Source organism: Prunus mume, linkage group LG2 (assembly GCF_029339155.1).
Source record: "Prunus mume cultivar Tortuosa linkage group LG2, ASM2933915v1, whole genome shotgun sequence".
Classification (NCBI taxonomy): Eukaryota; Viridiplantae; Streptophyta; class Magnoliopsida; order Rosales; family Rosaceae; genus Prunus; species Prunus mume.
The window spans coordinates 20,963,226-21,034,823 of record NC_142699.1 but is presented as its reverse complement, the minus strand read 5'-3'; the positions used below and the strand labels follow the sequence as shown (position 1 = coordinate 21,034,823).

The window sequence follows — 71,598 nt, the reverse complement described above, 5'->3', positions numbered from 1 at the left end:
TTGACAGATGTGGAAGGCGTTTAGGCCGTAGTGGAGGGTGGGTTGTTACATCCTTGCTTCAGAGTTTCACATTATCTTTATTTACAACAATGGTGGATTTGCAGTTAGAATATTATAGCTTTTATAAAATTTGTTACTTCTTTCATGTGGTATATTGAAACTAATGGATGATTTGCAAGTTATAAACCATAATAGTGTTTCTGTTTACTAGTAATGGCTGGTTTCATGTGAGTGTTGAGACATGGATTTGAATTGTTGAACATGGAAGCTACCTAAGAACTAGGCATAAAGAAATGCCTCTGTACACATGTGCTTTAATACTGTAATGCATCTTATAGGTTCATATCTTTATTAAGTTACTGGTAAATTTTTGCTCCATTATTTGATTGCCTGGTTAAATCTTGAAGCTACTATGATTTGTTCCTAAAGAAGTACCAAGAGCTTACAAAGGAACGAAAATGGAAGGAGCCCCTTTGTGGTAAATACTCAATGTTGCTAGTTCAACTATAAATGGTTTTGAACTTACTGCTTGATACTATGGTTTTGTTATGATGTCTGCTTCGCTGCAATTGATGCATGGACACAATCTGATTTTCTGTGCAGGAACTATATCTTGATTGGACTTGATGATGCACTCTATGATGTCTATGCAGCATGCAAGATGGCTAGAGAAGTTTGGGAATCTCTTGAGAAAAAATATAAAACTGAAGATGCAAGATCCAAGAAATTTGTTGTAGGCAGATTTCTGGATTTCAAGATGGTAGATTCCAAACCTGTTGTTAAACAAGTTGAAGACCTCCAGAAAATTATCCATGAGATTCTTGCTGAAGCCATGAAGATCAATGAAATGAATCTTTCCAAGTGGCGTCCTTGATTGAAAAACTTCCACCAAACTGGAAAGAATTCAAGAGTTATCAGAAGCACAAGAGAAAGGAGATGAGTATGGAGGATCTCATTGTTAGGCTTCGGATTGAGGAGGATAACAGAATAAGTGAGAACAAGAATGTGGTTTCAAACATGGAAGCCAAGGCAAACATAGTTGAAGGAACCTCAGCAAAACCAAAATTCAATCCCAAAAAGAACAAGAAGAACTTTGTTCCTGGAGCAAAAGGAAAAGACTTCAAAAAGATTAAAGGAGCATGCTGGGTCTGTGGGAAAACAGGCCATAAGGCTCAAGACTGCAGGCATAGAAGGGATCAGAATCCTGCCAATCCTGCAAATCCAAACAACAACAGGCCAAGGAACAATCAGGCCAATGTGACTGAAGAAAACCTGGCTGCAGTGGTGTTAGAAACCAATATGGTTTCGAATGACAATGAGTGGCTGATTGATACTGGAGCCACCCGCCATATCTGTGGTGATAAGAATGCATTTCTTACTTACCAAGAGATACATGGTGGCGAGCAATTGTTTATGGGAAACGCCTCTGCATCTGCTGTTGTTGGAAAGGGAAAAGTGCTTCTGAAATTCACCTCTGGAAAGGAACTAACCCTCCTAGATGTGCTGCATGTGCCAGACATACGAAGGAACATGGTATTTGGACCTGTTCTAAGTAATAAAGGATTCAAACTAGTTTTCGAATCCAACAAAGTTGTACTAACTAAGAGGGGAATGTTTGTGGGAAAAGGTTATCTTGCTGATGGGTTATTCAAACTTAATGTATCTGCCAATTCTATGAATAATAATATAAATAAGGCTTCTGCTTATATGGTTGATTCTTCTTCTATATTATGGCATGCTAGATTAGGACATGTGAATTTCCTTTCCTTACATAGAATGTATAATTTAGGATTGCTGCCTAAGTTAGATTCTATTGAAAATATTAAATGTGAAACATGTATAGAATCTAAATTTGCCAGAAAAAGTTTTAAATATGTACATAATAGGTCCAATGAACTGCTAGGCTTAATTCATAGTGATTTGTGTGATTTTAAATCAACACCAAGTCGTGGAGGAAAGCAATATTATGTGACTTTCATTGATGATTGTAGCAAGTACTGTTATGTATATTTATTACATAGCAAAGATGAGACCTTGGATATGTTTAAGACATATAAGGCTAAAGTTGAGAATCAACTCAACAGAAAAATTAAAGTCCTAAGATCAGAAAGAGGAGGGGAATATGAATCCATTGCATTTGCTGAATTTTGTGCCACAAATGGTATAATTCATCAAACGACAGCTCCTTATACACCGCAACAAAACGGTGTTGCTGAAAGGAAAAATAGGACATTAAAAGACATGATAAATTCTATGCTGAATAGTTCTGGGCTTCCACATAATATGTGGGGTGAAGCCTTACTTACTGCAAATACAATCTTGAATCGAATTCCACATAAAATGAGTAACAAGTCACCATATGAAGTATGGAAAGGAAGGTTACCAACCTATAAGACACTCAAAGTGTGGAGTTGCCTAGCAAAAGTTCAAGTTCCTTTGCCAAAGAGAACTAAACTTGGACCCAAAACTATAGATTGTGTCTTCATTGGATTTGCATCCAATAGTGCTGCTTATAGATTTTTAGTATTTCACTATGATGTTTCTGATATACATGTGAATACAATACTAGAATATGTTGATGCAATATTCTTTGAGGACATTTTTCCTTATAAACAAGGAAGGTCCAATGTCAATAGAAAAAGAACTATTGATGATTCTAGAATAAATGAGAATTCTAGAATAGATGATGGTAATCCTACTTCATCTAGTGTTCAAGAAAATGAACAAGATCAAGAACCTAGAAGAAGTAAAAGGACAAGAATACCAAAAGATTTTGGACCAGATTTCTTGACCATGATGGCTGAAGCTGAGCCTCAAACATAGAAAGAGGCAATATCAAGTCCAGAAGCTCCATTTTGGAAAGAAGCAATCAATAGTGAGGTTGAATCCATTATGCAAAATCATACATGGGAACTAGTTGATTTACCACATGGTAATAGACCAATTGGATACAAATGGATCTTTAAGAAGAAATTAAAATCAGATGGTACAATTGATAAGTAAAAGGCTCGTTTGGTAGCCAAAGGATACCGTCAAAAGGAAGGTTTAGATTTCTTTGACACATACTCACCCGTGACAAGAATAACATCAATAAGGATGTTGATTGCTATAGCATCAATTTATGACATGGAAATATATCAAATGGATGTAAAAACCGCTTTCTTAAATGGAGAGTTGGATGAGGAAATATATATGGAACAACCTGAGGGGTACGTAGTAAAAGGTCAAGAACAAAAAGTTTGCAAACTTGTAAAGTCTCTCTATATACTAAAACAAGCTCCAAAGCAATGGCATGAAAAAATTGACCATACTATGATGACACATGGTTTTAAAATAAACGAATGTGATAAATGTGTTTATATCAAGACACATAAGAACGCATGTGTTATAGTGTGTCTGTATGTAGATGACATGCTCATAATTAGGACTAACAAGGACATAATTAACTCTACCAAGAAAATGTTAAACTCCAGTTTTAACATGAAAGACTTAGGTCTTGTTGATGTAATTCTTGGAATTAGAGTTAAAAGAAATTCAGATGGTTATATATTAACACAGTCCCATTATGTAGAAACTGTTCTTAGAAAGTTTGGTCCTTTTGGAAGTAATCATGCTGTAACACCTTTTGATGCAAGTTGCAAATTAAAGAAGAATGAAGGTGAATCTATTTCACAAAAGAAATATTCACAAATCATTGGAAGTCTTATGTATATTATGAATTGTACAAGACCTGATATAGCCTATTCTGTGAGTAGACTTAGTAGGTATACAATTAATCCAGGACATGATCATTGGGAACCATTGATTAGAGTTTTGAGATATTTGAATTACACTTTGGAGTATGGATTACACTATACTAAATATCCTCCAGTACTAGAAGGATATAGTGATGCCAATTGGATTTCTAATGATTTAGAAACAAATTCCACTAGTGGATATGTTTTTATACTAGGAGGAGCATCCATATTTTGGAAATCTAGTAAACAAACTTGCATAGCCCGATCAACAATGGAATCGAAATTTGTAGCTTTAGATAAAGCTGGTGAAGAAGCCGAGTGGCTAAGAAATTTTTTGGAGGATATTCCTATTTGGCCTAAGCCTGTGACAGCTGTTTGTATACATTGTGATTGTATGGCTGCTCAAGCAAGAGCCAAAAATAATGTATACAATGGAAAGTCTAGACATATTAGACGAAGGCATAATACAATCAAGCAGTTGCTCTCAAATGGAATAATTTCTATTGACTATATAAAGTCAAGACAAGATCTTGCGGATCCGCTTACAAAAGGCTTGTCAAGAGAGCAAATCAAATTAACATCGAGGGGAATGGGATTGAAGCCAATTCAATAAATGAATCGGCCTAACGGAAACCTAACCTAGCTGATTGGAGATCCCATGGTCTAGGTTCAATAGGCAAACTGGTTAGGCATAATTCAAAAGAGCTAACACACTTAGATCTCATTCCTATGATGGAAAGAAGTGTGTTGTCTGCAAGAAGTCTATTAGGGTACGAAAGTTTAATGATGTTGATTTCTTGAAATCAAGAGGAATAGAGCAGACTATTCTTAGTCAACATTACCTATGTAGGAGTAAATGTGGGGTCGCATTTATGAGAATGAGATGACTAAATTCTCTAAAGCTCCTATGAATCCATGATTTGTTCAGGACCAAAATGAACACAAACGTATGAATAAGTGGTATGTTAAGATGTAACATGTGTGATACTTGTTGTCTCGGTTTACTACAATAGGTGAACAGTTCAAGATTTTATATTCATTGCGTCACTTAGTAAATCCGATAAGTATTCACTAGGGTAGGTTGAAGTCCAAAAGACACCTTTCCTGATGTGTGTTATATCTAAGTTTTCTCTCAAATACGCACGTTATAATTTTCCTATACAAATGTGGGGTATTGTTAGAGTTTGTATAGGAAAAGACACTTGCATTTAGTCCCACATTGGAAGAGAGTAGTTTCATTCCATGGTTTATAAGCACCAACACATAAGAAATACTAAATAGAGTATGGGCCTCAAAATGGTTTGAGCTTGGATTATATATATATATTTGTGTAATAAATATATATATATAATTAATTGTCAAAAGATGGGCCTTGGGCCTTGGGGGTCTGTTGATTTAATTAATAATTTACTTTTATTAATTAAAAATTCGGTTTATTCAGATAAAACCAAAATCTAAAATTCGAATTAATTAAACAGTTAACATAACTGTTGGATGAAGAGGTGTCAGACCTCTATATATTGACAATAAGATCAAACCAGAAAAAGACTTTTTTGAACTGCATTATCATTCTCACATTTTAACACTTCCTGAGAGAATTCATACCACTGTTCGTCAAAAATCAAAGTCACTGTGCTTAGGCTTAGATTTAAGATAGTTTAATCTTGGTGGACAGACTTCTATCGAACTACAAGCACAAGGGTAGAGGAGAAATACTATCTAAAGAACACTGCAAATCTGCAGGACTCTATCTACAATTCAAGTCAGTATTCTACAATCTATATTACTATTGTATTGATTCAATTATATTTATATAAAATATATTCGTTGGTTTTTTATTATTCTGTTATTTTGGGTTTTTACTGATTGTTCTACAACATATGTATCTTTAACCAAATTGTATACTACTTTTAAGTAGCTTGATGAATCTAACCAACATTTCCAAAAGCTGAAGTCTCAATACAAACTGACTAAATTAAATACCTTATATAAAGACTAAAATACCAACCCCAAGTTGTTCTGGTTAGTTGGTCACTAGTCGTTTGGTACGGCGGACTGTCATGGACTGGATTAAATTCTGGGACTGTCTTGGATTAACTCGGATTGAACTAAGTTGAATTAAGTCTGACCTATGTTTGGTGCTTGCGTTGGAGTAAGAAGCTGGATTGTAAAAATAGTGAAGACCTATGTTTGGTGCTGTGTCGGACTAAAAATTCATTATTATAATATTTAAATTTAATTAAGAATTTTGACTTGAAAAATATTTATATTTAATTAGAAATATTTAATTGGGGCTGATGTGTGAAAAAAATAATTTATAATTTATAAATTAAAAAAAAAAAATTATGTTCTCTTCCTACCTCTGCCTTTCCCATCTTCTTCCTGGCTGTCCGTCTTTCTTTCCAAATTTTCAAAGGGAAAAACGAAAAAAGGAAGCCAATTAGCCCCACACCATAACTTTTCACAAACCAATTACCACACCACAAAATTAATTAATTTATTTTTTAAAAGGCCCAAGTGCCCAGAACACAATTGGGATCTTATCTCATCCCTTTCTTCTTCTTTGGCCATTACCAGAACGAGGGCTGCACGGCTCCAATCAGCAGAAGCAGCTGAAAAACATCTTCATGCGATTCGACATGGACTCCGACGGCAGCCTCACCCAGCTCGAGCTCGCTAACCTGCTCCGGTCTCTTGGCGTCAAGTCCACCAGCTACCAGCTCCAAGTCCTCTTGCCAACGGAATCGGCACCACCGTCGAGTTCGACGAGCTAGTCACCGCCATGGAGGTCTTCCAGTCGTTCGAGAGGAAGAGAATGAGAGAGTGAAGGCTGTGTTGGTTGGACTCGTGCGTTCAAAATAGCACGCTCGCTATTTTGCGAACCGCATTTCATCCTCGCAATATTGAACGAGCGAGTCCGGTGTTTTTTTAATCAACGGACTATACAATCCCATTTATTTTAGTCCCTCTTTCACCAAACGCTGGTTTCAAAGTGTTATTTAACACTGTCCTGGCTAGTCCTGGCTAGTCCAGCCTACCAAACATACAAGTAGACAGTACTAGTCATTGGTTGCTATCATGCCTCTGTTGTTTGAGCAACAAGAGAGGGAGAAAGGAGAGGATGGATAAGAGAGGAGAACTACCATAGCAACATTACTGAATTCAACATAAAATATGCATGGGGTTATGGTAACACAGTAAACGCAGATGCATGGTATTTACCCTTTTCCTTCAAAATTTATAGAACGAGACATTTGACGCTATGCTTGAGCAAGAAGCTTTATTCTGGCAGCAGAAATACAGAAGTAAATGGTTGAGGAGAGGGGCAGGGACGTAGCCAGAAAAAAAAAAGAAAAAAAAAAGAAAAATCCAATTGGGGCTCTCCAAACAACAAAGTAAGAGTAAAAAGTTCAACAATATTGAAGACAAAGTTTATATATTAATCCATAATGTTTTACATGAAATACATTACAATCTTCCTCTACGCATTTTCATGTTCTGAAACTGTAGCGTAATGGCTTCATATTTTGAATGCCATCATATATGTCTTCCTCAATATATATATATATATATATATATATAACCATGTTATCATTAATGCATTGATCTCCTATCCAATTTCACAATTGATTCTTCAAAATATTCATGGTTGAAAATGCTCTTTCGACGATGACAGTAACAACGGGTAAAATCAATGCTAATGTTACAAGCAAGTATAAACCAGTGGATATACCTATAGATTTTCTTTTCCCAACAAAAAAATGAGTAGGGCATCCTCGCCCAGTGAGCCTATGCTAACTCCGTCCCTTGAAATACAAAATTCTTCCGCCTTATCACAATCATTAGGAGAAGGAAGAACAAGGTGCGGGATCGGGAGGGCCTATTTAATTCAGAGGGAAATTGAATTGCCGAGAGGAAGCAGCAGGTTGCTGCCGATTATTTTGAAAAGCTTTTTGCTGGGCATGGTATTATGGCAACGCTTTTTGGCTAGAAGAAACTATAGATGTTTACATTTAAAAGGATAAGAAAAGGTCAAATAATTTAGGGTATATGGAACAACACTTGAGTGCACTTTACTTTCATAACCATTCCATTGTGATTAACCAATCTTGACATTAAGCGTAATCGGAAATTTTCATTTTCTAAATACATGAATCCGCGGGTACGTATGGTGGTGTCACGTTGAGCATAATGATCAACACTACATAATATAAAACTGATTTGAGATAATATTAACCTAGTAATAAGTGGTAAGTGAAGCAAGTGGGGGAAACAATAATCCAAGTTAACTTATCATCACATGGTCCTTTAGTAAAGTTGCATCGGAGACAAATAAATATAGTGATCAAAACTTGTATAGTTCCATCACAAAAATCAATCCTCAATCGTTGAATTGGTAGGTAAATATTTCTCAGAGCTAGCGCACGCAGAAAAAGCAGATAGAGGAGAACTCCAGTAATCTGAAATGGCGACGGGGGATGATAACGACACCGTTTCGTCAAGTCCAGGGGGTTTCCGGCTACGCTGGGACGTGTTCCTAAGCTTTAGAGGCGAAGACACCCGCGCAACAATCACCAAGAGTCTGTACGAGGGGCTCGAAAAACGCGGCGTCCAACGCTTTGAACCGCGGGGACGAGATCGCCCCGAGTCTGCTGGAAGCGATCGAGGACTCGACGGCGGCGATCGTGATCCTGTCGCCGAGATATGCCGAGTCAAAATGGTGTCCGGAAGAGCTGGCTAAGATATGCGAGCGCCGGAGTCGGCTGATTCTGCCTGTGTTCTACCAAGTGGACCTCTCTCACGTTCGACATCAAAACGAACCGTTTGCAAAGCATTTTAGAGTTTATGAACAACTGCCTGAAATCGCCGACAAGGTCCCTAAGTGGCGGAGCGCCATGGAAAAAGTAGGCGGTATAGCGGGTTATATTATCAACACCGGGTACCCTATATATTTTCTTTTTTGGTTTTTTGTTTTTCAGTTACTTGCATGCTCTGCTTTCTTCATATCTTACTAAAGCATTTTAGTAACCTGCTGCGTTAATAAAAGTTGAAACCCTAGCTAGCCATAGCTAGGATGCATTGCTTAGAGTTGGATCGAGCTAGCTATCTCCATAATAATGTTGTTCCTTTTTACGTATGGATCAGTCAGATGATGGTGATGGCTGTGAGTGCCATACAAACATTGAGATGAGATAACTAACGATTCATACACAGGTTGCAGAGAGACGAAGACTTATGAATTAATAAGTTGGTGTTCTTCCTTCTTCTTGCTGATAGTTTTATTTGGTCGAGATTGACTTTTCACTTTTCAGAGGACTTTTTGGGGTTTTGGTATTAGGATATTTTTCTAATTAAATAAATATAATAATTAACAAAAGGTTTTGGAGTGTATTATTACAAGTAATGAATTGTATATTGTAGAAAATAGTAATTGAGTTAGGCTTTTTATAAGGCCTGCTTGATTTTTCTGTTCTGTTCACTTTATTATGCATAGTACCATACATGTCTGTGCACCCCAGTTGGTCGTTTTTGCAAATTTCTATATTTAATTGCATATATAGTATATTTGTTAGCGGGTCTAATTAAGTGAAAAATGGTATAAGTTGGAATCCTTGTTATCTTAAAAAATAGAAGATATAATCTATTTAAATTTCCACTATCATTTTCATTCCTTTATTTTTTTCCCACTTGTCTGAAGTGTCGTTTTTATTTAGGTTATCTTTAAACGCGAGACTTGGGTCTTTGTTTCTGACTTCTTCACCTGTTAACCACTTCGTGTTTTCTTCCTCTTGTATATTCAGTTGGTGTTGAAACAAATCAAGTCTTTATGTAAATCTAAACAAGAAGCTTGCCCTGCTCTGTGACGTTACTGTCCCGGATTTCAAGAGGAGTAGTAATATTGGGGATCCTAATTAGTTATCATTTCTTCAACTTTTACAATCTACCAATTAATAATGTGGCGTTAAAGGATATGTTTTTTTTTTCCTTCTTTTTTATAATACAGAGAAAGAGGATTTCTCATACACACAGCTATGATGGTTTAAACCTGAGATCTCTAGTCTGCAAGTCAAGACCTTTTTCCACCAGATTAGACTCCGTTGGCATGTTGCTTAATTATAAAGGAAAATATGTTCTTAATAACCTCTAGAGAGCTCCTTCAGAGGCTGCCCGCGTATTACATGAAATAACCTTCTCTTTTTAAGAATTTGAAAGGGACATCCCCTAAAACTTCTTAATTACGAAGAATAATGTTCTACTTATGTTGTTCGAGTCTAAATCTACATCACATATATGAGGAGAATTAATCTAAGCAATGGTTGAAATTCTAGTATCAAATTCTATGGTCGCAGGTCTAGTGTCCGTGATTTGGAGTTCCATATGCGCATTCTAGTGTCCAAACAATTGCTGATCTTGTCCCTCTCCCATATGATTTGAGGGTTTAGAGTTCGGGTTTAGAAAGCCTAAAAACATAGGTTTAATTATTATATTGGTCATACGTGAGAATCCCTTTAACCCGTTTGTAACTCAAAATGTATTTTTTATGACAGCAACGAAGCAGATGGGTTCATTCAACATTTAGTCCAAAGGGTTTTGACTGAAATAAACAAAACCCCAGCTGCATACACAGTGGGACTTGATTCCCGAGTTGAAGAGGTGATGAGGCTTTTAGACTTGAATGTTGGATCCAGCGGAGTTCGAGTTCTGGGAATTCATGGCATGGGCGGGGTTGGCAAGACAACACTTGCCAAGGCTCTTTTCAACAGGCTTGTTGGTCATTTTGACTGCCACTGTTTGATCTCAAATGTTCGAGAAATCTCAGCAGGACATGAGGGTTTGCTATCTCTCCAAAACAAACTCATTGGTAATCTTTCCCCTAATAAGGTGCCTCCTGTAAATGAGCTTGAGACTGGTGTTGCTGCAATCAGAGCGATTGCGTATGAGAAGCAAATTCTTCTTGTTCTGGATGATGTTGATAATGTGAGCCAACTAAGTGCTTTAGTTGGCAACAACACAGAATGGTTTTACAAAGGAAGCCGAATTATCGTTACCACGAGAGATATAAAAGCCTTACCAAGTCATCTTGTGAATAAGTTGTATGAGGTGAGGGAGTTGGATTCGTCCAAGGCACTACAACTTTTAAATTACCATGCTCTGAGAAGAGAAAAGCCCACAGATGAGTTCTTCAATCTGTCAAGGGAAATTGCAGCTCTTACAGGTGGGCTACCCTTGGCTCTTGAAGTGTTTGGTTCTTACCTCTTTGATAAGAGGAAGATAGAGGACTGGAGAGAAGCTCTGCAGAAGCTGAGCAAGATTCGTCCAGGTGATCTTCACGATGTGCTAAAGATAAGTTATGACGCACTAGACAAGCCAAACAAGTATATCTTCCTAGATATTGCATGTTTATTTGTAAAGATGAACATGAAGAGAGAAGATGCAATTAACATATTGAAGGGCTGTGGTTTTGCTGGCGAGATAGCCATTTCTGACCTCACAGCAAAGTCACTTATTAAGATCACTGAAGACAGTACACTGTGGATGCACGATCAGATTAGGGACATGGGAAGGCAAATCGTTAGAGACGAAAACCTTTTGGATCCTGGCATGCGTACTAGACTGTGGGATCGTGATGAAATCATGAATGTCTTCAAGGATGATAAGGTAAAGATTCCAGCATGATAAATTTTATTCTATTAAATTTTATTGTTTATATATATTCATACCTACTTGACAATAGGGAACAAGACATATACAAGGGATAGTCCTAGACTTCGAATCAAGGACAATGAAGGTGAGGGATCCAGGTGGTGACAGAATTTCTTGGAATAACTTTCGAAGAGGTCCAACTTTTACCTCTGCAGTTACATACATTAAGGAAAGATACAAAGCACATCACCAAAATAAAGCAGAGAAAAAAAGAGAGGTTATAATTTGCTCAAAACCCCTTGCAGCAATGGTCAATCTTAGACTGCTTCAAATTAATTATGTGCATTTGGAAGGGGACTTGAAGTTTCTTCCTGCTGAGTTGAAGTGGTTACAGTGGAAAGGTTGTCCTCTGAAATCTCTTGCTTTGGATTTTTTTCCTCTCCGACTTGCCGTGCTTGATCTTTCAGACAGCAAACTCGAACGTTTGTGGCGTGGGCGTGGTCACAAGGTACGTATAAGCTTAATTGTCTGATCCATCATCTTCATTATTATTTTGACATTGTATGCATGTGCATAACTGATCTTTATTTTTTTATCTTTCTATTTCCAGGTGGCTGAGAAACTGATGCTCTTGAATCTGACCGGCTGCATTAATCTAACTGCTATTCCTGATTTATCTGGTAATGGGGCCTTGGAAAAGCTTACTCTTGAGCATTGCACTGGACTCACTAAGCTTCACAACTCTATTGGGAATTTGCAGACATTAGTCCACTTGAACCTTCGAGAATGTCCCAACCTCATTCAACTTCCAAATGATGTCTCCGGCCTGACAAAACTTGAGAACCTAATCCTCTCTGGTTGCTTGCAACTGAAACAACTGCCAAACAACATGGACCGCATGGTATCATTAAAAGAACTTCTCCTTGATGACACTGCTATAATAAGTCTTCCCGAATCTATCTTCCGGCTTACAAAACTTGAAAAGCTCAGTTTGAACAGGTGCAAATATTTGAAAGGGCTCCCCGACTTGATAGGAAAGTTGTGTTCTCTGAAAGAAATCTCCCTTAACGGGTGCGAAAAATTAGAAAAAATACCGAATTCCATGGGATCTTTGGCAAACCTTGAGAAACTAAGTTTGCTCTGGTGTACATCACTGAGCATTATTCCCGATTCAATTGGCAACCTCAAATCGTTGATGGAGTTTTATATTTACGGTAGTCCAATCAAAGAGCTGCCTGTGTCCATTGGTTCATTATCAAACTTGAAGGAATTATCGGCAGGGAACGGTCAATTTTTGAGCAGATTGCCTGATTCAATTGGAGGTTTGAATTCTCTAGTTGTGCTAAAAATAGATCAGACATTAATCACAGATCTCCCACATGAGATTGGTGCCTTGAAAACACTTGAGAAGCTTGAGATGAGGAAATGTGCATCTCTTAGATCATTACCAGAATCAATTGGAAGCATGAGAGCCCTAACTTCTATAATCATAACTGAAGCTGCTATCACAGAACTGCCAGAATCAATAGGGATGTTGGAAAATACTACCATGTTACAGCTGGACAGATGTAAGCAGTTCTGTAAGCTTCCAGCTTCAATAGGACAGTTAAAGTCCTTGCACAGATTGCTGATGGTGGAAACTGCAGTGACAGAACTACCCGAAAGCTTCGGAATGCTTTCTTGTTTAATGGTTTTAAATATGGGAAAGAAGCATCAAAAGAGGGAAGACACAGAAGAGATTAATTTTATAGTCCCAGCTTCTTTCTCAAATCTATCCTTGCTATATGAACTGCATGCTCGTGCTTGTAATATATCTGGTAAAATTGCAGATGATTTTGAGAAGTTGTCATCACTCGAAATCTTGAATCTAGGCCGTAATAAATTTTCCAGCCTTCCAGCCAGCCTGAGGGGCCTGTCTCTTCTCAAAAAGCTTCTATTACCTCACTGTAAAAAGCTCAAGGCTTTGCCTCCGCTTCCCTCCAGTTTAGAAGAGGTGGATGCTGCAAACTGTATTTCATTAGAAAGTATCTCTGACATTTCAATCCTGGAGAACTTGGTGATGCTGAACCTTACAAGTTGTGAGAAAGTTGTGGACATTCCAGGACTTGAATGCTTGAAGTCCTTGGTAAGGTTGTATGCAAGTGGTTGCACAGCTTGCTCATCAGCTATTAAGAAAAGACTTGCTAAGGTGCTCTCCTAACTCTCTGTCTTTCTCCGTCTCCGTGTGTATACTTTATATGTACGTGTGTGTACATGTTTATATACATATATAAGAAAGTGAAACACAATCATAGGTTTGGAAAATTTTGTTGCAGAGCTACATGAGGAAAATTCGCAATCTTAGCATGCCCGGGAGCAAGATACCAGACTGGTTTTCTCAATATGTGGTTACATTCTCCGAAAGAAAAAACTGTGTTCTCAAAAGTGTGATCATAGGTGTTGTAGTCTCTCTCAACCAGAAAATACCCGATGACATAAGAGAAGAACTTCCCGCAATCGTGGACATTCTAGGACAGATCCTCATACTGGATTTTCCTACCTTCACTTCAGCTTTGATCTTATTGGGAGTGCCAAATACAAATGAAGACCAAGTTCACTTGTGCCGATACCCAATTCACCATCCCTTGGTTTTTCAGTTGAAAGATGGTTACAATATACATGTAATGCGAAGAGAGCCGCCGATGATGAAAGGGGTTGAGCTGAAGAAGTGGGGGATCCATTTGGTCTATGAAGCTGATGTTGATTATGAGGGAGACGAAGAATCATTAAATGAAAGCCAGCAATCTCCTTCAGAAAATAGTTCAGTTGACCAAAGCAAGTGAACAACTATTCTTTGCAGCCTCCTTATATTCTTACTGAGTTTTATCATTTTTATTTTTACCTTTCATTTTTATGTGGCTACTTTTTTTTGTTTTCGAGCACCTTTCCTATTGAGAGGGCAAAGAACCCTACTGCATTGGTTTGGAGCGATGTCCAACACGGAAGGCATAACCCAAGCAATTGGCAAGAATAATCCATTCCTTTAATCACGAATGGTGCATATATAGCTTCTACTTTGATTCGAAATTATCGATCCTTTAATTGGCACATACATTTCTCTGCACGCATAACAAGTGAAGCAGAAATGGCTAGCGAAGACGACGCCGACGACTCCGTTTCACCAACCGCGGGAGGTTTCCGGCTACGCTGGGACGTGTTCCTGAGCTTCAGAGGCGAAGACACCCGCTCAACGATCACGAAGAATATCTACGAGGAGCTCGAGAAAAGCAGCGTCCGAGTCTTCCGAGACGACGAAGGTTTGAACCGCGGGGACGAGATCGCCTCTAGTCTGCTGGAGGCGATCGAAGACTCGGCGGCGGCCATCGTCGTCCTGTCGCCGAGATATGCCGAGTCAAGGTGGTGCCTTGAAGAGCTGGCTAAGATATGCGAGCGTAGCCGGAGACTGCGCCTGATGATTCTGCCTGTGTTTTACCAAGTGGACCCCTCCGACGTTCGACGGCAGAGGGGCCCATTTGCAGAGCATTTTAGAGCTCATGAGCAAGTGTACGAAAACGCCGTCGTCTCTAGGTGGAGGAGCGCCATGGCGAAGGTCGGTGGTACAGCTGGGTATATTTTCAACGCCAGGTAGTAATTAATCGAATTAAATTAGTAATAGTAATAAAATAATAAGAGTGTTGCTAAACTAACTCTAAAATTAACTGAGTACACCATATGATTTAAGTACACTATAATGTTTTAATCAAAATATAAAATTAACTAAGTACAACTTACTTTACTATTAAAATACCCTTGATACACCCTAATAAACTCTATCACACAACATCCTATTTGATATTCATGTTTTAGTTCAACAGTTTAATTAGGCAAGTGGTGTTTTCTTACAGACGACACTGAAATAGAGCTGCACATGAGATGGCAGCCTATGTTTCTAGGATGGGTGGTAATCAGGTCCAGCATGGGTAGTGATGTAAACAATCTTATTCATCTTTAATAAATTTCCCTGATGTTTTGACCCAAAAATGGGATATGCTAGTAGAGTTAAAATCGTCAGGAAGCTCACAATCATCCCTCCTAGAAGAAAGCCCTATCGACAACCGCTCATTCACCCAAACTTCCCTGGGTCTGCTCTTACTTTTTCTGGGGTCAGAAGCCTATTTCATTCTCCATAGGTTTCCCAACATGGTTCTTTCATCTCATAATGTTCGGAATCGGGGAAGCATTTTTCTTGCTTAGGCCTTTTATTCGGGTTGAATATGGTGAGTAGGGTGTACTTATTAAAATTATATTTGTTTTGCAATTCAATATATATTTTTTGGTCATTTTATATTAGGGTAAATTAGTAATTCAATAAATATTTTGGTAGTATAATTTTAGGGTTCGTTTAGCAACACTCAATAATAATCATAATTCATAACTAAATTCCCACTCAATCAGTTTGAAAACCCTTAAAACCCTAGCTTAGCTTAGCTACCATGCAAAAATTGAGATATGATTAGAGATTTAGTTATCTAATGTTTAAGGTCTTGGTATATGATATTAAGATATAACAAAGTGTTTTGGAAGAATTAATTAAATAAGTGTGGTGGGGTATTCTTTTCACTTTGTTTAAATTATTCATTCATTCATATGTAATATAGTAATTTAAATTGGGCAATACTGTAAAGATAAGCTAATGTATCTTTCTTTCCTCACCGCACTGTCGTTTGACTCGTTTTCATTCGGATTTACATTCTGAAGTGTGAGAGTTTTGGCTTGTTTCTGAGGACCACTTGTTTTCATAAATAGCTGCTTCGTGTGTTTTGCTGCATAACATGATTTCATTCTGAGGACCACCCGTTAACTAATTGGTGTTTTCATTCTACGTCCTATTCCTCTTGTATGATCACTGATAACATGATTTGCAGTTGATTTGTTACTTTTGGCTTGTTTCAAGATTTAGTTATTGTCAAGATAAACAGGCTTATTGGTCCGTAACAGACAATTAATTCTCAGGCGTTCTATGTTTTGCTTATCACCATAAGGGCCTAAGTGATGTATTTGTGATTATGTATATTGACAGCAAAGAAGCAGAGTTGATTAAATTGTTAGTCAAAACGGTTTTGACTGAAATACGCAAAACCCCTGTGGGTCTTGCTGAATACACAGTGGGACTTGATTCCAGAGTTGAAGACATGATGAGGTTGTTAGATGTAAGATCCAAGGGCATTCGAGTTGTCGGAATTCATGGCATGGGTGGTGTTGGCAAGACAACACTTGCCAAGGCTCTTTTTAATAGACTTGTGGGTTATTTTGAGCGCCACAGTTTCATCTCAAATGTTAGAGAAATTTCAGCAGGGCATGAGGGTTTAGTATCACTTCAAAACAAGCTTATTGGTAGTCTTTCTTCTAATACCATGTCTGCAAATGAACTTAATACTGGTATTTCTGCAATCAAAGCAATTGTATACGAGAAGCGAGTTCTTATTGTCTTGGATGATGTTGATAATGTAAACCAACTAAATGCTTTAGTTGGCAGCAGACAATGGTTTTATGAAGGAAGCCGAATTATTGTTACCACCAGAGATAGAGAAGTCTTACCCAGTCATCTTGTGAACGAGTTGTATGAGGTCAGGGAGTTGCATTTCTCTCAGGCACTTCAACTTTTTAGTTACCATGCACTGAGAAGAGAAAAACCCACGGATACTTTCTTAACTCTCTCTCAGCAAATTGTGTCTCTCACAAGTGGGCTACCATTGGCTCTTGAAATATTTGGTTGTTACCTTTTTGATAAGAGGAGAATAGAGGAATGGAGAGATGCTCTGCAGAAACTGAAACAGATTCGTCCGCGCAATCTTCAGGATGTGTTAAAGATAAGTTATGATGCGCTAGATGAGCAAGAGAAGTGCATCTTTCTAGACATTGCATGTTTATTTGTAACAATGAATATGAGGAGAGAAGATGCAATTGACATATTAAAAGGTTGTGGTTTTGATGGTGAGATAGCAATTGCTGACCTCGTAGCAAAATCTCTCATTAAAGTTTATGGAGACAGTATCTTGTGGATGCACGATCAAGTTAAAGACATGGGAAGACAAATCGTTACGGAGGAAAACGTTGTAGATCTTGGCATGCGTAGTAGACTTTGGGATCGTGATGAAATATTGAATGTCTTCAAGGATGATAAGGTAGAGATTCCAGCACTATTATTTTTATTGTTTATATATTCTTCTGGCTAGATTTAGATGTCGAAGACGCTTCGACCAAAAAAAAAAAGATGTTGAAGACGCTTGAATGTCTTAAAGGATGATGCATTATTATTTTTCTTCACTCAATTTCTTACATATTTTTCCATACCTTGATAATAGGGAACAAGAAGTATACAGGGGATAGTACTAGACTTTGAATCAACAAAAAGGCTGGTGAAGGATCCAAGTGGTGACAGAATTTCTTGGGATAACTTTCGAAGATACCCAACTTTTACCTCTGCAGTTACATACCTAAAAGAAAGATACAAAACATATCTTCAAACGAAAGCAGAGAAAGAGAGACAGGTTACAATTTGCACTAAACCCCTAAGAAAAATGGTCAATCTTAGACTGCTTCAAATCAATTATCTGAATTTGGAAGGCCGCTTCAAGTTTCTTCCCGCAGAGTTGAAGTGGTTACAGTGGAAAGGTTGTCCTCTGAATTCTCTTCCTTCGGATTTTCCCCCTCGCCAACTTGCTGTCCTTGATCTTTCACGCAGCAAAATCGAACGTTTGTGGCATGGGCGCCGTAACAAGGTATATGCTTCACTATCTGATCCATAATCTTTGTCATTATAATTGTGACAGCAAGAATTTATATCACTGATCTTCATATGTGTCTGCCTTGTATCTCTGTCTCTTCCTTTCTATTTCTAAGGCACAACTAATGCAGTTTGGTAGATGCTTATACACTTTTATTGTTTCCAGGTGGCTGAGAAATTGATGCTTTTGAATCTATATGGTTGCTTTAACCTAACCACCATTCCTGATTTATCTGGGAATCAGGCCTTGGAAAAGCTTAATCTTGAGCGTTGCAGTAAACTGACTAAACTTCATGCCTCGATTGGGAATTTGCATACATTGATCCACTTGAACCTTCGAGACTGTGAAAACCTCGTTGAACTTCCAAATGATGTCTCCGGCCTGACAAAACTTGAGAACCTGATCCTCTCTGGTTGCTTACAACTGAAAGAACTGCCAAGCAACATGGACAGCATGGTATCATTAAAAGATCTTCTCCTTGATGGCACTGCTGTAAAAAGTCTTCCAGAATCTATTTTCCGGTTTTCAAAACTCGAAAAGCTCAGCTTGAACCGGTGCAAACATTTGAAAGGGCTACCTGAGTTGATAGGAAAGTTGCATTCTCTGAAAGAAATCTCCCTCAACGATTCTGCTTTAGAAAAACTACCTGTTTCCTTTGGATATTTGGCAAACCTTGAGAAACTAAGTTTGCTCTGGTGTAAATCACTGACAACTATTCCTGATTCCATTGGCAACCTCAGTTCGTTAATGGAATTTCATACTTACGGTAGCGGAATCAAAGAACTTCCTGTGTCCATTGGTTCATTATCAAATTTGAAGGAATTATCAACAGGACACGGTCAAATTTTGAGCAGATTGCCTGATTCAATTGGAGGTTTGAATTCTCTAGTTGTACTAAAAATTGATCAGACATTAATCACAGATCTTCCACATGAGATTGGTGCCTTGAAGTCACTTGAGAAGCTTGAGATGAGGAAATGTGCATTTCTTAGATCGTTACCAGAATCAATTGGAAGCATGAAGGCATTGACTACATTAGTCATAACTGAAGCTGATATTACTGCATTGCCAGAATCGATAGGGATGTTGGAAAACCTTACAATGTTACAGTTGAACAGATGTAAACACCTCCGCAAGCTTCCAACTTCAATAGGCCAATTAAAGTCCTTGCACAGATTGCAGATGGTGGAAAATGCTGTGACAGAACTACCCGAAAGCTTCGGAATGCTTTCCAGTTTAATGGTTTTAAATATGGGAAAGAAGTATCAAAAGAGGGAAGATACAGAAGAGATTAAATTTATACTCCCCGCTTCTTTCTCAAATCTATCCTTGCTATATGAACTGCATGCTGGTGCTTGTAATATATCTGGTAAAATTGCAGATGATTTCGAGAAGTTGTCACTGCTCGAAATCTTGAATCTAGGCCGTAATAACTTTTACGGCCTTCCAGCCAGCCTGAGGGGCCTATCTCTTCTCAGAAAGCTTATATTACCTCACTGTAAAATGCTCAAGGCTTTGCCTCCGCTTCCCTCAAGTTTAGAAGAGGTGGATGCTGCAAACTGCACCTCATTAGAAAGTATCTCTGATATTTCAAACCTGGAGAACTTGGCGATGCTGAACCTTACAAGTTGTGAGAAAGTTGTGGACATTCCAGGACTTGAATGCTTGAAGTCCTTGGTAAGGTTGTATGCAAGTGGTTGCACAGCTTGCTCATCAGCTATTAAGAAAAGACTTGCTAAGGTTCTCCCTCTCTCTCTCTCTCTTTCTCTCTCTCTCTCTCTCCGTGTATATACTATGCGTGTACATGTATAAGAAAGTGAAACACAATCATAGATTTGAAATTTTTTGTTGCAGAGCTACATGAGGAAAATACGCAATCTTAGCATTCCCGGGAGCAAGATACCAGACTGGTTTTCTCAAGATGTGGTTACATTCTCAGAAAGAAAAAACTGTGTTCTCAAAAGTGTGATCATAGGTGTTGTAGTCTCTCTCAACCAGCAAGTACCAGATGACATGAGAGACGAAGTCCCTGCGATAGTAGACATTCTAGCACAGATCCTCATACTGGATTTTCCTACATATAGTTCAGCTTTATTCTTATTGGGAGTGCCAAATACAAATGAAGATCAAGTTCACTTGTGCCGATACCCAATTCACCATCCCTTGGTTTCTCAGTTGAAAGATGGTTATAACATACGTGTGATACGGAGAGAGCCACCGATGATGAAAGGGGTTGAGCTGAAGAAGTGGGGGATCCATTTGGTCTATGAAGGTGATGATGAGTATGAGGGAGATGAAGAATCATTAAATGAAAGCCAGCAATCCCTTTCAGAAAAGATGGCAAGGTTCTTCAGCTCTTTTGAAGAAGGTGGCTGAACCTGTACTTTTGAGAAAGATGACTGCACATCCGAATGAATTTAGCTGTAGTGTTTCTCTCGTCTCTCTGTTATCGACTGATAATTCCCCTATCCACGTGTTTTATTTATCAATTTTAGTTTCCCATTTAAAGCCAAATGACATCGTTTTAAGCCAATGCAACACAAGGAGCGTGCTGAAGAACATGAACATTCTCACAATTGATTAAAAGTGTTGTAAATCAATAAGATTAAAGTGGATGCCACCTATGCTTTCCTCTAACAATATCTACCGGATGACTCACCCCATTATGCTATCAGACCTAACATTTTGTGTAATATTATATTTATATATTATGCGTACAAATAGGCACCAATATTAATAAGAAGTGATAAAAGGAGAAACCGTAAGAACATTGCTATGGCTCTTTCTCTATCCATACTCTCCTAAATCCTCTCTTAATTCCCTTACTCAAATCATCAATGAGCTGTGTTGATTGGAACCATGTTCTATGTTCTATTATTAAATGTCGACAAAATCATTGGCCAAAATAGAAAGAGGCAATTTCATTATAGTTGAGAATGAACGTGAAAGAACAAACCCATAGTACAAACCCCAAAAAGATGTTAACCATGTAGGTTATACACAAGGATTAAAATATCGGCCGTGCAGATAATATCGGGCCTCCAATTTACAGATATTTCGAGGGATATATCGTTATCGTTTTGGGTATCGGGAAAAAATCAACAAAAATGACAGATATAGGCATTGAAACACATAATTTTGGTGTAAAACTTTCATAGATGTTATGTATATTGTCAATGAATGTATTGAACAAATAAAACTCAAAATTTACTAATAATAAGATATATATATATATATATATATATACATATGATGAAATATAAGTGGTATGTAATACGCGTTAATGAAAAGTTTGAAAATAAAAAGTTGATTAGAATGAATAAACCATGCATAAATCCATAGTTTATTTGAACATTGGATTACAATTTAGATGAGTGTCCAACTACATAAATGAAGAGCTCCTATGAGGTTCAAACAATGTGGAACAACCATCTAGATTCGTACAATAATCATACTAAGTCATGTAACCCGAGTAATTTGTAAGCCATGTTTGAACATGGTGCACATATGTCTCTCTTGAGCTCCCTACTGTCATTCCATAAATGGGATAGTTAAGATTAACCCAACTAGTAGGTCCATAATCTGTTTCATCATCTTGAGCTCCATATCTAGTTCCACTATAATCAGACATGACATAACCATAGCCATCATAAGATTCATTTGAGTTAGTACTAGGTCTATATTCTTTTGATGCATACTCTAAAACATGCATACTCCAAAACATCTTTTGAATTGAATATTGCCAAAAGCCTTCACACATATATCTAATCACTGCACATATACCTCCAAAAAATCTTTTCAGTTTCAATTTGCTTCAAAACTTTTGAATTTTTTTGGGTTTTGTTATGGGTATCGGAAAATATCGGGAATATCGGCAAAATATCGGGGATATCGCACTTATCGGGGATATATCGTCGATATCGGGGAAGATATGACCTTACCCCCCAATATCGGTGTCGACAATTCAAAATATCGATATATCGGCCGATATATCGGTGTATCGGCCGATATTTCAATCCTTGGTTATACATAGGTGTTCGAAATAAAGAGGACTATACTCACTTTATATGATACAATGTTTCTGGTAGAAACAAGGAATGTTGAGGTACTACATGTTTACAGATGCAATCGTGCCTTTTTATTGCACATTTACGGAGACCAACATGTTATCTTTAAGGGTAAATAAATGCACGGAGCATATCGTCAGAAGAGATTCCCTAAAGATGTACAAGCAGAACAAATAGCTGGATATAAAGCTATATAATGTGTCATGAAGTGTAATCCCTTAAATAAAATCCCTAAAGGATTAAAATTGCATGAAGCAAATATTTGAAGGACATGTGCCTGAAGCACAAATTTTGTACTCAATATCAATATGTATAAATTGCCTTTGAGAGTACTTTAATTGAATTCAAATTTAAAGACGTTGCAACTTATTAACATGTTTAAAGTTAAGAGAAATATTTAGACTCCCAAAGAGCCAATGGAAAAGCATATGCAATTATTCTCAAAACATACAAGGGTATGTATGAAATAACATATGCAATATTCTCAAAATGTATAAGGATATGTGTGAATGACTGATTATACCATATAAATATTTAATGCTCTTATCATTATAAATATGAGGTTATTATTATTATTTTAATATAGCATATGAAAATCAAACCATTATATGAAGTGAAAGGCTTACGAAAGTAGCATAGATATTTTTTTTGTATTACTCTAACCTTAATAGGGATTAGATGAATGAAAACACACATGAATCCTTCAATGATGCTGCAACAACAAGTTTTATGCAGTCATTATCAAAGATCACTCCTTGAAGTATAAATGTGATATCAATATCATTTGTGATAGGTCATCAGAGTATGAAGTTATCAAAGGAAAGTAATTCTTCAGGGGGAGCATCTAACAATATTACAAGATTACTCACATAAGCAGTGTCAACTATGACATTCAGAAAGATGATCAACAGTATGGCTTAAGGATATTTTGCAAACATCAGGGGGAGCGTGCTATCAATAAAGATCTTCACACAATGTACTCTTTTTCCTTCGTCCAGGTTTTTATTCCACTGGATTTTTCTTGGCAAGGTTTTAACGAGGCAGTGTCGCACGCTAGTCAGTGTTCATTATACACGTGACAAAGTTTTACGCTACACATGGTTGTGTACTCTTTTACCCTTTGATCAATTTTTTGTCCCACTATATTTTACTGACAAGGTTTTTAATGAGGCATATTTCATGCATGGTGGACATTCAAGGGGAAATGTTGTAAATCAATAAGATTAAAGTGGATGTCACCTATGCTTTCCTCTAACAATACCTACTGGATGACTCACCCCATTATGCTATCAAACCTAACATTTTGTGTAATATTATATGTGTATATTATGCCTATGAATAGGCACCAATATTAATAAGAAGATATAGAAGAAGAAACCGTGAGAACATTGCTATGGCTCTTTCTCCACATTCATACTCCATTTAAATTCTCTCTCAAATCTCTTAAATTTCTCTATCATGGAGACTATTTAGGATCAAATATTAGTTGGTTATCTCACTTTCATGACTTTTAACTTTGGAGACACTACTAAGATATATAGTCTCATTTGAGTTGTTAATCTCACTTTATAGTTATATGTGTTGTAAATGCATGAGTTGGTGGATGACTACCATACCACTTAGCATTCACCCATTCTAATTCTATGTAACCTATACACTAAATACCATAGTTATGGGCTTGTAACTTATGAGTTGTTATTGTCTTCTTACCATTATAAGCCTATAAATAAGAAGTCTTATCAAGATGAGATGTACAATTTGATTGAACAATTTCTATTGTCTTTCTCTACTTTCAAATTCTCTTTACAATTTTCCCTTAGTTATATAACACGTTATCAGCACGACATTGCTCTTGGTATGTTTTCTTTCTCTGAATTTTCTTTCTTCTTATATGAGCTAGAGTCATCACATGGTATAGAGTTTCTTTGTACTCACCATCAAACTTCATCATGCTCATTTAAGGAAAAAAAAAATTTCTTATACTTATTATACATGAATATAATGTCATGTTTATTTTATTTTTTTATTTTTACGTATGATCTTAATTATTATAATGAGTTTGTATTATATAAAAGATCAAGGCCCGAAGTTCCTCGATCCTCATCATATAACTTGATTAGGACCTAGAGTCCTTTTGATTGAATCAAAAACTTAAGTTCTTTGATTCCAAATAATTGAGGGTGTGAAGTTCTATGAATTTAAAGAGCATATAAGGACATGAAACTTCTTGATTTTGTATTAATCAAAATCAGAATTTCAAGAGGCCTACGTATGTCAAGAACCAGAACCAGAAGTTTCGAGTGCATATACATCGATTTGAATATGAAGTTCAAAGTACAACTATTAATTCAATTTATTTAGATCTACGTATTCGAACCTGAAGTTTCGAATATATGTTGATATAAACCTGAAGTTCATAGTTTTTCATGGATCTTAATACTATATATGAACCTAAAGTTTATTACTTAGTTGTGCCTATATGAATCTGAATTGGTTGGAAATTCAATTATTAAACTTGTAGTTTTATCTACATATTGAATCCACATTAATATTAGATTATCTTGGAATTTCATAGTCTTTAATTTATTTATTTTATTCTTTGTTTATATACCACTACACTCATTTAATTTTATTTAATTTTGGGTTATTAGTTAATTTCGTTTTACAATGGTAATATAATATGTTATATAACCTATACATATATATAGTTAGTTCATGGGCTTAATAACTTTTTGTATACCGTGATATATATTGTTTTACTATATGTATATATACCTATATAATATTGATACTTACGGTCTTGTATTATATATATAACTGAAATCATGATTGCCAGAAGCAATTAATGCCCATTTATTATAAATGGTTCACATTTATACGAAAAGATAATATTTGTTCCACTATATACTATGTGTATTATGATGGAGTTGAAAAAAAAAGGGAGGAATTAAAACCCGAAGATCTTGATCCTCAATATATTTAATGAAGGACTTGAAGATCCTAAATTTTATACAATTAAAGGAAAAGGACTGAAGATCCTAAATTCCTATAAATCTAAAAAGGGTATGAAGATCTCAATTCATGTATAATGAAATATAAGGTTGAAAAGTCTATATCTTTGTATAAATATGTGACCCTGAAGTTCACATCCTAATGAGCTAAACCTGGAGTTTAACATTGAGCAAATGTAATAATTATAGAACCAGAAGTTCTAATGATTTTAGTGGAGTGCACTATCATATTACAGTTTTGAGGGTTATAAGTTCCTCAATTCATTTTCAATTAATTAGGACCAGAAGATCCTAAATTCTCAACCCTTATAATATAATTATATGTGGGCATGAAGTTCCTCATTTCTTATTTAATCATATAAGGGCCAGATGATCCTTAGATTTCAATCCTTATAATATAAATATTAATGGAGGACTAGAAGTTTCTTAATTCTTATTTAATCATGTAAGGGCCAGAAGATCCTTAGATTTCAATCTTTATAATATAAATATTTGTGCACTTGAATTTCCCCAATTCTTAAAAGACAAATGAAGACCTGAAGCTCTTCGATTCACTTTTCATTGCAACCAGAAGTTTCAACAATTTATTTTATTGTAATATTTTTTTTTGTTGTATTTTTTTTTTTACTTAGTTCTTTTCTTTGGTTTTATTTTTATTTTATGCAAGGACCTGAAGTCCCTAAATTAGTATTATATAATTAAATAAAGACTCGAAGTCTCTTAGTTCTCAATTCATATAATATCTATACAAGGACTTCGAGTTCTGGAATTCTCAGAACCCAAATCAAAACTTGGAGTTCTTTGATTTTCTTTAACTGGAACTAGAAGTTCCAACGGTTTATTTTATTACAGTATTTTAATTTTAATTTTAATTTTCTTGTTATATTTAGTTCTTTGTTTTCATTTCAACAATTTATAATTAAGGATCTGAAGTTCCTAATAAGACATGAAGTTCAAAAATCTTAGAACCCGAGTTCTAATTATGCCTAATCCAAACTGTAAGTTTCGGCCACATATGCATTAAATTTTAATTAAATAAATAAAAAAATTAAAAAAGAGGAAATTCTAGAACCTGAAGTTCTAATTGTGTCAACCTTCAAATTGATATTTCAAATATGTATTATGCGTTTGGGTTGAAAAATATACATTATGTTAAGAACTTCAAGTTTCGACATTGCTTAGATTTCATATTTTCTAATTTTATTATTATTATTATTATTATTATTATTATTATTATTATTATTGTTGTTGTTGTTGTTGTTGTTGTTTTATTTTATTACCTTGAAAAGTATCATATTAATACAAATTTGGACCTGAAGTTCAAAACCAAATATCCTTTTTAAATTTGATATATGTATTTGAACCTGAAGTTTCAAATATATGTAAATATATATCTAAAGTTCATCATTTTTATTGAGATTAATATTAATATGAACTTGAAGTTCGTACCTTATCAAGAACCTACAGTTCTGGCATAACATATATAATATTTTAATTGAACCTAAAGTTCAAAATCAAATTTTTTTTGAAAAATTATTTATTTATCATGTTTTCCACAATGGAATCAAAATATTGTAACCAAATTCTAATTGGAACTTTCAAGTTCCTTGGTTCTTATTTTTAATTATTTTTATATGTAATTTGAACTTATAGTTCAAAGCACAAAATGAGAAGATAAGATGATTCTGGAAGAATGACATGTAAGAAATCGTTCCATAAGAACAACATGTTTTATGTACAAAAGAGTGCTCCAGAAGAACGACTTGCATTCTGTACAAAATATCATTCTAAAAGAATGACTTGGATTACATACAAAAAACCATTCTAGAGGAAATGTTTGAATCATCTTGATATATATCTATTTCTAAATGATTAAATACAGTGCAAATTCTAATGATTGCATGTTGAATACATTGATAATACATTGCATAGATTAAAGTCCTAGAAGGACATCCCATTAACATGTTAATATTAATATGATGCACCCCGAATGCATTAAGGTTCTTGAAGGACAATACTTACGACATGAATTAAGGTCCCCGAAGGACAATACTTATGACATTCTTGGTATTATTTTGAAGAGACCAAAATTTCCGTCGTTAGGGGGAGATTTGGTTGTTCCTAAAAGAACAAAGAACGCCGTGAATGATTATGAAATATATTTATTATTGTCTCATCAAAGAAATTGGTATAGAAGATAAATGCTAGAAGCATATTCAAACACAAAAAGGATTATAAGTCAAATGACCAGAAGCATATACAGACACAAATTAAGTGACTACTAATAACCAATTTGTTGCGTACTGAAGTGACAGGACCGACCCAAATTCCCCTTTGGAACTCGAGCCGAATCTTGTGCGTGTCCGACACCTAGCAGGTGTCGAGCACAATGACCTAATTGCCCTCCGGTACATGAATTCACTTAAATAACAAGCTCGACTTCTACCGAAAATCCGACAGTCTCCCCTGTAATTTGATCATTCCCCAAATTTTACACCTATTAAACAAGCATATATACATATATATATATACACACACACATTCCAACAGTTACATTCAAATTTTAGGGCACGATACCAGAGCAACTACTAAGAGATTTCCAAGAAATTCGTTTATTTAAAACAGATACCCTACATCGAAAAGGAGATATGCAGAAGGTGGATAACAACCCTGTGGTGGTACATCTTGTGCACGTCTCTGCACTGGGGGCGCAAAACATTGAAAAATGTGAGTGGACCGAAAACAAAGTTTTAGAAAATAGTATAAGAACATACTAACCCTACTGTAAAAACAATTATAAAAATTGAATCAATTTACTCATATATACTCGTACTGAACTCATGCATTCATATTTATACACATAATACCAAACATAAATCCTGCTGGAAGACAATGAAATAAAATTCAACCTACCACCTAGGTATACTTATCTATTTCCGTCAATTCCCTTAATCACTATCTATTCCTCGTGTCACTATGGTAACACACCCTCGCATGACTCAGGTTAGCCTGATCCGCCCTCCTCGCAAGACTCAAGGGACACTAGGCCAGCCCGAGCTGCATCCCTCGCTCCCACAGTTCAAATATTCCTAAGCCTCATGGGGCAAAAGTCAAGCATGCTGACTTAACCGAAGATAATACTTAACATACTTGGTTACCTAAGGTACTTAAAGAAAATATAACTTCCTAGAAGGTTTTGGAATACACAAAACTAACTCCTCTAACCTTAAAACTCTGCTGCCATCCTATCTGATTTCTGAAATCCTTATTTCCACTATTCTTTAAGTATTCTTGACTCGGCGGCAAATAAATAAATTACTTAATCTTAGCAACACATGCTAGAAAGCCCTCGATCTATTGCATACTTATTCAAGATCAAACAATGAATTAAATTGCATAAAATCATTTATGAAAGCAAAGGTCCACTCACTATTGGTCCAAGCTAGCTAGACCTCTTGAAGGTCCTTCCTGCAGGTCAATCCGAGCTCGTGTGCCTGATTAAAACATCATGAATATTTAATTAATAAAACTGCTCGATATAAGTATTTAATTTAAATCCTGACCCCCAGCTCCTAGAAGTGTGTGCACTAACTTAAAAAAATCACTCATATGCTTCTCTCAAGTATAAAATGGTCTAGAGAAGATTCGGGACTCAAAAAGTGATAAAGTCCCTAAAAGTCAACCTAGGACCCCGTGGGTCCAGGACATCAAAATTCCAATCTGAAAGCTCCTAGAGGTTCTAATATACCTAGGACACATGTCTCAAGAGTTTGGTCTCGATTAGACGGTCGGATTGGTCACGATCGCACGATCGGACAGTTCCTGTAACCCTAGTCCTAGGATTGGCATTGTCGGAGTATTCGAGACTCCGATTTACGATCCGTCGACTCCTATACGATCCTGGAATTATCTAGATCAACATATTTGAAAGTAACTACGATCCAACGGCTCAAGCGTATCGAACCCGAAAATCGTATAATAGGCGAGATCCGTTTGAGGTTCAAACGGTATCCAAATAGAAATCCGTGAATACCTACGCGCTCGTGTGAGGACCCAGGGATCATTTTATGACCGAATGTAGTCCCCACCATACGCCCACTCGCCCCACATGCGTTGGTAGCGCTTGGATGGCTTGATAATTTTCTGGCGGCTGGAAAAACTCCAAACCGCCAGCCCAAACTCCTACTCTGGGTGTAAAAACCTATTTAGAACCATTTTGTTCTTGGACCCACCCCAAAAACTAGCCATAAGTGGCTGCAATTACAATTCCAAAATCGGCCAAACCCTAACTCGAAAATCAACCTACCAAACCCAAAAATTCCTCAAATCCTAACCAACCATCTGCTATAGCACAAAAAATAGCTAGAAATCCATACCTCACTCGTCCAATTTGGTGGCCGAATGAAGGAGATCAACAGCCGTGAATTTTAGAACGAAACCCGGTGGTTTTCCAGCAAGATCACGGCGGCAGCGTCGGGGTGGGCTAGGGTTGATGCGTGGCTTGGCGGTCTTTTGGCTCTGATCATGCGGCTTGGGGAGTCGGTGGCGGAGGATAGGGTGGAGGAAGGGTTGGTGGAGCAAAATTTCAAGGGGTTGTTTTGGTGGAGAGAGAGAGAGAGAAAGAGAGAGAGAAGAGTGAGTCAGAGAGAGTCAGATTTTAAAATCTGATTTTCTGGCAAATTACGATTTTGCCCCTCAATGTAATTTAATCGTATTTCCTTCAATACGACTCGGATCTGAGTCTACTACGTGTCTACGGACTTGTTTTGTCGCGCTCTACGCCACTGCATAATCAAAATTTCCAAATTCCTTCCCAATCAAAAATTCAACTTTGAACCTAATAAAATATCCTAGTGGTCTTTTAGTCTTTTCCTCCAATAAATTAATAATTAAAAACTAATTAAGGATCGGATTATTACATGAAGCATGCCAGATTTATAGATTGCAAAAACTAAACTACCCATAAAAGCTGTTAGATGCTTGAAGTATGACAGATCTATGGGTTCAAAAGACTTAACTCCTCAGAAGAGGAGATTAATTGCAGAGTTTAAGCCCTATTCAAAATAACGCTCTAGAAGATGTTATAATCCACATTCTATAAATCATACATCTTAGAAGAGATATTTGTCCATAAAGTGACAATAAAAGCCTCAGAGTGGCATTGGTACCAGAAAATAATGAAAGCAATAAGATGTTTATAAATTATGGATGTGCATGCACATGAGAATCGTGAGATCATAAATTGATAATATATTGGTTCATAGTACGTACTAAAGTTATCAAAGACTATACATGATGATATTGTACCACTTGTTATAATTGTTGACAAATGTAAATAAAGATTGACTAACTGGAAGAGGCAGTCCAGTAAAGTTGGATATTTTCGGAAAAAGTGCAATGATTGAACCTATAGTTAAACACCAAAAGGATATAAAAATGTATATGTTACAAATTGGTGTTTGAGATGAAGTGAAATAAATCACTTGATGATATGGGACAACGTTTCTCAGTAAAAATATGGGATTATAATGGTAAACATATGCAGCTATGTTATGCATATTTATGGAAAATTCATGTGTATAAAAATTCCTGAAGGATTCAGAATGCCTGAAGCAAATGATTAAAATATGATGGTGTGTAATGATCCTTGTGTGGATTAAAGTATTGTGGAAGAATATGGTATAATCGTCTTAATAAATATCTATTACAAAAAGGATATATAAATTATTTGGAAATGAGTTTACCATCATTGTAGTATATATATGAAGAATTTTGTTAGAAATCTTGAAGAGTTTACAAAGGATTACCCTGATTTAATAAATGAATTGGAGATGAAAAATCTAAAAAGATTATGAAGTTAAACATATCGCCATAAGCGATCTTTTGAAGAATACATAGAAATAAATTCTAAGAGATGTAAAATGTCATACATTATATAAATTATTGAAAGAAAATTTCTAAAGAAGTTAAGGAGCCCGAAGCTCATTGTGTGTATTCAAATATCATGAAATGAAAGTGATCTAATTGCCTCAGTGAATACTTTGATTGAATTATGAGTTCAAGATCAAGATCAGTATCGTTGCAACGTATTCAATTTTTTTAAAGAAATTATCAGAGTATTTAGTTCTCTTTAAGACCCTATGACATGCTAGCATAATATACACAATTTTATATGAATAGCATATTACATCATGCAATTTTATGCTCTTATCCTCGTAACGGTAACGTATGAGTTGCTTATATTATTATTTTGATGATATTATAGAATATGATGTTATTTTAAGAATTGTTAATGTAAAAGGATTTGTGAAAATAGTCTAGATATTTTTGTTCTATGAACTTGTATCAACTTATCTTATTCATCTTTGATAAGCGCCTATTTATAGGCTTACAATAGAGGTATTTAACCCACAATTTATAGCTACTAATTACAATAATAAGGGCATAGGTTACAAAGCAATAAGGGGTGGAGGTAATGAATATTATGATGGTCATCCACATTCCATAGATTTATAACATTATAATATTTATGACTCTGATTTGAGTTCAAATTTTATAGAGAGTTCCTAAAATAACTTTTATATGTTTTTAGTTAAATTTTAACTTAAAAATAGAAAGCACGATTGTAAATGCTCTTATAATGTATTTTATGACTGATATTATGGTCGTCATCCATAATCAATAGATTTACAAAAAAACTCTATTAATTTACACATTAATAATAAGACTTATTTACTGTAGTGCCCCCTGAAATTTCGGTCAAATCTCACTTTACTCCCTCAAAGTTAATATGGCCCACTTTCATCCCTTGACTCAGGGTTGGTGACTCACTTTGCCCCATGTTGTAAACTCCATTCAAAACTCTATTAAATTTGATGATGTGGCAGGGGTGTTTTTGTAATTTCTTATACATGAATTATTAAACTAATTGAGTGGGTGAGGTGGATACCACATGGAATTAAAACTTAATTAAAAATTCTTCATTGTTTAAATTAATTAAAAATTTTAAAATCAAAATATATAAAATAATAAAATAACCAAAAAAAAAACAAGTAACCAAAAAAATTCAAAAACAAACCCAGGTCATCTCATCCTCTCGACCCCATCCTAATTCCCTCTCTCTCTCTCTCTCTCTCTCTCTCTCTCTCTCTCTTAGATTGCCTTCACCTGAGGAATCTTTCATCTTTTCTTTTCCCCTTCTTTGTTTCTTTGGTTGCAAACTTATGTTATGGCTGCTGCTTTTATGTCAAACAATCTCTCTATTAGCCTATCTCTCTATCTCTCTCTCTCTCTCTCTCTCTCTACGTACAAAGAACCCAGGTTCAGATCTAGGTTAGGGTTGTTGCTCTCTCTCTCTCTCTCTTTCCTTGTTTCGCACACAGAAGACAATGTCATATGCAAACCCAGTTTGCCAAAACAAATTCAGAGGAGTCCGCTAGCAGCCATGGGGTTGTTGGGTGATGCAGTAGGTATCGTTGGTGGTGGTGGGTGGGGATGGGAGAAACATAGTGGGTATTTGATTTTAAATTAAAATATCAACTTGGGTTGGGGGGGTTTGAAGAAACACAGAGAGAGAGAGAGAGAGAGAGAGAGAGAGAGAGAGAGGAAAAGATACAGGTTGGGTGGCTTAGGAACTGATCTCTGTTGTAATTTTGTTTTGCTTTTGCTCTGCTTCTCCTTGGCAGAGAGATTACAGATCAAATGATGAATGGAGGGATGGGGTTGGTGGGTGGCGAGGATTGTGGCGGCTGGGGGAGTGATTGGGTGTTAGGTAGGGTTTTTAATTATTAGAATATATATTAATTTTGTTATTTTAATTATTAGAATATTTAATTATATGTTTATCTATGTGGAGGTGGGCTCAACTTGCCATGTCACCCACTCAATTAGTGTAATGATTCACGGGTATGAAATTACAAAAAACCCATTTCATGCCATCAAATTTAACAGAATTTTGGATGGAGTTGATGACATGGGACAAAGTGAGTCACCAAACCTCGGTCAAAGGATGAAAGTGGGTCATTTTAACGTGGGAGCTTTAGTTTTAAAACACAATATAGTTTACTAATTTTGGAAGATAGGAATACAATTTCATCTAATTAGCATAAGACCAAATACCAAAATGTAGTACCTAATTTTACAAAAATATCATTTAAAAAATCAAAATTACACACAATGCCACTCCTTCTAAACCAAGCATACTATGCCACATGCCCATATTTAGTCAACCGCCACCTCCGGCCAGCCACCCGCAGCCGATGAGCCACCCGTCGGCCACACCCCGGCCACCATCTCGCCACCACGACCATCGACCACGCCACCACCATCACACCACCGCAATAGTCTGCGGGGACCAACTCCGTTGCCCTTTATTCACCTTGTTAAAAAAAAAAAAAAGATTTTGTGTCATTAAAGGAACTTGAACCTTGACCCTCAAAGGAGGGCTCACTCACAAACCACTACACCACACTTGATTTTGTAATATTTATTCAGTTATACAATATTTATATAAACAATCAATGGTTTTTAAATTTATTTTTTTAAAATAAAATAAAAAACCATTTCAACACTTATTTACACAAAAACTGCAAATAAAAATAAAAACTGCAACAAAAATACAATGTAGATATCAATTATGTTTAAAAAAACAAAAACACCTACAAAAACATAAATTAATTTTATTGAAGCAAAATGGAGGAACTAGGATGAAAGTACTAAAATGAAAACTGCGATCGAAAGCTGATGCATAAGAAACTACAATACAAAAATAGAAACTGCAATGCACAAATGGAAACTGCAATACAAAAAAGGAAACTACAATGTTGAGTTTGGGCAAGGAAAGAGCAAAAATCTAATTGTAATTAAATGAAAACTGCAAGACAGTTTCCAAAGGTCTAATTTTCAGTTCCCTTGCTCTTGGGTAGTTCTACTCTTCTCTTGCCCACCCAATTCCTCATATGGGTAGTCTCTACTCTTCAAATTTGTGCAGTTGAAGGCCAACGAAAGAGCAAAAATCCAATTGTAATTAAATGAAAACTGCAATGCAGTTTCCAAAAGTCCAATTTTGAGTTCCCTTGCTCTTGGATAGTTCTACTCTTCTCTTGCCCACCCAATTCCTCATCTGGGTAGCCTCTACTCTTCAAATTGGTGAGGTTGAAGGCCAAAGAAAGAAAGAAAATCAAATTGTAATTAAATGAAAACTGTAACACATTTCCAAAACTGCAATGCATTCCCAAAAGTCCAATTTTGAGTTCCCTTGCTTATGGGTAGTTTTACTCTTCTCTTGCCCACCCAATTCCTCATCTGGGTAGCCTCTACTCTTCAAATTGGTAAGGTTAAAGGCCAAGGAAATAGCAAAAATCCAATTGTAATTAAATGAAAACTGCAATGCAGTTTCCTAAACTGCCATGTAGTTTGTGCAAAACTACAATGCAGAACCTGTACAATGTAGTTTTGCAATACCATTTCCAAATCAAAAAGTTCAAACCCATGCACCAAAAAGCTAAACCAAAACTTGATAAGAATTTCAATATTAGCAGCTCCATATTTTGGATTCGTTCATAAAATTGAACAAAAAAACACAAGTTGACATTCAATTTCCAAGCACTCACCCAGGACAAATTGATTTGAATCCTAATATTCAAAGACTTGTATTTACAAAATAAACAAAATTCAAATGAAATTCTTGGTAAAATTACGGACAAAAAATCAAGTAGACATCAAATGCATGCTACTCTGCCTGCTAACCTTCGGGGGTGGGGGTGTTCGGGAATTGGATGCGCTTCCACTCGCAGGATTTTGCCGCCAAGGATCTTATCCTTGGCTCTGTTTCTTGTTGTAAGTTGGAATTTCCTGATGTCTCCTTTGTGAGTCACAGTGTCGGTACCAGCTACTACATGGTCACATTTGGGGAACACCCACCCATAAAAGTCCGGTGAGACATCATCACCAACATACATCTCAGCAAGATTCTCATAGTACACCATTTTATCATCAGGGATTTTGATTCTCTCTTACAAAAGGCAGAAACCAAGAATTTAATTAGAATGAATCAACACTGAACTAAGGGTAAACAATTAATCATATTTCAGCAATGCACATGGGGTTTAGCCTTTTACCAAAATTTTGACCAAATATAGAAGATACAACTAAAACTTTAAACAAAGGGTTTTTCTTGTTTTGATGCTAAGCTAACTACGTTTTTTTTAGAACAAATTAAAAATGCATACCAAAAACCATGTCTCAATTTCGAGTTACTCACATAGATATAGTCATTTCAGCCAAATAAATACCAAGAAAAGAAAAGACTTTTATGCAAGCAGCCAGAATGTTAATTAACAACTTCAAATCAAAGAATTTGCCTAGTTCATTAACATAAAGCACAACAATTGAGTTCAAATTGAATTAGAAGTTCCTTTCTTCCACTAATTTTTATAATCAGATTGCAATTTCCTGCAAACAACTCCACATGCAAAGCTCACAGAGCAAGCATTAACGGATAATTTAAATACAAAATTAGTGAAACACCCATTCCTAGACATGAAACTATAAATATATCCTACACTATTTAAAACATAGAAACACACTCAAAATAAACCCAAAAATCGAGTAGATTTAATTTCTATGTTAGATTACGGCTTTGACCTTTTCGTTTGAATTTTTTGAAACAGGCCCAAAACTCGCCAGTTATGATAGGAATTTGAAGAACAAATTTTGAATACGAGCAGCTCTCTGTATATTTCAACTCCAAGCTCAAAGTAGCTGGTTATAGTAGTGATTTCGAATTCAGTGACCCTAAAACTGCAGCTTTAGATAAAAAGAAGGAGAAGCAGAAATGGAAGAGAAGCGAAGGTGTTGAAGCGCCGACGCCGGTGGTGAGTGCGAGAAGAACGAAGATGAAGACGATTTCTCTTTCGCCTGCACTAACCCCGACAAATCGCTGATTTTCACCGATGACATATTCCAAAATTACCAAATCCGTTTGGTGTTCCCGGTTTTCAACCTGGATCTCCTGTTTGCCGACGCCGATGACGGCGATTCTTCCATAGCCAGATGTTTCATATCGTAGATCGCAAGGTACAAACCTTCAACTACATTGCTGCCTAGAATTTCTTTTTTCTTCCTTTGCTCTGATTGTTGATTCTGTCATAGCTTTTGGTTCCTCTTTTGAGCACTTGTCCTCGAGTGGCTTAAGAGGGGAGATAGCTGCTTCTATATCCAATCTCACAATGATAGTCTTTGTAAGTGGTCTTACTGCATTTGCTAATGTAATGAGAAGGTAGACAATTCCGTTTAATGTAAATGAATTGAGATACTCATGATTTCAGGGATCTATCAAACATCAACTTAACAGGACCAATTCCAAAATTTTTGTCTAAATTCCAGAATTTGGTATCCTGTAAGTTATTTGGTTATATGTCTAAAGTACTGTAAATGCTTAATTTGTTAGAAAGCACCGTGATAGATTTGATCTTTGCAGAAACTTGGAGAAAAACAAGTTCACAGGCTCGGTTCCGGTAAGACTGATTGAAAGAAAGAATAATGGTTTTCTATCACTAAGGTAAGCCTTTCATAGAAAATCATGGCCTTCAGATTCCGTGTTTGGCTCACCCTAAAATTGAGTGTTTTCTATTCTAATTTTCAAATATTCTCAGAATTTAAAATAATTAATTGTCAGGTATTTCCTTAGAAGGTTTATTTGCATGATTTTCAAATTTCTTTATAAAAAGTCTTTAGTGTTCTTGTCTCTTGCTGAATTGATGTGGAAAAGCCTCGTTTTGTTCTTTTTCGATGTGGGACTTACTGATAACAGAAAACTATTACTTGAGTTTCTAATTGTTTTTCTTCTTCTTATATTTACATCATAAAGGATCCAATATATCAGTGCCTGACAAGTGCATTTGACACAGAAAAGTTATAAAGCACTTGGTAGGATAGATTTCTACTGCCACATGCATATCACGCAAACATGGTGATTACAGCTTTGTGTGTGCCTCATATGCATGTTTCAAGTTAATATCTTAATTAGTTGACCCTTTTGTTTAAAATAGGTAGTCTCATCAAACTTGTGATTAATCACAAACTAAAGCACTGGTCATTTGCTTTTCCACAAAGGCATAATAATCTAAACTATCAATTATTTATGCTTTTTTACTTAGATTTAATCTAAGTTGAACCAAATAATTCACCCAATTTGAACCAAGACTCAAAGGGTCTCCAGGAGCCAAGCATGTGAGGATGGAAGACTGATTTTTATTTCATATTTTCATGTCAAGCCGTTAATGTGAAGATGCCATTTCGTCAGCCTCATGCTTTTCTTGCCTCCACACTTGTCATACTTTAAACCAGTACCTTTCCTCTTCTCATCTCACATCTCTCTTTCAGTAAGCATCTGCATAAGCAGAGTTAATTGAAGTTGAATCAGTTTCATCTCTCTTTATAATCGGAGACTGGTTTTGTTTATCATTTCCTTTATGTTTTCTGCTTTCTTTGTTTTTAGGATTTTAAGTGCAATATTGGATTAACACAGATAAGATGGTGAGGCCTGCTTGTTGTGAAAAGCTGCATTTGAAAAGAGGTATTTAGACTGAAGAGAATAAGTTTTTTCGATAATGTTTTTGTTTGAATTGAATTTCCTTTGACTCATTATGTCATGCTCTGTTTGTAGGCTCTTGACAAGATTAGATTTGAGAGTATAATTGACAAGAGCAAGCTTGATGGTCAGCCAGACAAAAACAATAATACCTTGACTATTATTGATAGTGGTATTAGAATGACCAAAGCTGGTAAGTTGATTTGTAGTATACAATTTGTTATTTATGAGTGGTATGAACACTTGTTAACTTCTAGTAAGTGGTATGAACAATTGTTATACTGTTCATACCCTGCAATTGAGTTGATTTCTAGTACATAGTATTAACAGTGTTTGCTTAGTGTATGATTGAATTGAGATTTTGGCAATGGTGATATGGTGATTCAATTTGATTCTTCATTCTTTGGAGTGCCGATGATCCTAGAGTTGGTGGTAGTCAGAATTTTGGAATGAGTTTTTGGCATAAAATATTTAATTAGTCAATATGAGTCATTGCTATATTGCATTTTCTATTTTAGAATGATATAATATTTGGAATTAGAGATTTAGAATTCATTATTCTTGTTTTTCTCATTGTTGTTGACTTGTTTAGCTCTATCTATGTATGTTATCTGATGTTTGGTTACTGAGAAAATTGAATAAAAGACAAGAAAAATGATAATTACTGTTCTTGGATTTAGATTCTCAGTGATCTAGGTTCTTTGTGATTTTAATGTGTAAAACACTATTTAGTGTTAACTTGGTTTTGATGTTTGGTACTATTTGGGTTCTTTATCGTACCTATTATGCAAATGAAATGACGTAGTTTTTAACTACCAGTAAGTGGTATGAATAGTTGTTATACTGTTCATACCCTGCAACTGAGATGATTTCTATGACATAGTATTAACAGTGCACTTCTATAACATAATATTAACAGTGTACTTTTATGGCATAGTATTAACAGATTTTTAGTAACAAAGCATACTTTATATTTTGCTCTATATATAGTTATGCACTTGAGGTTTATGATATGCATAAGAAGATAGTTTTATGACATAGTATTAACAGTGTTTTTTTTTCTTCTTGTAAATGTATTTCCTTTTGTCTTTGCGATTGTTTCTGGTGAAACTGTGAACAATTGAATGTGGTTTCTACAAAGGATATCGAATGTTTTGCTAGCCTCTTTTTTTGGGTTTTTTGAGTTTTTTGTATGAGATGATATTAACAATATACTTCTATAACATGGTATTATTAATGTACTTCTATAGTATGATATTAACAATGTATTAAGGGCTTGCTGGGCTTCTTTTGGGTTTTTCTTTTAGTTTTTTGTGTTGGGCTTATTTTAAGTTAATTAATGGCAGTCATGTAATTTATAGGAACATCAACACTCATTTATTATGTAGTAAATGGATTTTGAGTGTGTTTTTAAAGTGCATTCATGTGAGATTTTTTTTATAATTTCAATCCCTATTTTGGGTATATTAGTGTAGCTCCTTAATTTAAAACAAAGCAAGTTCATAATTTACCTGAAAGGTAATGGCATACTCATAATCACCAGCATCAATACTCTTACCCACTCTAGAATTAGCCCCATCGGCTCCAATCACAGCATCAACCTCCAAACTCTTCTTCACATCAGCCCCACCGACCTTCCCATCATACTCTGTAATGTAGAACGTACGGCGCCTCCCCATCTCCCGGTTTCTCCATCTTCAGAAACAACCCATTTATCACAGTCGCCCCATTCTCACTAGCCCTGTTCCTTAAGTACTGGTCCAACACCTCACGCCTCATCATGGCGATGTGGTCATCTTTGCTGCGGAAGGAGAGAGAGAGAGAGAGATAGAGATCTGATCAACGAAAAGGGGATCTGATGAACAAAAAGTGAAACCAACGAATTTGGGTCAGGCTTTTAAACAAATAAGGTATAATTGTCTTTTTAGTAATTAATGTAAGGCCAACGAATCTGGGCCTCCTCTTTGGCTAAATCCAAAATAAAATTCAATTCCTATATATTAAAACCAAAACAGAAATACTGTTTGTCTCAAATACTAATGAGTGCTGCTATTTCCACCTACACACCTTATCTTCCCACCCACCATATATATTTTAAAAAACACAATCCTATTTTTACGCCCACCAATATTCCTAAAATACCCTTTTAATTATTACCTAATTTCCTCTCTCCTTTATTCTCTTTGCTCATGTCTTCTCTCTCTCTGACGGCCCACACATCTCTCTCTCATTTTTGCTATATCTTATTTTCCATCTCTCACACTCCATCTCTGTCTCTGTCTCTCATGTTTACTGAACTAAAACAGTTTTTTGCTGTAATTTTTATTTCTATTTTTGTAAATATGGATTCTATGAATATAATCACATTTATGCTCTTAGCTTTCTACTATTGTAAGTAAACTTTTTCTCCAGAGTTATCCAAGGACCAGAAATCTATTGAACTTTGCAATAAAAAAAAATATAAAACGCTTATTCTTAAGACATGGGAATGTCAAAGAGTACAAAGCCAAACAGATAAGGAAAAAACAACAATATTTGCCCAATTCATATGTCTCACCCTTGAATTTGTTAAAAGACCAAGTTCAATCATCATTAGATGCAATTGTTTCTCTAGTTATAACAGTAGACCTTGTAATATTTATGAATTGTTGTATGCGAGTGATGTATGGGGGGGCCCATTCGGTAGTCCACCATTCTTGGTATCTGTCCCAGTTTGTTCCTATAGGGGGAATTGGATGACTTGGCTTCAAGAATACTTGCACAAAGGTGTAAATATATATAGATAAGGATATATTTATAACATAAACAACTTATATTCAGATTATAAAATACTTGCACAAAATGACGATTGATGAATCCGATATCGATCTCTTTACGGTCTGATAGTGGCAATGGTCTTGATCTAAGAGGTAAGAACTTTAGACATTGTACATTAGATAGGTGCACAAGTACAACATCATAACATGATGCAATAATATGGCCCATGTCAAGCATAGTCATCCACCGAATAAAATTTGCATCAGGTCCAAAGTAAGCCAATGAGTGCTTTAGCTCATAGACCCTATTTTCAGACCCATAAAGTGTTGAATAGCGAACTGAATAAGACTCAAGCTCATTCAATAAATCTCTTCTTACTTGTACCCATCCATCCTCACCATAAACTAATAATGTTGCAATAGCTCTGCACCGACAATGTCCATATGCTGCCACATCTTTTACATGATGGATGTACGACCTTAATGCTTTTGGAAATGCATTAACAAACTCAACTAGCTTATGTAGCGGGGTGCGATACACCTGCACACATGTATATAGTTAGTTATAAAATTACTATAGACGTGCAGCTTATATCATCTTGCTATGATAAATATATAAATATATTATACCCACCCTCTCCTTCGGTCGTCTCTTTTGTTTTGCACTCACTTTAGAAGGAAGACCACCAACACTACATCCATCCAACCTAGGTGAATCTACAACCTCAAACAAGGATGGATCACGACGAGTAGATTTATCCATCTTCTTACATGGCCTACCTCGAGTCTTAGTTTTCACAAATGGTTCCACAAGTGAAGTAGTTTGTGGTGCTACTAATTCCATAAGTTTCCTTTTAACAATCATTTGTGTAATTGCATCAGACTTCATCCAACGCCTATGAAATAACTTCATCTCTGCATCATAGAAACATTCCGATGTTTTTCTTTTAAGTGCACATGTCATGTCAAGTTGCCTCCAATAAGAATCAATGCACTCAAGTGGAATAGGTTTACTGTCTTTCTTGTACTTTACAATCTCATGAGCACATGGTAACCCATGAGTTAGTCGTAACACACAGCCACACGCCTCAGAGTCAATACCATAATTGTTAGCTAGCTTGCTCTCCTCGAGTACCATATATAGTGCACTAATTGAGACAAAACCACGAAGTTCCTCAAAATCTAAACTTCTAAGATCATGATACACCACTATCAAAATTTTCTCGAACGAAGTCTTAATTTCAGTGTGTTGCAACTCAAGTAAAGCGTGTATACTAATTAGTAAAGATAATTATGTCTAATACCTAATTTTTATTTGGCTTAAGTGCTACAGTGACCCACTTTGCCCCCTTGACCAATGTTTCTTGTTTCACTTAACCACTTTCCGTCTACGCCATTCCAAATTTCGTTAAACCAATGACGTGGCAGGGGTAGTTTGGTCCATTCAACTGAGCTGGGATTTTCCCACCAATCTGAGGGTGTGCGTGTACATGTGGAGCCCACCTCTAACATCTGATATAGCTCCAACGGATTGATTGCCTGCTGATGTGGAATTTGGGGACCCATCTAACAAAACAGCCACGACAATCAGTGTTAGAACTCAAAAATGAAAACATAAAATCAGATTGGGAGGGAAAATTGAGATTTGGGGATTATAGATATAGGGTTTGAGAATAAGGATCGAGAAAGGGAGAGCGCTCTCAGTTGGTTTCGACAACTACTTGAAGGCAAGAAGAAGTGACGCGATGACTCGACGTAACGACGATGCCCGTTTGGCGAGAAGCAGAGCAGGCAACTGTAAATGATTCTTCGAAAAGGGACCTGTTTTCTAAAAAGGAATCTTGTCCTTTGACGTGGAAAAGAATCTTGACATGATAGTGATACGCATTGTGTAGAAATTGATAGGGTTTAGGTCTTTTTGTGTTATGTGTTGTCGGCAAAGGAGGTTCTAAAGCAGTATACCTTTCCTGATGTGGTCCCGTTTTTGTTTTCTTCTAGTTAGGTTTGAATATATTAATCGAACCGTGGTTGTTGTCTTGCTTTTAATAAGTGTCTTAGAATACTATTCAGCTTTTGTTAAAAACAAACCCTTTTTGTTTCTGTGACAAAGACTTGGTAACTTTTGAAGTGCATCATAGTGGCAGAATTGTGAAAAACAAGCAGAATAAGTAGTGTTATATTGGTGGGTCTGTAGGATATTTGGATTGGTGTACTGTAGAGTATATAAATATGTTAGAGATGTGGGAGCAAGTGAAACTGCTTGGGCACATGGGGAAAGTATCTCTTAAAGGAGTAGTAAATGAGGAGTTACTGGATATAAACAAGGATGCTGATCTGTTAAGTTTGTGTGATAAGGTACCACTTTCTTATAAGAGAGTGGTGCTGATTTATGTACAACACATTGAAGAGGAAAATGTTGCAGTGGATGAGGATTGTGAAGAGGTAGTTGTGGCATTAAATGAGGATAGTGAGAATATTGGGCCTGGTAGGGATGAAAATAGGGCTTCTACTGAAGGCAGTGGGCCATTGAACAATGAAAAAGAGGGCCGGCCTTTTACTGAGCATCATGGGCCTGCTTGCAGAGTTGAACACTGGGTTTCAAGTGATGATGATGGGCCCCTGAACAATGAGGGTAGTAGGGCTGATATAGGTGACACTGATGTGGAAGACAGTGAAGACAGTGAAGAAGAAGACAAGGAAGAGGACCCTGATTTTGTTGACAGTGCTTATGAGCAAAGTGAAAATGAATGTGAGTTGTTGAGAAAAGACGATAAAGCATTTGAAAATTATGTAGACCAGCCAGAAGTAGTTGAAGACCCAAATGCCCCTGTAGATGAAGATCGGGAGTCAACTGATGTAGCTAAAAGTGATGTTGAGAGCTTGGATAGTAGCTCAGATGATGAGGATGATGAGAACCAGAAGAAAAGAAAGAAGAAATTGCCTACATTTCAAGAATTTAGGCCAAACAGACATGCGCAACCACTGTGTTTAAACTGGGTTTAAGGTTTGCAACCACTGACCTATTTAAGAAAGCAATTAGGAACTATTCAATTGTGAACAGAAGGATGATTAAATTCAAATGCAATGATCGTGATAGGGTTATGGCAGTGTGTGCAGGAAATTGTAAATGGGTTTGTTTTGCTTCAGCAGTTAATGGTAGTGACTGGGTTCAAGTGAAGAAATTAGTTGATGAGCATGATTGTGGGACAGTTGATCACAATTTTCATGCTAACTCAAGATGGTTAGCTCAGAGATATGCTACTCAACTGTCTAGAAAGCATAATTGGGATATGGGAACTTTTAAGCAGCAGGTACGAGAAGATTTGTCTGTGATAGCTTCTAAATCCCAAATATATAGGGCAAGCCAGAAGGCAACATCCATATCTGAGGGGATTTATGAAAAACAGTATGAATTATTATAGGATTATGCTGCTGAACTAAGAAGGACAAATGTAGGTAGCACAATCATTATGAAATGTGAGTTGGAAGGTGAAAGACCAAGGTTTCAGAGGATTTACATTTGCTTGGCTACAATTAAACAAGGGTTTTTGCAGGGATGTAGGCCAGTTATAGGATTTGATACTTGTCATATAAAGGGTCATCACCCTGGATAATTGTTATCTGTTGTTGGTGTGGATCCTAACAATGTCATGTATCCTATTGCGTATGCAGTGGCTGAGGTGGAGAATTATGAAACATGGTCATGATTTTGTCAACTGTTGGCAGAGGACCTTAGAATCGAAAACAGCTGCGGATATGTCTTTATCACAGACAAGCAAAAAGACTTGATTGATGCAGTACATGATCATTTTCCAAACGCTGAGCATAGACACTGCCTCAAACACTTAGAAGCAAATTTTTTGCTTGCTGGTCACAGACGATTGGTGTTGAAATTGCAAATGGAGAAAATTGCAAGGAGCACAACCATACCATAGTGGGATGCTGAGATGAAAAATATGAGACAGCTGAGCCAAGCTGCATTTGATTGGATGGCGGCCTTAGATCTATCACAATGGTGTAGAGCTCACTTTAAAACTCATTCCAAGTGTGACATCCTTTTGAATAATATGTGCGAGGCTTTTAACGGTGCCATTGTAGAAGTACGAGACAAACCTATTTTAACCATGATAGAGAGAATTAGATACTATATTATGTTGTTGATGGCAACTAGAAGAGCATCTTGTGAGAAATGGAAACATGCCATTGGTCCAAGGATTTTTGGGATTTTGGAGAAAACAAAGAAAGAATCAGCTTGGTGCATTCCAAAGCTTGCTGGGAAGAGTTTATATGAGGTCAAAAACTATGATGGAAGTCAGGTTATGATTGATTTGGCAAGGCATTGTTGTTCATGTAGGAGATGGGATATTATTGGGATCTCATGCAAGCATGCTTGTGCTGCAATTGGCCAATTAAATGGGGATCATATTGCTTATGTTGATGCTTGTTACAAGAAGGAGGCCTTTATGAGAGCTTATGGTCTATTGGTTCATCCAATGACAAGTGAAGACTTGAGGCCTAAGTGTGATAGGCCTCCTTTGATGCCACCACTTTATCACAAACAACCTGGGAGACCAAGGAAGAAGAGGATGAGGTTGGCAGGTGAACAACCAAGCAAATCTAATCCTACAGCCACCAAGTTGCAAAGGTATAATTTGGAAACCAAGTGTTCACTTTGTAGACAAGGAGGCCATAATAGGAGGAGCTGCCCTAAGGCAAAAGAAGGTAGCAGCAGTCAGGTTTGTCTCTTCCAAAAACACATTGGCAATGCATTTTTGTTTTGGACGTTTATTATTTATTTATTTTCAAGTGATTCTCTACTTATGTTAGGTCCCATGTAAACGAAAAGTTCAGAAATCTGCTTAAGATACGACATCAACCAAAAGGGTTACAAGACAATCAACAGCCAAGCAACCTGTAAGCCTCCTTTATTTTTATTGATATTAAGAGGATGAGGTATGAGATGTAGTTGATGTAAATTGGAATTCTTTTCAATTTGTAGGTGAGAAGAAGGTTGGAAACTGGCCAGTGTTCTCAAACTCTACATGGTTCTGAAACAGGCCAAGCTTCCCAAATTGCCTCATTGACATCTCAAACGCCTCACTCAAGCATCTCAAAGCCCTTGACATCTCAAATCGCCCACCTTGACTGCCCAAGCATATCAAGTGGTCAAGCTTCGGACATTCCCAAAAAAGAGGTTTAAGTCTCCTGCAAAGAGGATTAAATTCCCCAAAAAGAAGGATGGTTCTCAAACTCTGCAAGGCTCTCAATCTATGCAAGGAACTGAATCTGTGCAAGCTTGTCCAGTTTCTCAAACTGCCCAAAGTTCTCAACCTGCCCAAACTATTCAATCTGTGCAAGGATCTCAACCAAGTGCAAGCTTATCACACCCTTTTGCTAGTGGTCCAAGCAAAAAGAGGTTCAAATCTCCTGCCAAGATGATAAAATTTACCAATCGGAAGGATTTGGTGGATAATTATCAGCCTAGGAGATTCTGATCATGTGAAAATGTTTTGTGTTTTGTTAAAATGCCTCTTATGAAGACCTTTTCATTCCACTTTTGTTTTACATGTACAACTGTTAAGGACAAGTGTTAAGGACAAACCTTTGAAATGAGGCTTTTGATTGAACTATTATTTTGCAAGTCCAACTATTAAGAACTTTATTAGTAATGTTATAAAATGGTTATAAACTATGAGGATTTGATCAGTGTTATAAACTGTTGCAAGTGTTTGTGGTACTGTTCATTTGGTAATACTTTTCATACCATTACATTTGAGGTCAAAATCCAATAAGTAACTCCCACATTGTGTTCAACAACCACATTCATTACATAAGTACCAATACATTGTTACATCTAGTTGCAAATGGAAACCATGTTCCTCCATCATTACATAGCTACCAAGACATGATATTTTACATACAGTTGCAAAATTAGACTTGTACAATCTGCCTAATTCCTCCATTGCAATGGCCACATTTTATGCCAAGTTGTTACAGACATTGCCAAAACAAAACCATTACTAAACCCCATGAAAGAATAAGTTAACCCATTAACTTTCTTCCTCTTGCTTGACGATGCCCAACGTCCTTTTCAAGTTCCTTCAATCTTCTAAGTAGCCAACTCACCAGAGCCTCTCTCTATGTGGAAATTCAACATCCACCCAAACAAAAAACCCACATCCTTTTTTCCTCATCTGCAACAAACATTAATACCACTTAATAAATAAATTTAACCGGATTCACACACTTTCAACAATATAACTTACCCCTGATGAGTTTAGACAAACATGGAATCGAACGCCTCAGTCCATGAAGTTTGTAAGCGAGCTATCTTCCCACAAAAGCAACGTGGTGCCGCCACATCCAACTCTTCCCCTCATCAACTATTTCAGTCTTCATCTTGACTTTCGTGGAACCCAACCTCGATTTCTAGGGTTTTAGAGGAAGCCAATTTGGGGTTTTTGGTTCCGTAGCACCTGAGATCAATTAGAACGTTGGAGCTATATCGGATGTTAGAGGTGGGCTCCACATGTACACGCCACACCCTCAGATTGGTGGGAAAAATCCCAGCTCAATTAAATGGACCAAAGTACCCCGCCACGTCATTGGTTTAACGGAATTTGAAATGGCATAGACGGAAAGTGGTTAAGTGAAACACGAAACATTGTCAATAGAAAGTGGATCACTTTTAACTTTAAAGGGTAAAGTGAAAATTGATCGATGTTAAAAGCACTGAAGCATTTAAACCTTTTTATTTTTAACTTTGCTTTGAAAGGAGTGAGGTTTAACCAAAGTTTTCACGGGCACAACAGTAAATAAGCCTAATAATAATTAAGTTGTAGTTTTCAACTCAAATTATCAATACTTTTAGTTGCCATCTACATATTTCTCCGTACGCATAACAAGTAAAGCAGAAATGGCTGTCGAAGTCGACGACGCCGACGCCGTTTCGTCAAACCCGGGAGGTTTCCGGCTACGCTGGGACGTGTTCCTGAGCTTCAGAGGCGAAGACACCCGCACAAAAATCACAAAGAATATCTACGAGGCGCTCGAGAAACACGGCGTCCGAGTCTTCCGAGACGACGACGGTTTGAACCGCGGGGACGAGATCGCTTCTAGTCTGCTGGAGGCGATCGAAGACTCGGCGGCGGCCATCGTCGTCCTGTCGCCGAGATATGCCGACTCAAGGTGGTGCCTTGAAGAGCTGGCTAAGATATGCGAGCGCAGCCGGAGACTGCGCCTGATGATTCTACCTGTGTTTTACCAAGTGGACCCCTCCGACGTTCGACGGCAGAGGGGTCCATTTGCAAAGCATTTTACAGCTCATGAGCAAGAGTACGGAAACGCCGTCGTCTCTAGGTGGAGAAGTGCCATGGCGAAAGTCGGTCTTACAGCTGGGTATATTTTCAATGCGAGGTAGTAATTAATTGAATTAAATTAGTAATAGTACTAACATTATAATCATAATTCATAACTAAATTCCCACTCAATCAGTTAGAAAACCTGTAAAACCCTAGCTAATGTTGATCATTCCTATAAACATGCAAAAATTGAGATGATTAGAGATTTAGTAATCTAATGTTTAAAGTTTTGGTATATCCTATGATATTAAGATATAACAAAATGTTTTGGAAGAATTAATTAAATAAGTGTGGTTGGGTATTTTTTTCACTTTGTTTATTCATTCATTCATATATAATATAGTAATTTAAATTGGGCGATTTGGTAAAGATCAATTTTATATAGTAATTTAAATTCCCATGTATCTTCCTCACCCCACTGTCGTTCTCATTCAGATTTACATTCTAAAGTGTTAGACTTTTGGCTTGTTTATGAGGACCAATTGTTTTCGCAAATAGCTGCTTCGTGTGTTAACTAATTGGTGTTTTCATTCTACGCCCTCTTCCTCTTTTATGGTCACTGATCACATGATTTGCAGTTGATTTGTTAGTTAAAGTTGGTCATAATAATTAATGAAAACTGCCACATTATATGACCAGCTAGAACGGTTACAAAGTTTGATCCTTTTATACTTTTCAAGATTTAGTTATTGTCAAGATAAACTTGTCTGTAACAGATACAATTATTTCTCAGTTTTCTTGTACAATTAACTATTTATGTTTGTTTTCTATAGATATGCAAAAATTTATAGTGGCTATAGTTTATGTTTTGCTTATCACCTTAAGCGGTTAAGTAATGTATTTGTGATCATGTATATTGACAGCAAAGAAGCAGAGTTGATTCAATTGTTAGTCAAAACGGTTTTGACTGAAATGAACAAAACCCCAGTAGGTCTTGATGCATACACAGTGGGACTTGATTCCAGGATTGAAGACGTGATGAGGTTGTTAGATGTTAGATCCAACGGCATTCGAGTTGTCGGAATTCATGGCGTGGGTGGTGTTGGCAAGACAACACTTGCCAAGGCTCTTTTTAATAGACTTGTGGGTTATTTTGAGTGCCACAGTTTCATCTCAAATGTAAGAGAAATTTCAGCAGGGCATGAGGGTTTATTATCACTTCAAAACAGGCTTATTGGTAGTCTTTCTTCTAATACCATGTCTGTAAATGAACTTAATACTGGTATTTCTGCAGTCAAAGCAATTGTATACGAGAAGCGAGTTCTTATTGTCTTGGATGATGTTGATAACGTAAACCAACTAAATGCTTTAGTTGGCAACAGACAATGGTTTTATGAAGGAAGCCGAATTATTGTTACCACAAGAGATAGAGAAGTCTTACCCAGTCATCTTGTGAACGAGTTGTATGAGGTCAAGGAGTTGCAATTCTCTCATGCACTTCAACTTTTTAGTTACCATGCACTGAGAAGAGAAAAACCCACAGATACTTTCTTGACTCTGTCTGAGAAAATTATGTCTCTCACAGGTGGGCTACCATTGGCTCTTGAAGTATTTGGTTCTTACCTATTTGATAAGAGGAGAATAGAGGAATGGAGAGATGCTCTGCAGAAGCTGAAACAGATTCGTCCACACAATCTACAGGATGTGTTAAAGATAAGTTATGATGCGCTAGACGAGCAAGAGAAGTGCATCTTTCTGGACATTGCATGTTTATTTGTAAAAATGGATATGAGGAGAGAAGATGCAATTGACATATTGAAAGGTTGTGGTTTTGATGGTGAGATAGCAATTTCTGACCTCGTAGCAAGATCACTCATTAAAGTTTATGGAGACGGTATATTGTGGATGCACGATGAAGTTAGAGACATGGGAAGACAAATCGTTAAAGAGGAAAACCTTTTAGATCCTGGCATGCGTAGTAGACTTTGGGATCATGATGAAATATTGAATGTCTTCAAGGATAATAAGGTAGAGATTCCAGCACTACTATTTTTATTGTTTATATATTCTTCTAGCTGGATTTAGATGTAGAAGAGGCTTGAATGTCTTCTAACTTAATAAGGATAATGCATTATTATTTTTCTTCACTCAGTTTCTTATATATTTTCCATACCTTGATAATAGGGAACAAGATGTATACAGGGGATAGTCCTAGACTTGGAATCAATGAAAAGGTCGGTGGGGGATCCAAGTGGTGACAGAATTTCTTGGGATAACTTTCGAAGAGGCCCAACTTTTACCTCTGCAGTTACATACCTAAAAGAAAGATACAAAGCATATCTTCAAACTAAAGCAGAGAAAAAGAGAGAGGTTACAATTTTCTCTGAACCCCTGAGAGCAATGGTCAATCTTAGACTGCTTCAAATTAATGATCTGAATTTGGAAGGCCGCTTCAAGTTTCTTCTTGCAGAGTTGAAGTGGTTACAGTGGAAAGGTTGTCCTCTGAAATCTCTTCCTTCGGATTTTTCCCCTCGCCAACTTGCTGTCCTTGATCTTCCACGCAGCAAAATTGAAAGTTTGTGGCATGGGCGCGGTAACAAGGTATGTACTTCACTATCTGATCCATCATCTTCATCTTCATCATTATAATTGTGACAGCAAGAATTGTATCACCGATCTTCATAAGTGTCTGCCTTGTATCTCTGTCTCTTTCTTCCTATTTCTAAGGCACAACTAATGCATTTTGGTAATGCTCATACACTTTATTGTTTTCCAGTTGGCTGAGAAATTGATGCTCTTGAATCTGAACGGCTGCTTTAACCTAACCCACATTCCTGATTTATCTGGGAGTCGGGCCTTGGAAAAGCTTAATCTTGAGCGTTGCAGTAAACTGACTAAGCTTCATGCCTCGATTGGGAATTTGCGTACATTGGTCCACTTGAACCTTCGAGACTGTGTAAACCTCGTTGAACTTCCAAATGATGTCTCTGGCCTGACAAAACTTGAGAACCTAATCCTCTCTGGTTGCTTACAACTGAAAGAACTGCCAAGCAACATGGACAGCATGGTATCATTAAAAGAACTTCTCCTTGATGGCACTGCTGTAAAAGGTCTTCCTGAATCTATTTTCCGGTTTTCAAAACTCGAAAAGCTCAGCTTGAACCGGTGCAAACATTTGAAAGGGCTACCTGAGTTGATAGGAAAGTTGCATTCTCTGAAAGAAATCTCCCTCAACGATTCTGCTTTAGAAAAACTACCTGTTTCCTTTGGATATTTGGCAAACCTTGAGAAACTAAGTTTGCTCTGGTGTAAATCACTGACAACTATTCCTGATTCCATTGGCAACCTCAGTTCGTTAATGGAATTTCATACTTACGGTAGCGGAATCAAAGAACTTCCTGTGTCCATGGGTTCATTATCAAACTTGAAGGAATTATCAACAGGACACGGTCAAATTTTGTGCAGATTGCCTGATTCAATTGGAGGTTTGAATTCTCTAGTTGTGCTAAAAATAGATCAGACATTAATCACAGATCTTCCACATGAGATTGGTGCCTTGAAGTCACTTGAGAAGCTTGAGATGAGGAAATGTGGATTTCTTAGATCATTACCAGAATCAATTGGAAGCATGAGGGCATTGACTACAATAGTCATAACTGAAGCTGATATTACTGAGTTGCCAGAATCGATAGGGATGCTGGAAAACCTTACCATGTTACAGTTGAACAGATGTAAACACCTCTGCAAGCTTCCAGCTTCAATAGGACAATTGAATTCCTTGCACAGATTGCTGATGGTGGAAACTGCAGTGACAGAACTACCCGAAAGCTTCGGAATGCTGTCCAGTTTAATGGTTTTAAATATGGGAAAGAAGCATCAAAAGAGGGAAGAAACAGAAGAGATTAATTTTATGCTCCCTACTTCCTTCTCAAATCTATCACTGCTATATGAACTGCATGCTGGTGCTTGTAATATATCTAGTAAAATTGCACATGATTTCGAGAAGTTGTCATCACTCGAAATATTGAATCTAGGCCATAATAACTTTTATAGCCTTCCAGCCAGCCTGAGGGACCTGTCTCTTCTAAAAAAACTTCTGTTACCTCACTGTAAAAAGCTCAAGGCTCTGCCTCTGCTTCCCTCAAGTTTGGAAGAAGTTGATGTTGCAAACTGTACCGCATTAGAAAGTATCTCTGATATTTCAAACCTCGAGAACTTGGCGATGCTGAACCTTACAAGTTGTGAGAAAGTTGTGGACATTCCAGGACTTGAATGCTTGAAGTCCTTGGTAAGATTGTCTGCAAGTGGTTGCACAGCTTGCTCATCAGCTATTAAGAAAAGACTTGCTAAGGTGCTCTCTCTCTCTCTCTCTCTCTCTCTCTCTCTGTGTATATACTATATGTGTGTACATGTATAAGAAAGTGAAACACAATCATAGATTTGAAATTTTTTGTTGCAGAGCTACATGAGGAAAATACGCAATCTTAGCATTCCCGGTAGCAAGATACCAGACTGGTTTTCTCAAGATGTGGTTACATTCTCAGAAAGAAAAAACCGTGTTCTCAAAAGTGTGATTATAGCTGTTGTACTCTCTCTCAACCAGCAAATACCAGATGACATAAGAGAACTCCCTGCAATAGTAGACATTCTAGCTCAGATCCTCATACTGGATTTTTCTATCTTCTGTTCAGCTTTGAAGTTATTGGGAGTGCCAAATACAAATGAAGACCAAGTTCACTTGTGCCGATACCCAATTCACCATCCCTTGGTTTCTCAGTTGAAAGATGGTTATAACATACGTGTGATACGGAGAGAGCCACCGATGATGAAAGGGGTTGAGCTGAAGAAGTGGGGGATCCATTTGGTCTATGAAGGTGATGATGAGTATGAGGGAGATGAAGAATCATTAAATGAAAGCCAGCAATCCCTTTCAGAAAAGATGGCAAGGTTCTTCAGCTCTTTTGAAGATGGTGGCTGAACCTGTACTTTTGAGAAAGATGACTGCACATCTGAATGAATTTAGCTGTATTGTTTCTCTCGTCTCTTTGTTATTGGCTGATAATTCCTTTGATCCACGTGTTTTATTTATCAATTTTAGTTTCCCATTTAAAGCCAAACTCGTTTTAAGCCAATGCAACACATGGATATAGCGCGTGCTGAAGAACATGAACTTCTCACGATTGATTAAAAGAAGATAAAAGAATAAATTATAGAATAAAAGTAGAGGAACAATTTGGCTTGCACTATCAAAAAGAATGGAGTTTCTCTAAGTTTACATCATGTAAATGTACAACCGTGACAAACCCTGGATACCACTACAGTTCCTGGAAGACAAAACAAATACTAGAGGTGGAAGGAAAAGTATATCGAAGAACTAGATCTAATGATATGGCACAGCTAATTTACAAATTTTCCTACGCCTCAACCTCAAAATTAAAATTTATACAAAAATAACCATGTTTCAGTTTATTTCTTTTTCACTGTCCTCTTCATGCTGGCTCTCCGAGCAACATCCCATGCCTTTTGAGGGGCATGCACTCCTAGCTGGGAAGCGAAAAAGGACTCATATCCAGGTGAGTCGAAAGCAAACCCAGTGTGTTTCGATACCTCCCGTGGGAGTTGAGCTACGGCATAGCTCCTTGCCTCATCTGGCGTAAGCTGGTTTCCAATTTCTAGTAAATCATCCCTGCTTCTACCTTCTGGCTCATGCCAGTGCATTTCCTGAATAATCTGGTAGTCGAAAGGGAAGAACCATCTTTGGATCCTGTATCCAAATTACATTGATTAATTCATAAATAATAGAACACCTAAAAACAGTCGGTCAGTTGAGCAGAAACCAAGATGGCCGCTTAGTTTGGCCATCTTTAGTTGCAAAGCCAAGACTAATTTTCTATATTTTCACGCTCTTTAAGATCTCATTTTCTTAGGTTGGGCCTCTTTAGAAAAGATGCTGACTGCAATAAAGATCTCATTTTCTTACCCTTGGTAAACGAAGTCACCAAATAGCGCAAAAATGGGGACTAGCAGAAGTGTCAGGTAGAAATAGAAGGTACTCATCAAGACATATATGACATAATACAGATTTTTCTGCAGCAAAAATAAATACGTTAGCATATCTCAAATAATTTGATAGAGATCTTAAGAGAATAAACGAAAAGTTATCAGCTAAGGAGAAAACACCCACCTTATGATCTATAATACAATATACGAAGACAAATATAAACCATGCTGAAATGCTTCCTCCAACACTAATATAATGCCACCTTGTGATTGAATTACACATCATAAGCAGACGCAAGTTGACAGTCACTACTACACAAGTAAAGGCCATTGTACTGACATCCCAAATTCCAAACATCTTTCCAGATGAATTTTGACCACTATCGCTGGAGGTTGTGACAAAATAATAGAAGACTAAAGATTGGTAAACAGAGAAGAAAGCCCATACTGCCACAACCCTCCATTTGAAAAAGACATTTCTTATTCCCTCCCTGTATAGTTCAGGGTACTTCTTGGACAGGGATGCACTGACATCCTGATAAATAAAAAAAACACAAGTCAACAATCAAAAACAGTTATCCATCTACAAGTTTGTGAATATAGAGAAGATGTGGTGATATACACCCCTCGTGCATAAATATGCAGTGAAAACGCAATGACCGAAATAATACTTTATTCTACAGATGCAGTAACATTTGGCATTATTAATTGTCTCGAAAGAATAGAGTACCTTGTCAAAAAGGCCAACAATGATTACAGGCAAGGCTGTGAATATGACATTATACAGTGATTGAAACCAATCATCATAAAACCTTTGACCAGAAAATCCAGTTTGAAAGGTGAACCAAAATTGAGTCAAAGTGAATGTAAGATTCTTGTAAAAGAAGTATGTAATAACCTGAAAAAAAGCAATAAGATTTGTCAAGCTTGTAACCACCCAACAGATGTCAATTTTTTTGTACATTAAAAGAAATCCAAACCTTGCATAATCTAATATATGACCACCGTCCATGCACAAGCAGTAAATCAGTAAGAAAGCGGAACTGAGCAATAGCAAAATCACTGGCCATCACTGCTTGCATTCCTTCTTGCCCACTTATTCCAACGCCAACATGAGCAGCTTGAATCATGCTCACATCATTGGCACCATCACCAATGCTGAGTGTTATCTTCCGTGCACCTTTTTTTACCATACTCGTCACCTGAAGACAGTGGCAACATAATCAGAGAAAGAACTACACTGCATCAAATTTTAAGAACTAAAACTTGTTAACCCACACTTCGTAACTGGTTCAATGGGTACAATTCCTGGAAGCTATTCTAGGTGTTTTCAGCTTCGAATAACGGTTATAATGATAGTGTTACATCCTAAATTAAAACAAGTTATAAATTCAATTTTCATCCTAAAATAGAAATTCATAAAGGTTCATTATAAATTCGGTTCAATTTTCATCATCTGCTAATTGCTCAAACAAATAATGCTGAAGTTAAAATTCCATTAAAACCTCACCTGTGCTTTCTGTAAAGGGGAAACTCGACAGCAAACAACAGAGTTACAATTCAAGCTCAAGTTAAGTAGTGTCACTCGTAGACTGGGGTCTAAGGCATACATCAAACATTTCCCATCTATCACGAGTGCTAATTTTGGTCCAGTAACAGTGTGAAGATAGTTCTGTGCTTCCTCGAGGCACCTCCGTAGCTGTTTTTTGACTTCTTCTTTAATGACACGTGCAATTTCCACTTGGTCTCCCTAAATCAGCAAAGTGCTATGTAAATGGAAAATACCATGGTAGATAGTGATTTCTAATCTACATACAAGCTAAACGTGTAAGATATAAGCCTTTGCATACCCTGTTCTCAACTTCCCTAATCACATCAGTTTCTGAACTGACAATGAACTGTTTCATTTCATTGTTGATCAAATTGCATGCTGCACAAAATTTACAATGAAAAAGAAATAACATCAGAGAGAGAGAGAGAGAAGCAAGCAAATAACAAAGCTGAGATGGAAGGTGAAGGAAGCACCAGCTCTCATAAGATACTGACTTACCATAAGCTATATTTATTGCAGTTTCCATCTTGTCCCCAGTTAGTACCCAAATCTTAATACCAGCTCTTGAAAGAGTTTCTATACAATTTGGAACTCCTTCTTGAAGCTTATCTTCGATGGCAGTGCATCCGATGAAAATGAGATCTTTCTCTATAAGTTCAGCCACCTTCATTGATTATAAAATTAATTTGCAATGAGTTGATATCAATTTCAATAAAAATAATAAATAAAAAAAGGAGAAAAAAAAAATAGTGTCAACAGAAGAATAACGAAAACAGAACTCAAAAGAAATAAAGCTAATGAAAACAAGCCAAAACCAGAAAATGACGCCTCTTCAATACAAAGGAAGATTCAACAGAGCATACCTCATCCAACTTCTTTTCACGATCCCGGAGAGAGGATTTAGCCTGAATAAATTTCTCATTCCAGCTTTCATATATATCAGGGCTTAAATCTCGATAGGCCAGGCAAAGAGTACGTAGTCCAGAAGATCCAAATAGTTCCAAGTGTTCCCTAGATACCTTTTTTAGATCATCCTGTCCATTAGCCAATCTCTCGTATATTACATTGTCAGCACCCTGTCAACAGCAGGTTCCTGGCGTAATGTCAATTTCTTTGCCAACTGCTCAGTAATTTCATCCAATAAGAAAGCCTCAATAAAGTATTACCTTGCAGTACAAGACAAGCCTGCCATCTGGATAACGGCATACAACAGACTGACGCTTCCTCGTACTAGTTATGCAACAGAAAAAATGTTAGTGAAATTAACCATGAAAATATAAAAGTACCAGGCCGAAAAAAAATGTAAACATATATATGTAAGGACATAACCCACCTATTAAACTCAAGCACATTTAGAATCTCGTAAGACACATCTTGTATTTTACCGACTTTCTCAATGTGAGATTCACGAACATATATTGTAGTAGGAGTACGTCTGATAGAAAAAGAAACATATCAGCCTTAAATTAAGATGTACTAGCCTAAATTTAGAACAGCTCTGTCAAAACACTTCTAGCAGGACCAGCAAAAGAATAAGAACAGCATTCTTAGCACCAAAAAGAATAGCTACATTTCAAACATTTGGAATTTTATTTACAGATAAGATGGAAACAAAATTCAGTGTTATGTAGGGCCCGTTGGTTTCTTGTTAGAGATAGAAAGGAAATACATGAAGGAAAAGAGAGATGAAGGGTGGTGGAAGAGATGACGGAGAAATAAAGAATGAATAAAACAAAAAACTTGAAAATGAGAAAAACTAAAAACAAAAAGAAGCTAAAAACTAAAAATGGAAAGGTTACCAAATGGCCTGTAATGAGACCAAACTGAACCTCCCCTCACACAATAAAATAAGCCATTTTTCATGACAGGAAAACCTCACAGAGCCAGATCTTAAGTTAAGTATGACATATAGCATTCCCATAAAATAAGACAGAACTGAGAAGTGCAAACCTGTAAAAGAAGAAGCCGAAGTTCTTTGCAGCAATTACCAAAGCGGACTCATCAGGGGATGCAGCTTGATATGTGATTTTTTCTGGGGTCTCTTCGCCCTCAGGAAGCACAGTGTGACATATAGCAAGGCATCTGAAGAATTCCTACCAATAGAACAGAAACGATCAATACAATTGTCAAAGCTAACAATTTATGATATGCCTTCATAGTATGTCAGAGACTCTGAGTTAACTAATTCAGTCATCACAAGAATAAGCCTGTATGAAATTCCCTCTAAAAAATAAACTCCTATAAACCGCAAACCAGATGGAAAAGAAAGAAACACACACAGATGCAAACGCTATTATAATCCAAGAGAAAAGGGAGAATAAGAACTCCCAACATTGAGCATGCTGGAAGTAACTCCATGCCACAATGATTATACGGAACAAAAGAATACTTTAATAAACTTCTAACAACTAACAAAATCTACCTTACAAAGATCAGGATTAGGCTCATTCCTCCAAGCTCCTCGCATAAGCTTGGCATCATCAAAGTTAAATCCCTTCTCATGCGCTGTATTGGCTGACTTGTACCCCTGCAAGAAACATTATAATCATAATTTCATTCAGAGGAAGATTTTTCCATTTCATATGTATATAAAATTAACATATATAATAGTGAGTGAGAGAGAGAGAGACCTCATCAAGTTTTATACCATTCCGCTGTGCTACTCCCCTTTCTATTTCAGTGATACCTGTTCCATAGACCTCTCCTCCAATTGAACACTTGAAGAACTCCATCAAGTTTCTTGTTAGAGTTCCAGTTTTATCAGAAAAAATGTATTCCACCTGACCAATAGATAGACTGTCACCTTTGAAAAACAGCATTTTAAAGTAGAAAATTGATAGATATTCAAACAAGACCATTCCTCAAAGAAACTAAAAAATTGTAAATGTTTCTCCATTCTAATAACAGATATGACGATGATGATAGTAATTAATAGTAATAACAATAACAGTAACTATATAAAGACAATGAAAGTAGTGACATTTAAACATTTTTCCTGTAATAATAACTTTTAAAAATAGAATAATATTAGGAGGAAAAAAAAAAGCTTCTGCATCCTGAATTAGAAAGCCAAAATATGGGATAACTTACCTGTCCAAGTTCCTCATTCAAATTTGAAGTCCTAGCCAAGGCAGGGGTATTGCTTTCAACATGGTACATACGCAAGTCATTATTGATATATTGGGTAGACTGAATAAATTTGATCATCTGAAATTGATAAAAAGAACTAATAAACTTTTGAACCCGTCAAAAATACCATTTTACATTCTACTAGCAGGCAGATACAGTATTAAGCAAAGAAACTTGCCTCAATAGAAACGTAAAGTGAAATAGGGATTATAGTTGAGTACAGAGTAATGAGGGTAAACATCGTCAGAATGATAACCTATATCACCAACAAACAATATAAGCAAAAACAAATGGTAAAAAATGAATTGCTGAAGAAAAAAAAAACCCACTGTACAGCAACTGTTTCACTGTAGATAGAATATGTTACCAGGAAACGGTTATCAGGGTCAAATGAGCTGTATGCTGAGTCCTCATTCTTTTTTCCCCGGAGACCTAAGTAGTAGTACTTGTGGTTGATGAATACACCACTGTAGAATTTCATATACCAAAAACATCCATCATGTGGAAAACTAAAATAGGAGTTTGACTGGCAGGATAACCATCAAAGGAAAATACATAATTAAATTACAGAATAGCATATTCTCATACCTGCTTATGGCTCCAATAAGACACATCATAAAGAGAGTAGCAAAAAGTGCTAGTATAAGTTTGTCAAGTTTCCTCTCTAATGTACTTCTTTTGGAAGGAACATTCATGGCATTCATCATAACCTGCAATTTAACCAAAAATTGTAAAATTTCTATAATTCATAGACAGAAGATGCAAAAGCAAGGGGCACATACCAATAAAATAAGATGAAAATGCAAGCAGCTTCTAATACAACACATAAAACATATAAGTGGGCGATAAGAAAGTTCTTTTAATTTACTGCATTTCATGATAACATACCTTGGTTTCATGACCTGTAAATATAACAGCCCCAACCATGTACTCAGTGTTCCTGAGACTGCACCCCTGAAAAAAAAAACATAGCAAAGTCCCAATTCCAATGAATTTTCCAGGTCAGTTTCACAAATTGATACGAGAGTCAAAATCAAAATCAACATCAAACAAATAATGCAACAATATTAGGGATCAACAATACAGAGATTCACATAATGCACAATTCTATATTTAGAATACAAAGAAAAAAGTTCTTGCATGGCAACTAGTTCAATACAAAATTCAAGTGCAAGAATGTACAGTTTATTAAAAGACTACTGTTATCGGCTGCAAAAGTACATTTACAGAAAAAAGGGGGTGGAAATCATGAGAAGCTATCAAAATCACATTCTAAAATAAATTCATAATTGTCAAAAGAAAAACAAATAGAAGTATGAGAAATAAATCACATATCATACTCGCAACATAATTTCGTTTGGAGTGAGAGGTAATGTTTGCTTGTCAATGATGAGATTGCCAGTGAATGTGTATAATGAATTGTTAGGTTGTTCACACTGCACTTCTCCTGCAATTTAGGAACAGAACGTTCATTAGAATTGAAACAAGTGACACATCAATTCAGCAATCAAATTTCACACCCATCACATTTAACATGAATACTTAAACCATCGGTTACAAATTACATTTATAAAGACTTGCTGACCAGTGGGTTAACTAGAATACTTAACCTTTGAATTCAGATGCTTTCTCAGGAGTCAAGTAATCCCAAGTCTTTTCTAATGCTTTTCTTATCTTCAAATTAGTTTCCCCATCCAAATTTGCAGTCTGCGACCAAAAGCAAAATAATTTTTTTCAATAAAAAAGGGGTAAATCCATACATATTAATCATAACAAGAATACAATTTAGTTCAAAAACTAAAATAGATAAAAGAATCAAAGACCTCAATGTAGCAGACACCATCAGGGTTTGTACTAGCAAGAAATAGTAGATCTGCAGGGAAGAATCCGTTCTTCTTAATCTAAAAACCAATACAAAATATCAGCTTCTGGGTAAAGCAATTATAACATTCTTTTTTTAGCGCAAACAACATTCAAAAAATAAGCAGAACATTTCAAGCATTTAAAAAAAATATATATGCAAACATCCAAGGAAATATGCATCATTTATCTGCTGATTGCTAGAAAAATGTTCATCGTAACCGTATTAAGCATTACTCAATCCCATGTTTCAAAAACTTTGGACAGCAAGGGGAGAGAGAGAGAGAGAGAGAGAGAGAGAGAGAGAGAGAGAGAGAGAGAGAGAGAGAGTTACAATTAAAAAGAACTTCCAACGTTGCCATCACAAGACCATGTTTAAACACATCATCACATTGACGACTTAAAACTAAAGAGAACTTCCAGCAATTTCAGCTATATCTCAAGGTCATCTTTAGACACATCATCAATACAACAATGCTTCTCGAATGGCAACAATCTCTATTCTGTAGAATTGTGGTCAAAATGACCATGCTTCAGCACAACTGCAACACACAGTAGTTTCTATCCCCAAACACCCCTTTCCCACAAAGAAATTCAACTCCCACGGACTTGAGTTGTTCATAGTACCCATCATTGGACACCGAAAAATAAACTCCCATGGAATTGAGTTGTCAACTCTGAATACAAACATAAAATTTTACCAAAAAGATGCTCAGATAATTCACATGCCAGAAAATTTCTATAATAAACTATGATGAGAATAGAAGGGTAAATAAAAAAATATGATAAACTGTTAGAAACAATCAGCAGAAACGAATAAAAACCCCACACATGAGATGATGCTCAAATGCTCATGTAATAAATTGGTGGGAAAATTTATGTCCACCCCAGGGTACGTTTTACAACATGCAGCTATCATCATCGACAGAGGCGACAACCACTATCCCTATTACAGCTTAACACAAAATCATCACAAGATGCATCAAATACATTTCATAAAGGAAACATAAGAATGCAGTACACTCACCCTGACAATATCTCCAACCTGCAACTTTTTCCAGGGAATACTTTCCCATTTCTGATCTTGCAAGACATCAACCAAATTATTATTTATCGTCATATCATTCTGGAAGCGCTTCTGTTTTACATAAATTAAGAAGAAGAAAAAAAGTATAATTAAGCATTTGTCCTCACTTTCGTACTTAAATGCATAACTAATAGATAAAACTTCAAAGCTCAGCTATCACAGCGAGAGAGAGAGAGAGAGAGAGAGAGTAGACCTTGGAAACACAGAAAAGAGGTTATAATGAAAATCAAGGCTGCATAATATAATAAGCAGCAACTGTTACTCACCCAATCCTCAAATGCTTCCTTAACAAGAGAAACGAAAAGCACCAAACTCAGAGGGACCACATTGGTTACAGGATGGACAGGACTGCAATATTAGAAATAGTTGAGAACACCATGCGTAGAATTGTAACAATATTATAAATTATTAGGGTAAATCAATTGTAGTCAACCCTTCATATTTAGTGACACCAAAGCAATTGTTTAGCAATATTCCAAAAGTGTGATTATGAATTCAAAGAATCTGAATTTAAGAAAATATGAATTCAAAGCTCCTACTCCAGGCAGTTTGAGTAACAATTTGTGAACATAACCTTGTTAAGTTTTTTACAAATGTCATTTCTGGTTAATTTGGAAAAGTAAAATGATAATTCAGTTCTAAAATTTTCACTCTAGTGAATAACATACTCTTCATGAATGAAGCTAAACAAGAGGTCTGCTAAACCAATTAAAGTTAATATACCTGATTGGCGTTGTTGACAAAATTGAGATAGTGAGAAAGTAGAGATTAGCTACCCGCCTGAACTGTGAGTGTAAACACAGAATTTATCAGGACCATGACAAAACAAAATCGTAGGTATTGGCAGCAATTAACTAACTTTAGTCAATTTCTTTATCTTATATGTAACCTGTAGCAATCTGATGTTCCTACAATTGATTGCAAACCAAAATGATAAGCTTAAAAATGCATCAGCAAGCAAGTTGATTTAACAACACCTAAGACAGAAAAAAAATCATTGCACTTGTCACGGGAAGTGATGTCTACCTTACTAAAGCGTTACCTATCTAAGTTCTTTTCCCCAGGATATAAAAATTTCACACAAACACAGAAGATACTAACTATGGCATCATATCATTAGTTACATTATGATAAACAGAAAGTAATAAGGACAGGAAAATAATCTTTGACAGATAAAAGTTTAACATCCAAGCTAAAACCTAAAATCAAATTCATTAAAATTGCCCTTAATTTTGAGATTTCCAACTTTAGCCCCCACGGAATGTATCTCCTATAGACTCTTCTAGTCCATCTAGTCTAGTGTCAAATATCTAAAAGAACCATAATAAGAAGTTGTCTTAAAATACGAGTCAGAAATTTCCATAGCAAATCACATAATAACTTCTAAATTCCAATATAATCATATCCATCTAAGTAGCCCGGAGGCCAATAGATAAATTACCTGTTCAAAGAGTCCTTTCGGCAAAAACGTAAAGAAGTTGTACTTCGTAGTTGATATAGAATTCCCCTGGAAATATTGAACGAATATTAATTAAAACTGAATACAAAAACAGCAGAGTCGGATGCAAGTGACGAGTAAGCAATATCACATCAACACAAGTACAAACATTACCAATTCATGAATATCATAACAAGTAATTGATATCAAAATTCCAACAGACATAGGTGAGTGCATAAGGAGACATAAATTATAACTCCAGTATGCTCATACAGCCTATTGGTGGTAAACGGTGCAGGTAAAACAAATTGCCGAATCCATTCACTGCGCTAGAAAATCTTGACTACAAACATTCTCAACCATGAGAAAGCCAAATCCTAATATTTTGTGCTTCTATCCAGCAGAAAAGTGGGCAACTAACACTCTATTTTCTTCACGAACAATCAATAATAAAAAATTTGGCAGACAAAGTAGAAGGCTAGTGAAGCCTCAATCAACAATACTGAGTGGAAAACTACCCACATTGATAATTCGAAACACGCTGTAAATCTTTCTTGCTTTCTTTTTTATTCCCTTATTGTTGAGGGCAAGATTTAAAAAATAATTAAGAAAAACAGCTACGCTGGAAGCAGCTTAAATTTACTCTAACAATAGTATTGTGCTTTGCATGACCCTTGCTCATTATTCCTTAAACCATGAGTAAGCTTCATTTAGTATAAACATCATTCTGACATTGAAACAAATATCTTCAATACCAAACCATCAATCATTAACCACGACAACTAATTCAATATTTTTTTCCCATGAAAATAAGCCCCCACCCACCGCTTCTTGTTGTTATGCAGGAAAAGCCTAATGAGTGAAAACCAAATTCCATAAAAAGAAGAAATGGACGTATCAAACTAAGTCAGTGAAGTTCCAATTTTCCTGTATGTCAAGTGAGGAAAAAATCAGCAACCCAATATTTCAATTTGTGTTTTCCAACCAAACAGGAAAATGAGTAACGGAGAACCTGGACCTAAAGACACCCAAAAAAAATTAACAAGAAGAAGAAGAAAGATCACGAACCGGGAATCTGACGGGGAGATTGGCCTCGCGATCATTGCAGAAAATAGTGCGGTGACCCGGCGCCTGGGGCTGGACTCGTCCAAGTCGAACCGTTGACGTACGCTCGGGCTGCGAATTCGAATTGCGACCCAGCCGCGGTCTCGAGGACCGATTCCATCCACTCATCTTCGACCTGATCCGAACTCAACGATGAGTCGTTCCCAACAAATATTCTCCGATCGGTCTTCAATCGTCGTCTTCTCCCTTGTTCTCTTGTAAAATGGTGGTGGTTTAAACACCGTATGAGCCAGAGGAAGTGCGTGCGTTTTCAACGCCCCCTCGAACCTGTCTTCATTTTTTTTTCTTTTAAATTTCTTTTCTTTTTTGAGCGATTCGCGAATTTGGTTTCTTTTGCTCTTTCGATTTACCGAGTAATTTTCTCAGCGCGTATGGTAAGAGATCTGGCGGCTTTCTAGATGCGGTGGTGATGGTGAGGGGAGGGCCAAGGAGATGGGACTGTGATTTCAAGCGCGAGTGGGAGCGTGGCCTCCAGGTCAATAGCTTATGCGCAAAGGAGGACCTGGTTCAGGAAATAGTCGTGCGGCGTCGTTTCGTGGTTGCCGTTTACTTATGAAATCCCACCCTGTACGATAATGTAACGGTCAATTGAGAGACTTGAAAGGAGACAGGGGCATGGAGGTCTTGGGGCGGTTGACGGCCTTATAAAGTTATAACTACTCCCGTGATGTTAGGTTTTTGCAGCCGGGGACATTTTTGTTCTTTCACTTCTGTTTTTCCTAAAGAAAAATGGCTGAGACTAAAAAGACAAACACATATTAAGGTCCCAGTTTTCCGTTATAGGGCGCATTTTAAACTTTAATACCTTTTATAATTAAAGATTTAAGGGAAATGGTCTTCAGTGCCACCCATTTTATAATTTTTTGTCAAAATATCACACCTCCCCAAAATTTTTAAAACTACCACCTATAAATACATTTTTATTGCCCACTTATTGCCCACATAACACTTTTTCTGAAATTTAGTTCTCTCTCTCTCTTTCTCTCTGAAACCCAGTTCTTCCTCTTCCTCTTTGTTTTCTTCTCTACCCAAATCCAAACCCCAATTTCGTCTTCCTCACGAAGAAGAAGATCAAGAACAACCTGCAAAACCCACAGCTTTGCCCTCAAAACCTAGTTCTTCCTCTTCCTCTTTGTTTTCTTCTCTACCCAAATCCAAACCCTAATTTCTATCTCTCTTCGAATCCCTTTTGCAACCTAAACAAACCCAAACAAAACCATCTTTTCTGAATATGACAGCATGTGTTGGCATTAGGTGACCATTGTTTGAGCATTTTGGTCCAATTTTGGGGGTTTTGAAGTTTGGATTTACGGTCTTCAAGAACAGAATCGTATTGTGATTTTATTGCGGTTGTATTGTAGTCGTATTGCTTTTGTATTGCTATGGTATTGCTGTATTGTAGTCATATTACAAAAATAGTACAACCGCAATACCATAACAATACAAAAGCAATACGACTACAATACAACCGCAATAAAATCACAATACGATTGCTGTTCTTGTGGTTTATAGTGAAAACAAAGAGGATTTGGGTAGGAATAAAGAGGTTTTTTTTTTTTTTTGCTAGGTCCATCTAGGGGATGCTGATGATGAATAAGATTCGTTTACTTTGTCCTTCCATGTTGACCAAAAATAGAATGGGCACGCCAGCCACCATTTCTGTGCAAAGCGTAAGCGTTTGTGATTTCTGTGCGAGCAAAATGGGGAGGATTGGTTTGCTTGTATCAGATTTCACAATCTCATTCATGTGGGTTTGGTCAGGGGTCTTGATTAAGATGTATCTGGGGTTTGGGCCATGAACCCACCGGTGAGATTATCAAATCCACTTTTTCAATTGTAAACATGTTCTTCTTTGCCTTGTTGGGAAACTTCAAAAACTGGGGGTTTCACCCAATTCCTTTTCACTGTTGCTGCAAGACTTCATTTGGGTAGAGAAGAAAACAAAGAGGAAGAGGAAGAATTGGGTTTCAGAGAGAGAGAGAGAGAGAACACAATTTCAGAGAAAAGTGTTATGTGGGCAATAAGTGGACAATAAAAATGTATTTATAGGTGGTAGTTTTAAAATTTTTGGGGAGGTGTGGTATTTTGACAAAAAAATTATAAAATGGGTGGCATTGAGGGTCATTTCCCAAGATTTAATGCCTTTTATAATTAAAGATTTAATGCCTTTTTTGGATAAGGACTCTTTTGATAATCATTTCAATTTTAGTTTTTAGGCTTATTTACTATAGTACCTCCTGAAACTTCGATCAAATCTCACTTAACCCCCCAAAGTTAAAATGACCCACTTAACCCCATTGACTGTGGTTTTATATTCCACTTTACTCACCACCGTTAACGCCATTCAAAATACCGTAAAAAATGCTACCGTGGCAGGGGTCATCAGCGGAGCCACACTAGGACCAGTGTGGTCCCGGGCCCCCACTCAAGTTTTTTTATATTTTAAAAGTAATATACTATTGTGTATTTCTATATTATATTATTTCAAATACTTTACGTTTTGATATGTACCCATATGTATTGTGCCGGATCTATTAAGGCACAATGAGGTGCTTCAAATTGCCCATTTGCTCAGTTGGTGGTGGTGCACTTCAAGTGTACAGATTACCTTATTTCCATTTTCAGCATTTAAGTAAATGTCTTTGTCCTTTTACTTTCATTTATTTTTATATTACTCCATTTACTTAAGTTTACAATGTAAATAAGGAAGTACCCCCTATTTGGATTCAAATAAAAATAGTAGAAAATCAAATTCCCACAAAATTAAAATATAAAAAATCGATTTTAGTGCAAAATACGATTTATGCTAAAAATGATGGCTCATTAAGTCAATATATACTTTATACTAATCTCATAAAATCAAGTTTTCTTATTTGATATGTGTTGAGGCCCAAAAAATCCACGGTCGGGCCCGAATAAATTATCGGCCCAAAATGACACTCTATCAAGGAAAGGCGTAAAGCAGAATACACAAAAACCCGCCACATACGAGTTGCAATCCACATGTCATGCTAAATAAATAATTCGTCATGCTAGAATATATCGGCCTTGTAAATCCATGCTAATTATCTCACCAAGCATAGTAAAAAGCATGCCAAGCGACATGTCATGCCATGCCAAGCAGGAAATCATTATTACACACCCAACCATGCTACAAGTCTAAGTCAAGCCACTCGAATGCCCAGGGCTTACTTGAGTGGGTTGTGGTATGGATGGTAATAAATCAACATGAGGCCCATTGATGGGCCGAGAAATGGAAAGTCTCGGGTTGCTTTGGGAGCCTCGAGACTCAAGCCCATTTCTTAGGCCCAAACATGTGGGTGAGCACAAGAGGAAAAGAAATAGCCCAAATAACCCAAATAGCCCCAAATAGCCTATTGACTCAAAAGCCCAATATTTAACAAAATAGCCCACTTATTTAATGAACTACCTTGGCCCATACAAAGCTTCACAATAAGCCCACAAAAGCCTCAGCCCTTTGCTGGAAAAATAGAAGCCACGTAGAGAAGATCTGCAGGTTCATTAAACAAAACCTTCAAACATGGGGGGAGCAAGTTCCAAGCAAGAAACATTCAAGGAACCAAAGAATATTAGTCTGCGAGCTGCCAGAAACACCCTTCGAACCAGCATATATTTCCCAACTCCTTTTCCCATCAGACTTGGCCATGGAAAATAGAGAAGAAAGTAATAAAAGAAATGGTGGGAATGGAAATCACACTAAGACAGCTGCGAGAAAATGGGGTCTTGAGCTCCCAAAGTTCCTGATTTTGTGCTAATAAACAGAGGAAATTTCACCAAGATAGGAAAAGCCAGGGGAGGAGAAGAGAAAGGAAGGGAAAAGCTTAGCCAAAATGGTAGAAACCATTAGGGTTTCTTGGGAATGGATGATTTCCAGCGCCTATAAAATGAGGCCTCTTCTACCCAACAAAAACAACCCACGCCTGGAGAGCAAGCTTTCTCTCTAACTTGCAAAACCCAGCAGTCTCGTGCACTGCTCATCATCTTCTCCATTCTTCTCTTCTGGCAAACAGAGTATCTGTCAAGCTGCCAGAAGAGCATTGTTCTTCATTTCTCTCTTCCTAGCCAAATCTCCTACAAAATCTTTCTTTTCTCACCTTAACACTTCCCTTTTTCCCTCTAAGAAAGCCTAAATTTCCTCTTAGTGCTAAACTCATGTTGCTTTTGCTCCCATGTCACATGCCTCTCATGCCAAGCTTAAAATTTTATCTGTAAGCATGCATAAATTATCTGTAAGCTGCCATTATTTTGGTTGGTGAAGGTAACCAAAATACTTCCTAAGGCTCTACTGCCCTTTCGATGTATTTTGGGGCTTAATTTTCAACTCGTGCAAAGGGATAATTTCATCACCGCTTTTTATAGCAGACCCATTTGCAGCTGCTGGAGGAAAAAGTCTCATACATAAATTGGTGACTTCACTGGGGATTAGGCCATTATCTTTACCAATGCCTCCAAAGAAGAAGACCAGAAGCAATTCCATGGCTTCCCAAGACGATCTGGACTACGATGACTCAGAATCAAGGCAAAATGTCTCTCCTAGATAAGAAGAACATGCAAGTGAGGGAGCTTTTATCCTTTCAGACCTCATTGCAGCCATCCATGCTATGGGGAAAACCCAGAGGGAGATGGCAGACATAATCAAAGAGCTAAAAAGCTCAGCCTCCAAGCCAAGAGAAGAAAACGAAAGACCTCCCCAAGAGGAGTCTGCCGCTGCCAGAGGAAGGTCTGAACAAAAGGAGCCATCTTTTGTCACTCATAAAGATGTCATTGCCATGCCGAGAAGAAACTAAGCCAGCTGGGATTGAAGTATTTCCCTCACCACCATATCCATCAAGCCTACTCCAGCAGCCATATCCCAATGGCTATAAAGCACCAAGTTTTGTCTTTTTCGCCGGAAGGAATGGAAGCCCGAAGGAGCATGTCAACCGCTTCATTGATGCTTTGGGACCACACGCTGGTGATCATAATCTCTGTCTCCGGAGTTTTCAAAAAGCCTTACCGATCGTGCTTATACGTGGTACGCAACATTAGCACCAGGCTCTATTTGCTCTTGGGAGGATTTGGCAAGCAAGTTCTGTAAGAAATACTTCCAGCATTTGGAAAGAGTTACTACCACTCAACTCAACAACACCCGCCAAAAACATGGTGATGATCCCGTGGACTTCGTGCGCAGGTTCCGGACCTGGCTCTAGACTGCTATGACGAGAAGGATGAGGAAACTCTTGTTGAAATTTGCATCAGCAATATTGTGGCAGATCATAGAGTTTATTTGGAGAATATTGGCATCAACCAATTTTCTCACTGGAAGCAGTGAAGAAAACAAGCATTTCTTAAGCTAACTGAGCAGGAAGCTTGAAGGAGTGAAGAAGAAGAGCGCCACTTGGGGGCTTCATTTGGTCAGCAAGATTATCAAAAGACAGCTGCCGTAACCTCTCACAAGAGCCGCAAATCACTCTCTGATTAATTGGGTTATGAGCCGCATGAAAGTAAAGCAGCAGCTGTAGCTCTATTAAATATTTCTACAAAGCAAGGCAGCCTAGTACAACACATGCCAAATACATGCCAACCTAAGCCACAAGCTTTCATGCTATTGCAAGTCATGCACACTCCTTGGCCCTTTCATACTTGGGGGCTTAATTTGATGGGGGTATTTATCAATGCAAAATGGCTCAAAGCCTTACTACTGAGTTGCTTTTGCACCTATCCTTTTGTCTTTGACTTTTCAAATTTATTTCAAAGATGAACTCCTTTTGTGTTTTCACCATATGCTTTCACAACTTTTGTAGAATGCACCACCATTATGGCATGCCAAGGTGTAAGATGATATTTGTAATTAGAATGGAGTATTTTGGAGAAAGAAAAAAAAGCCTCTAGAATTCTTTCCTTGCTGTTATCTTCTTCTGTTTTGCAAATCATGTTTTAAAAAAAAAATAATAAACAAGCAAACTTTTCTTTACAAAAGCAAGCCACTTAACAATAAGACATGCCAAGCAAAGTCACTTGGATGGGGTCCGGGGCCGTCAACAAGCAGCATGCCTAAGCAAAATAATATGGGGCATGCATTCCTGAGCTGCTGGAACAACAAAACCATTGTCCCCTTTTCAATAAGCAATCGGAACATGCAAAACATCTGGGAATTTTACAAAGACCATGCATATACTAGTCTGCCCATTTTAGAGTATGACAAGAGGGTGTTTTTCAGGCCTAGTGGTCAGACAAAATTTTGGCACCATATACCTTGTTTTTAAGGATATCCAACCTGTCAGAGAATCTCCAGCAGTTCATAAAAACAAATTTTGCCAACCAAGCAATATATATATATATATATATATATATATATATAAGACATGCAGATTACAACATGCCTCAAGCATTCATAAATTAATACAAGCTCCAGTGATTCAACACTATATTACAAAGTCATAACGACATGGCCGCTAGAGTGTCCAAAAGAGAAAGAAAAAAACTACAGTCAAAGCAAAACTACACATGCTAAAGACCCATGCAGCCTATGGTCTCCAAGGGAACAGAAACACGCGCCAAGATAATTGATCACCAAGCCAAGAAAAGACAACCTGCAAGAAGAAAGGAGAATGTGTGTCAAGACTGGTTGATGCTGGAAGAGGTAGCGTGAAAAAAAAAGAGAAAAAAAAAAGAGGAATTATATACCTTGAAGCTATGAAGAATGCCCAAAAAGAACGGAAGAAGCTCATCGATAGATCGGAGGATCTTAGCACCACCATCAAAGAAGGCTTTGAAAGCCATAAAGGAATTTCCTCAATCTTGCCAAGACATGCTTTTCTCCGATAAATGCCCCACCAAGGTGGAAACATCATCGTCCTTATGGCTGTCATCAATAATCTCACCACGAGGCTGCTGGAAGCCGTGGAGAGGTGCCGTAGTTGTGTTGGATATGCTTAGGAAAGGAGGAGTAGGAGGCAACACTGCTGAAAGCTATGGAGAGGTGCCGACAGTTGTGTTGGATGTGCTTAGGAAATGAGGAGCAGGAGGCTGCGCCTGGAAGGCGCAAGGCGTTGTCGTCACCACGCCGGACATCCCAAGAGGAGCAGGAAGTGTATCCTCCGCGACTTGTGAGATGCTCTTAGCCTAAAAAAAAAAAAGGAAGGTCATGCTATGAAGGAAAACCATCCCAACCCTTGCAATATTTGAGGAGAGTGTATGTGTTGGGGTGCTGTGAAAAGAAAAACAACATTGAAGCAATGGGGGCGGATACTTTTGTGATCCTGTAAAAAGATTGGCAGCATGTACCTTGCACCTACCACAACCCAACCTATTAAACTCTCAAGCAACTCATGCATTTCAACCAAGCAAAGTGTACAGAACAAGCTGAAAATCATTATCTCAATGCATTCCAAATCTCAAGCAACTCATGCAGTTTATTATTTCCAACCAAGCAAAGTGTACAAAATAAGTTAGGAATCATTATCTCAATGCAATCAACCTCAACAATTCATGCATTTCATTATTTCCAACCAAGCAAAGTGTACAAAACA

The 71,598-nt window shown here is 36.9% G+C and overlaps 5 protein-coding genes and 2 long non-coding RNA genes across 14 annotated transcripts in view; 5 read left to right on the top strand and 2 right to left on the bottom strand.

Moving 5' to 3' along the window:
* LOC103321478 (5-formyltetrahydrofolate cyclo-ligase, mitochondrial-like) overlaps positions 1-1,706 on the top strand; it is a 3,237-nt gene extending 1,531 nt beyond the window's left edge. For 2 of the 4 annotated variants that reach the window (XM_089047509.1, XM_089047510.1), the window contains exons 4-6: positions 1-37; positions 408-478; positions 604-1,706. The exon at positions 1-37 is cut by the window's left edge. In XM_089047509.1, the coding sequence (XP_088903635.1) occupies positions 1-37; positions 408-478; positions 604-617 (122 nt within the window). In that variant the 3' untranslated portion in view covers positions 618-1,706. Of the gene's footprint in view, positions 479-603 lie in introns of all 4 variants that reach the window. The other 2 variants (XR_016124757.1, XR_016124758.1) reach the window with 1 other exon arrangement.
* A 6,487-nt stretch (positions 1,707-8,193) lies between these two features.
* LOC103321713 (uncharacterized) lies at positions 8,194-14,203 on the top strand. The gene is given in 6 exon segments (XM_089044447.1): positions 8,194-8,357; positions 8,359-8,676; positions 10,286-11,396; positions 11,473-11,889; positions 11,992-13,569; positions 13,697-14,203. Coding segments are annotated over 6 exon segments (4,086 nt in total). The 5' UTR covers positions 8,194-8,202.
* Positions 14,204-14,288: 85 nt separating this feature from the next.
* On the top strand, positions 14,289-20,788 carry LOC103321665 (uncharacterized). Of its 4 annotated transcripts, none has more exons than XM_089046540.1 (5): positions 14,289-14,987; positions 16,441-17,545; positions 17,726-18,142; positions 18,314-19,888; positions 20,003-20,788. In XM_089046540.1, exons 1-5 carry the CDS (start codon positions 14,506-14,508, stop codon positions 20,522-20,524), a joined length of 4,101 nt encoding a protein of 1,366 aa, XP_088902666.1. In that variant the 5' UTR covers positions 14,289-14,505; the 3' UTR covers positions 20,525-20,788. The 4 variants fall into 4 exon arrangements, with proteins under 4 accessions (XP_088902666.1, XP_088902667.1, XP_088902665.1 ...); XM_089046541.1 differs by having other exon boundaries at positions 14,289-15,005; positions 18,392-19,888; XM_089046539.1 differs by having other exon boundaries at positions 14,289-15,005.
* A 16,827-nt stretch (positions 20,789-37,615) lies between these two features.
* Positions 37,616-39,233, top strand: LOC103321664 (uncharacterized). Its single transcript, XR_513402.3, has 2 exons — positions 37,616-37,803; positions 37,894-39,233. It is a non-coding gene; the product is annotated as an uncharacterized LOC103321664 (long non-coding RNA).
* An 8,208-nt stretch (positions 39,234-47,441) lies between these two features.
* LOC103321662 (disease resistance protein RPV1-like) lies at positions 47,442-52,992 on the top strand. Of its 2 annotated transcripts, none has more exons than XM_089045200.1 (5): positions 47,442-47,972; positions 48,799-49,903; positions 50,060-50,476; positions 50,652-52,226; positions 52,335-52,992. In XM_089045200.1, the coding sequence occupies exons 1-5, from the start codon at positions 47,491-47,493 to the stop codon at positions 52,851-52,853; spliced, it is 4,098 nt and encodes a 1,365-aa protein (XP_088901326.1). In that variant the 5' UTR covers positions 47,442-47,490; the 3' UTR covers positions 52,854-52,992. The 2 variants fall into 2 exon arrangements, with proteins under 2 accessions (XP_088901326.1, XP_008221716.2); XM_008223494.3 differs by having other exon boundaries at positions 47,442-47,990.
* Positions 52,993-53,096: 104 nt separating this feature from the next.
* ALA3 (aminophospholipid ATPase 3) lies at positions 53,097-64,457 on the bottom strand. The gene is made up of 27 exons (XM_008223492.3): positions 64,010-64,457; positions 62,945-63,010; positions 62,227-62,288; positions 61,770-61,851; positions 61,444-61,554; positions 60,380-60,457; positions 60,167-60,263; positions 59,897-60,003; positions 59,445-59,510; positions 59,145-59,266; positions 58,924-59,023; positions 58,735-58,812; positions 58,518-58,634; positions 58,058-58,207; positions 57,850-57,954; positions 57,378-57,520; positions 56,761-56,862; positions 56,594-56,657; positions 56,291-56,503; positions 55,926-56,091; positions 55,726-55,805; positions 55,386-55,625; positions 54,856-55,077; positions 54,606-54,773; positions 54,060-54,410; positions 53,856-53,962; positions 53,097-53,639 (listed from the first exon to the last, which is right to left on the bottom strand). Exons 1-27 carry the CDS (start codon positions 64,172-64,174, stop codon positions 53,342-53,344), a joined length of 3,660 nt encoding a protein of 1,219 aa, XP_008221714.1. The 5' UTR covers positions 64,175-64,457; the 3' UTR covers positions 53,097-53,341.
* A 5,966-nt stretch (positions 64,458-70,423) lies between these two features.
* On the bottom strand, positions 70,424-70,952 carry LOC148919816 (uncharacterized). Its single transcript, XR_016124540.1, has 2 exons — positions 70,754-70,952; positions 70,424-70,659 (listed from the first exon to the last, which is right to left on the bottom strand). It is a non-coding gene; the product is annotated as an uncharacterized LOC148919816 (long non-coding RNA).
* Between the last annotated feature and the right edge of the window lie 646 nt (positions 70,953-71,598).

Coding starts and splice junctions, on each gene's coding strand:
- LOC103321665 (XM_089046539.1), top strand. CDS start 14,506: ATGGCTAGCGAAGACGACGCCGACGACTCCGTTTCACCAACCGCGGGA. Junction 15,006..16,440: donor GGGTATATTTTCAACGCCAG/GTAGTAATTAAT, acceptor GTATATTGACAG/CAAAGAAGCAGAGTTGATTA. Junction 19,889..20,002: donor TTAAGAAAAGACTTGCTAAG/GTTCTCCCTCTC, acceptor TTTTTGTTGCAG/AGCTACATGAGGAAAATACG.
- LOC103321662 (XM_008223494.3), top strand. CDS start 47,491: ATGGCTGTCGAAGTCGACGACGCCGACGCCGTTTCGTCAAACCCGGGA. Junction 49,904..50,059: donor ATGTCTTCAAGGATAATAAG/GTAGAGATTCCA, acceptor CCTTGATAATAG/GGAACAAGATGTATACAGGG. Junction 50,477..50,651: donor GGCATGGGCGCGGTAACAAG/GTATGTACTTCA, acceptor ATTGTTTTCCAG/TTGGCTGAGAAATTGATGCT.
- ALA3 (XM_008223492.3), bottom strand. CDS start 64,174: ATGAGTGGATGGAATCGGTCCTCGAGACCGCGGCTGGGTCGCAATTCG. Junction 61,555..61,769: donor AGGAAGCATTTGAGGATTGG/GTGAGTAACAGT, acceptor TATGTAAAACAG/AAGCGCTTCCAGAATGATAT. Junction 58,208..58,517: donor TGAATGAGGAACTTGGACAG/GTAAGTTATCCC, acceptor TCTATTGGTCAG/GTGGAATACATTTTTTCTGA.